Below are 72,089 nucleotides of genomic sequence, written 5' to 3'. Positions count from 1 at the left end.
CACGCAATAGCCCTTGAAAATTGCATCCGTATTGTCTCCATAATAAAAGGTCTTTGTCTTCCCTCTATCCACCATCATTTTAGCAAGCCTATTTATTCAGCTATCATATTCCTTGCCTTGCTAGACACTGGGGGCAAAATCATTAAAAAATCAAATAAAGTCCTGAAATAATCCAAAAAAATCAAAAAAATGTCCTGAAATATTGCAAAAAAATCAAATAAAGTCCTGAAATAATCCAAAAAAATCAAATAATGTCCTGAAAAAATCCCTAAAAATCAAATAATGTCCTGAAAAAATCCCTAAAAAGTCAAATAAAGTCCTGAAAAAAAAAAGAACAAAAAAAAAATTTCAAAAACATCAAAATCCAAAAACATTTCCTTTGTCAATAAATGGTACCCTCTATGCATAGATAGATCGCTGAGCATACATCCAATGACAAATCAATCAAACATTTGTGTAGACAACAAACAAATAACATGTTACAACATTGCGCTTTATTGAAATCACGCATTAACAGATGAACTTTTCAATCAAACCAGACATTCAAACTGATTAAAATTGTCCTATCAATCAATCAACATCAATATCATTTGTCCTTGTCACTACTATCATGGGTCTTATACAGGGTGTGGTATACTCGAAACTAGACTATGTCCTATCTTAGACGGGGGTACCACATTCCCTGAAACCAGATAGCATGATCATTCCTCTTTTCCACCTTTGACAATGACAATCAGACTGTTTGTTTGACTTGGTCAAATTTGTGCATCTTATCTTTTTATTGATTTATCTTTGGCTTCGATCATGTTACTATGTTGTTCAAGGATGTCACTGAGTGATTTAGAGTGACCAGGATGGTTCATGATCCCTTTTGTTTTTTTTTGTTGTGTTTGATGTTGGTGGAATGTTTGTCACAAACTGGGGCAACTATATCATTGGGTGTCTGTGATAAGTACATTCACTTTGTGAATGCCGCACATACCTCGACTCTTGATGTCTGCACCCTAGGATGCTTCACTCATTCCTTGTGTGCGATGTGTATATCTTTTGCAAAAGGGGTTGCATTCCAGCTCTGGCCTTCAATGCCATGATGCTCTGCATCCGCTTTGCTACATTAAATAAAGGTTCTCACCTACTTATGTGCATTTGTGAAAGCAAGTTTTCCTTCATCTCTAACTGTCCTCTGTCTAATTTCTTCTTACTAACATTTCTTTTGTCAGTCTTGACAGTCCATTCAAACCTATTGTCTTCTGTCATTTTTAACGATCAATTGGCCTCTTTTCTGGATGTTTCCAACAATTTACTCGAGGGGGCATGCATATGTCATTATCATTATTTGGGGCAATTTCATTATTGTTCTTTGAAACAACACTTAAAATCGCATTGTCTCAAAGAGGGGAAAAATGTAGACATCTAAAAATGGTCAACGCTTGCGGAGTCATACTTTAACATTTGTGCATTGCCTTATTTTTAGGGTTCTTGCATCGCATTAACATTTCTTCTATGTTGCGCACTTGGTCTTTATCATTTGCAAGCATCGAGTCCTTCTTCTGCATTCCTCATTTTTTATCACTTTTGAATTAGGTATTGTCGATAGCAATCTTCAGTCATGATGTTGGTCGATCTTTGTCGTTGTCAATCTTGTCATATTGCGATCGATTCGTCATCGATCCTTGTCCTTTTCAATCATGTCAATTCGGTCAATTTGTCATTTATTTTTGTCAACCAATCTCAACCAAATCATTTATCAGCATTGGTCCTTTGTCAGTCAGAATCATGATCAAATCGACCCTACATCAATTATCTTTTGTCAAGACCTAGTTGTCGTCCTTGCATTTCTAATTCATCTTCTAAGGTTTTATGATTTATTCATCTAATCTTGTTTGTCATTTTCCCTCTAGGTTAAATAATTTATTTATTTATCCTAAGTCTTATTGTCACAATTAAATATTTATTTATTTAATTGGCTAATTAATTCCCCCTCTTTTTGTGAATTAATTAATGAAGTAAAAATTATTAATTAATTCACCTAATTTTCTAATTTCATCAATTTATAATTTTCTAATTTCCTCATTTTCTAATTTGCTAAATTCAATTTCCACCTAATTAATTTCTCTCTAGTCTCTCCCTATTTTTGTGCTTCGGTGGAAGCATGAATTTCTCATGCGTCATACTATTGGCATAGTAAGATGTCATAAGATTCTAGTCCTCTAACCTTTGCATTGGCAATATGTCATAATTCATGACATAGAAGGTGTCATAACCTTCTTCTTTCCACTCAATTGTGCCATTTTTGAAATCAATTGCCTCTAATATCAATGTCATGCTAATCTTGTCTTTTCTCCAATTTATCTATAAATTGGATGAATTTCTTCAATCAAAGGGCCGAATCAATCACACTTCTAGTACCCTTATGCTGTCATCTCATCTTGTCAATCTTGCTTTCATATTATACTTATGCACTTGAAGGTGAGATCCACAAAACAAAGTACTTTAGAGGAGAAAGAAGGACAATGGAGATTTCTGGAGGAGATATTCACATTTGTGATGGTTTGCATTTGAATTGAGTGTCTTGTTTTTCATGCATCTCTATTGAATGTAATTAGGATTTGTCATTGCAATTGAGTGTTTGTGATTGAGCTAGGCCCATTTGCTATTTGCTTTGATGATTTCCAGATTCCTATCTACATTGAGCTAGGCACATAATGTTGAAATTGGTGTTGTCTCTTTTCTTGAAATTGTTTCATCATCTCTATTTGGGAGAGGAGAGCTGGTATGTCTGATCGTTCAAGAAGAGATCTTACATCAATTGGCTCAATCTTTGGATTTTGACCTGGAAATTTTTGAAATATTTTGGACATTTGTGATGTATTCTTCTCAATGTTTTTCACTCTTTGTTCCAAAATCTCATTTTCTTGAGCTAGTTTCTCCTCTAGTTTTTGTATTTGGACATTTACATCATCATGATAAGTTTGATCCAAGTTTTGAGACATGTAGAGATTGGATTGAAATGATTGATTTCTCAATTGTGATGACATGGCTTCGTAAGAAGGTTGAGACCTCATTTCAACAAACATGTCACTATGCAATGCAACTAATGGGATTGACAAATGCAACCTAAAGGATGACAATGCAACTTAATGTTTTTGTTGTTTTTCAAGATTTTGACAAACTCATGAATCCAATTCTAAAAATGAGACCCTGAGGAAATTGAAATGATGTCTAGACCTCAAAGGACAAAAGGACCAAGAAGGAAAAAATGACAATGTCTCACCTATATGCTTGGATACTAAGCTAGGTTTGACTAAATGACAGTGATGAAAAAAAGACAAAGGTTTGATAAGGTCTAGACTTCCTAACAATAACTTTAGGGTTTATCAAAGATTTGCAATTACTCAAGTATGACAAAACCTAGTTTTGACACTTTATGCAAAGGGAAAATTACTATGCAAATGGCCCTAATATGATATGATAATGACCTAAGCTTAATGAAGAGACCTAGGGTATGAAAATGTGACCTAATGTTATGAGGACAAGGATGCAAATGAAAATGTATGACAATGTCAACCTAAGACAAAACCTAAGGTTGAATTATGAAATGGTATTACTCTAATGCAAGAGGACACATGCAAATGGATGACCCTTATTGATATGCAAAGGAGTATGACCTAGGTGAAACCTAACCTTTGTAGTTGACAATGAATTTGAAAAATGCAAACCTAGGATAAACCTAATGTTGGACATGCAATATGACACCTAAGTGAAGACCTAATAATGACATGCAAGGGGACACCTAAATGAGAACCTAATAAGGACATGAAAATGGACACCTAAATGAAATGGACCAAGTGGAATGCAAGAATGATGCTCTAAGCCCTAAGTATGGACAATGGAGGACCTAAATCTAAGTGACATGAATGTTGAGACAAGATTTTGAAAAATGTTTGACAACCATGTTTGAAGGTGTTTTGAACTTTGTTGGATGAAATACTCTTGTGTTTAACCTTGTTTTGAATCAATTTATCTTGTTTTTGAAATGAGACACAACTCAACTTTTGACAAGCAAAGAAGACAAGATATTTTAACTTAGACTCAAGACAATCATGCTCATTCACACATTTCTTATGGTAGGTAAGGACAGTAGGTACTTGAGAGGTAGACTCGTTATGAGATTCAAGGAGAATACATAGATGCTTGATCCCATGGGCTCCCCTCCACAACACTCACTTCTCAGGGTAGTCAAGCATCAGTCCCCATGGAAATCTCCCCATGGAAAACTTAGTATCTCTTCCAAGTATTCGAACTCCTCCTTCTCAAGCAACTAGAAGGATTTTTGGCCTCTAAATACAAGGTATTAAATAAGGATTTATGTTAAGCGTTACTCCTTTCTATCACACAAGCGTGATTGAGACATAGGCCCACCAAGATACCAAACAAATGTAGTCGCACAAGCATGATTTAGACCATGAGGCCCTACTTAGATGCTGATATGAGAAAGAGTCCAAGGGTCATCACTTCCCAAGTAACTACAATTCCCATGTAACCCTTCCTTCAAAGCTTTCTCCCATTAGGTATTTATTTATAGTGAGTTAGAATGCCAAGGTACTCTAGCTGTGCTCACTTTGGGTCATTCCCTTGTCATGATTGTCACTTTCTTGCAAAAGAAAGCAAATGGTCAGGAAGGCAGGCCCTCTAAAGGTAACAAACAATCCAAAACATGAGAATGGTATCGAAGATCTGGATTTCTGATCACCCTAAGAAGGATGAGAGCATACTCTCCTACTCCAATGTCAAACTCGACAAACAAAGTGAACACATGTTCATTCCATCCTACTTAGCAAACATACTAGGTGCCTAATTAAAAATTGCAAACACAAAGTTTGGTTGGAATATAAGGCAACCTGCAAAATCACTAAGTTAGGAGTTTGATTTGCTTGGTCTTTGACTAGCGAACCTGCATAAGATTTGTTAGTAGTTTCATTTGTGTCTTCGCCATGCGTAATGCCAAGGTTTTGCATGGAGAATCGGTACCAAAGAAAACCAGAATACCAGAATAGAATGCAAAACAAAGTAATTTGTAAGTTAAAACACTGATTTTCACCTCTGTTTTTGGCCTTACACAGGCATAGAATGTCTTGACACAGGCGCAAAATGCATTGACACAGGCGCAGATCCCTTTGACACAGGCGAAAAATGCATTGACACAGGTGCAAATCCCTTGACACAGGCGCAGATCCCTCCTACACAGGCGCAGAAGTGCCCATAAAGCACTGAATTGCCCTATTTCTTGGGTTTTTCACCTCCAAATCAGCTCATAGGCACTCAAAATATAGTTAAGGGGTTAAGATTCACGTAGGGTTCACCAAGAAATGTAGATAGGAATCTGGAAATCAACAAAGCAAATAGCAAATTGGCCTAGCTCAATCATGAAAACTAAAATGCAATGACAAATCATAATTACATTCAATAGAGATGCATGAAAAACAAGACATTCAATTCAAATGCAAACCATCACAAATTTGAATATCTCCCCCAGAAATCTCCATTGTTCTTCTTTCTCCTCCAAAGTACTTTGTTTTGTGGATCTCACCTTCAAGTGCATAAGTATAATATGAAACCAAGATTGACAAGATGAGATGACAGCATAAGGGTACTAGAAGCGTGATTGATTCGGCCCTTTGATTGAAGAAATTCATCCAATTTATAGATAAATTGGAGAAAAGATAAGATTAGCATGACATTGATATTAGAGGCAATTGATTTCAAAAATGGCACAATTGAGTGGAAAGAAGAAGGTTATGACACCTTCTATGTCATGAATTATGACATATTGCCAATGCAAAGGTTAGAGGACTAGAATCTTATGACATCTTACTATGCCAATAGTATGACGCATGAGAAATTCATGCTTCCACCGAAGCACAAAAATAGGGAGAGACTAGAGAAAAATTAATTAGGTGGAAATTGAATTTAGCAAATTAGCAAATGAGGAAATTAGAAAATTAGAAATTGATGAAATTAGAAAATTAGGTGAATTAATTAATAATTTTTCATTCGTTAATTAATTCACAAAAAGAGGGGGAATTAATTAGCCAATTAAATAAATAAATATTTAATTGTGACAATAAGACTTAGGATAAATAAATAAATTATTTAACCTAGAGGGAAAATGACAAACAAGATTAGATGAATAAATCATAAAACCTTAGAAGATGAATTAGAAATGCAAGGATGACAATTAGGTCTTGACAAAAGATAACTGATGTAGGGTCGATTTGATCATGATTCTGACTAAGAAAGGATGACCAACTGCCTAGAGCTCACTGCTCAATGGGAAGTCTCACTGACTTACAATGATGGATTATACAAATCCAGTATCTTGTACTACTTCAAAATAGCATCTATAATGCCAAATCCAGTACTAGTTTTTGCTTTGCTTCTTACATAAACCCTTAACCTATAATTCAGATAATAGGTCTGCCTTATTTCACCTAAATATGATCTTCTTGCTTACTTTCAAATGTTCTACAATGATCTCTCTTATATAAGAGTCATTTTACAATGATGCCAAGTTGGCTTACAAAGATTTTACAATAATAAACAAAATACAATATAACAAATATCCTATTAGCCTCTGTGCCGATATGCTTCCTTTCTCTGTCGGTGCCGGTGGTCTGAGTGCCGATGTAGAGTCTGATCTTGCTAGTGCTGGTGTAATGCCTTGCCACTGTAATAGGATTGTAAGGTTGGCATCAATGACAAAACCTTCAATCACCTACAATGTCTCATTGGAGTGTGCATATGCCAACAAAGGGACACGTCAAGAGATTTTTGAAATCGTGTTTTGTCCTTAGTTTTGATCAAGATCAAGGATGGAAAAGGGGATATGGTTAGGGATAGGATATGGATAGGTGAAACAAGATCATAGATAGTGAGGGATTATGGAAGCAATGAATAGGTAGGATAAGGTGAAGCAAGATCATAGATAGCACTGGATGATGGAAGCAATGAATAGATATGATAGATGGTATGGATAAAGTGAAGCAAGATCATAGATAATTATTAATTTAGATAGGGTAATGGATATTGGAGGAAGGATAATGAGAGATATGGTAGGAAGAATAGAGTGGATTAACTTTACCCCCAAGCATAGATGTCTCCATTTTCAAAAAGGTGATATGTAAGATTGTCACAGTACTAAGCACCACCTGAATAAGTGTTCCTAAACTTTTTCAAACATAGAGACCCAACCCACACTTAGAACCTTTGAAAAATTCAACCGAACATATCTAGTAACTGGGAAGTAGACTCAAAAGGGAAGAAGAATCCCAAACTAGATCAAGGTACTTAGTCTTTGATTACCCATGTGTGTGCAAGTGGGTTTATTCCATCTCATATGATCATTGTACTCTTTAGAATCCAATGTGGCTAGCTACATGAGTTATCCTGACTTCAAAAACATCTTGGATAGAGCCTCGCTGCTAGCGAGCATCCATAGCCTCGACAAGGCTATCATTGTAATCTCACAAATATTTCTCCATTACCAGCCAAACGTCCATATCCTCAATGGAGTTATTTGCATGTTCCCATAGCCAAGAATTTTGATATTCCATTTCATTGCATTTTTTTTCTTTTCATGATATTTCTTTTCTTGATCATGCTTTTGATCTTTTGATATTGTCTTTTTTCTCTTTATTTTTCTTGCATTGGCTTGTAAGTGGTGAAACTTACATGGGTCTGATAATTATAGTGGCACTGAAGAAATATTTTAGATTTTTCACTAGCGATGTTTTCGACTAAGAAATCAAAGTGATTTAGAGAAATTGATTAAGTGTATGAGATATAGTAATCAAAAGATGTCAGTACCAAGATACGATAAGTGGTTCTTTTCTGGATTGTGTATCCCAACCAAAAGAAAATATTAAAGATGAACAACCTTAGATTCTAAAGTGTTTCATGAATAGATATCTAGGAAAAGGACTGGACATGAGATTCAAGCATGGGCAAGCATGTGAAAAAATGATACAAATGCCTATCTCATAGATGAAGGATTTATGCAAAGGAATGAATATAAGGGATGGAAGGATAGAAAAGAGGTGTTGGATAATAGATAGAATGTTTGAAGATTTGTGCGAGGATAGATGGAAATGCATTCAAGATGAGTGTTGGTATACAACTCAAGAAGTGATGGAGGAAAATTGAATTTTGGGACATAAGCAAAATAGATAAAGGAAATGAGGGAAGAATAGTTTTAGAAAGATGTTTAGATAGATGGTTGAAACAAGTTCAAAGATGGTGCCTTGTTGATCTTTCTTATGGATCATTTGAGGTGATGGATTGGTGGATGGAGGGAGGTAAGGACCCAAGATGGATGGAAGGGATGGATAGTTTGACTTTGGAATTAAAGGACCTAAAATAGATTTGGAGGATGAAAAGTTTGACTTTGGAATGAAAGGACCTAAAATGGATTCAGAGGATGAAGCATTTGACTTTGGAATGAAAGGACCTAAAATGGATTTGGATGATGAAAGGATTCATTGATCTTGATCTTGAGTTGGAGTAGGATCATTTGAGTTTGTGCTTTCCTCTTGATTTTTAATTAGATTATTGAAGGAGATGGAAGGGATATCATTCTCTTGCTTAGGAGGTGGATGTTGAATGGGACTCTGCTCTTGAGATAAAAGGGGATCATCATGGATGGAATACCAAAATCTTGGGGGATCATCATAAGATTATTAATAGGTGGGATCTTGAGAAAAAATAGGATTAGATTGGAGAGACATGATATCTTGATCTTGATTTAGGATAGGACTCATTTCCTTTAAATAAGCTTCTTTTTCAAGAGACAAGGGATGGTCACATGAGTGATCAAAGTTTCAATTTGGATAGGTTGATGTTGTTGACTTGATGGATACTTTGTTTCGGATACTCAAGCTTACTAAGTCAAGTAGAGGATTTTTTTGATAGGCCCCTATGACAAATCATGTCAAATGATATGGATAAAGTCTCCCGATATAGAAACTTGATTTGACTAACTTAAATACCTAGCTAGGTATTGTTGTCATTGAGATAGTTAGATGATAAACTCTTGGTAACTTAGTTTGATACTCCCCTAATCTTGTTACATGAAAGTCTTGCCTAAAGATAGTTGAAAATTTAATAACTACCTCAAAAGGTGCTTTGTTGGATTCAAAAATTTCTCTCACCTATGACTTTTCCTTGTTTTTGAACTGATTTTTGAGTATGATTTTGGATGTTTTTGCAAGATATTTTAGCATTTATGACAAGAATACATAACACACATGAAAACAATGGCCATCCTAATGCTAAACATTGAGTGTATGTTCTTTTGAGGATGTGTTCAAATCCCCAATGTTTTCACTAGTTTGGATACAAATAAGACACACCAAGTAGAGTCTTTATTCAAGGGTCATTGACAATATCATATCACACTAATCTTGATACTCTATCAGCTCAAACAACCTTGTCACCCCCTAGAGGGTGGTCATTTTTTTGCCTCTTTCCAAAAATTAACCCAAAGTGAATTGCTTCATAATTGGGTAGTTATCTTGGGAGATATATGGTGAGTAATCTTGGGGGTGGATTTTTCCCCACCCTTACACTATGATATTGCCAATGTTTGGCAACTGACTCGGTTCAAAGTCTATATCACTATGACTTTTAGTAAAGGCTTTTGTTCAAAGATACCCTTTGAAGTCGCGCAAGCATGATTGAGGCCTATAGCCCAACAAAGTACAAAACAAGATGTAGTCATGCAAACATGATTGAGACCTCAAGGCCCTACAAAGTGCTCAATATGAAATCACTCAAATATGCTCTATCCCCCAAGATTTTCATCTTAAAAGGTGATTTGATTATACTAAGTTAGAATACTTGGCTCTAGCTCTACTCACTTGGGTCATTCTCTTCTGAAGTAGTCACTGGTGAGGAGGGACCTCAAAGAGATCAATCTGTACTAGTCAGCAAGAGTAAACACAATGGAAACACAAATATTTGATAGAGGCAATGTAGAACAAATAGTTTTATTGCATGAAATTTGATTGTATCCAACCAGTAACAACCGGGTTACAAAATACCGGCACACAGGCCTAGTAGAATAGGTCACAATCGGGACCTTGAATCAAAAGATCTACCTTCTATGTACATTCTAGTTACTTGATTCTCTGATTGATTTCTTTCTAAAGCATAATTACAAATATATATATCAATCCAAAGGATCCAGTCGACCCAAAAGGTATCAAAACCCGAAGAACAAGACCTAACATGAAAATAACAAGGTCAAACTCTGCCAAGAGATTCCTCTGGAAAATCCAAAGGATGAATTGTAGAAGGTCGGCCACATGCCAAGGGACATCAAAATCAATGCCCAAGGCTCCACAAGCTTTGGAATGGGTTTTGGTAGATCACTAGAATAGGTCTTAGGCAACTGGTAACAAAGGATTAACCGGTAACAAGAAACTTTCATGGAAGCCGATAGTGATATCTTGCCAAGAAGTGATCCAAATGTGATGCGGACTGAAATAAAGAAAGATGATCAAGTCTTCAAGTAGAATCCAACTCCACAGGATCTGGTGAGCCAAAATCAGGACACATAGAAAGGAAAACTGAAACTGCAAACAATAAACTAAACATAAAGGATAATGTTTTTGGTTGATGCAAGATTGTTGTGAACCGAGGATACTCCCACATCAGACATCCGAGGTTAATGAAAAGTGAGCCTCTCACTTTTCTAGGTTCAAAGGAAAACCAAGGCAATCTACCTCTTCCTGAGAAATCCAAGATGAATCTTCAACTAGTCTACCCTTCCACTTCACAAGATATTCCTTATACTGACTGTTCTAGGTACTACGCCCAATCCTACTATCAAAAATCTCTTCAATCTAATTTGGTTCCTTCTAGGGCAACTGTTCCTCCAAGTCTACAACACCATCTTCACTAGATTTTGGTTCATGGTACTGATGAAGATCTACAATGTTGAATATAGGTGAAATACTTAGACTATCCGGTAGATCCACTTCATAGGCATTTCCAGAATTGAACTTCCTCAAAATCTTATAGGGTCCAAACTTCTTCATCTACAACTTATTATAATTTCCAATCAGGAATCTATCTTTTCTCATATATACTATCACTTCATTTCCAACTTCAAATTCCTTATGTCTCCTCTTCTCATCTGCCCTCTCCTTGTATTTTTTGTTCATGTCTTCCAAATGTTGTTTAACCTGAATATGTAATGTTGCCATGTAATCTACAAAATCTTCTGCTTCTGAACTCTTCCAATTTTCTCTGCTAATGTCTCTCAAATTTGATATTCCTCTAGGGTACACTCTGGTAAAAATCTCAAAAGGTGTTTTTTTCGGTTCTTCTATTCACTAAATTGTTTTAGGAAAACTTTTCTTGTGCAAGGATCAAATCCCACCTTTCAGTTTTATCTCCCACTAAACATCTCAACAAATTTCCAAAACTACGGTTAACAACTTATGTATGTCCATCAATCTATGGATGAAAAGTAGAACTGAACTTCAAATCTATCTCCATATTCTTCCAAAGTGTTCTCCAAAAATAGCCAACAAACTTAGTGTCTCTTTTTGAAACCATGCTCTTAGGTAATCCATGCAATCTCGCCACTTCCTTGAAAAATAGGTCAGCTACATGTAATGCATCTAATGTCTTCTTAAAAGCTATGAAATGAGTCATCTTCAAAAAATCTATCCACTACCACAAAGATAGAATCATTCCCTCTCGGTGTCTTAGGCAATCCAAGTACAAAATCCATTCTTATACCTTCCCAAGGTCTTACCAGTACTATCAAAGGTTTATACAATCCCACATTTTGACTACTACCCTTTGCAACTTGACAAACTCTACAACTCTGCATATATCTCTTAACATCCTTATGAATCTGGGGCCAAAAGTACTACTCACTCACCAATGCAATTGTTTTGTCAATGCCAAAATATCTAGCTAGCCCTCCACTATGTTTCTCATTTATCAGGTTCTCTCTCATGGAACTCTTAGGTATGCACAACTGAACTCCCCTGAATAACATCCCATCTTGAATGAAATAATCCAACCATTTTCTCCTATCAATCATAATCGGTTCTCTACATGCTTTCCAAGGTTCTACAAAATCTAGGTCTTCATCATACAAGGTCTTCAAATCTTCAAAACCTAATACTGTCACTCTCATCTTTGTCAGCACATTCCTTCTCCTACTTAATGCATCGACAACTTTGTTATATTTTTCACTTCTATGCTTTAATACAAAGGTGTAACTCTGCAATAATTCTACCCATCTCATATGTCTTTGATTCAACTTACTCTTACTATTCAAATACTACAAAGCTTGATGATCTGTATACAACACAAACTCCTCAGGAAACAATTAGTGTCTCCATTTCTTCAAGGCTTGAACTATGGCATAAAATTCCTCATCATGATGAATACTAAGAGGGGGGGTGAATTAGTATACCAATAAACACTGAACTCAAACACTTAAACAATTTAGTAGATAACCGATATGATAGATTTACAAATAAACTGGTTACAAATAAATTGGTTAGGATAAATGCAAACCAAATAGCAAACAAAGCATTCTCCCACAAGAGCACAATCACCATAACACAAGAGGTTTTCATGTGGAAACCCAAATGGGAAAAACCATGGTGAGCAAGAAAATCACAAGTAACTATCTACAAAATAGAAACCAGACCAGTTAAGGTCAAACCAATTAAGGTCATACAATGTTCTTCACCAAAATAGATCCTGTTAGGAATATAGATCTTTGTTAGGAGATAAGTCCAGTTAAAGACTACCTTGTGAGAGGATTTCAAATTCATAGTTGTGAACCACCTTGTTAGAGGATTTACAAAGGCTTTGTTGGGCCTACTCAGTTAAGGGTTTCAGACTTGTCAAAGATATGAGTAATCAACAAGTAGATGATCTAGATATTAGCATAGTATGCCTAGTTAGATCCTTGATAGCTCATTATTAATGTACATTTAGCATTACTTCAGTCTTCAATATCTCCACACTTTGTTTCTTCACACAGACCTCATCTTCTCTTCTATAATCGCACATAAAAAACCCTCATCTACTAAAACCCTAGACATGATGTCCTTATAAAGGAGTCTATTTTCATGTTGGTCCAATAGGATTACATTACAATTTCCTAGGTTCAGTGCATCTATACACATTTGGTAACACGGCACAAAATCACCACCAAAGTGTTGGTGGATGATAACTCATCACAGAGTAATATTGGTTCATATATTTTACTGATTACCGGTTGTCAAAATGAAGACTGGAAAAATGTTAACTACCGCTTTGTTCTTTCGTACCACTTGAGATCCTCAAACCGCTTGAAGTCTTCATACCACTTTGGGTCTTCAGTTAGTTTGTGACCAATAAACACCTTCTGCAAAATACTGATAGTCTAAAGACTATAATACATGATACTGGTTGGAACAATTACCGGTTGAGCATAACTCATACATAAAGAAAGTGATCTCAAAACAAGTGTGTGTCCATCAATGACAATCATCAAAATGCCAACAATCTCCCCCTTTGGCATTGATGACAACACTTAGGAAAATTTTGACATCTAAGTGTTTTTTACAACAAAAATATGCCATAATTAGATTTACTCCCCTTAAGCATATGCACTATCCCTTTTATAGAAATGACAATGTATACTACTTCCTTAAAAAGGTAACATAAAAGTATACATAACATTCATGAAAATTTTAAATATTACTCCCCCTTTGCCAACAATGACAAAGTAATGCAAAATAACCCCTGTTTCTCATTAGCATTAAAATGGGTAAATGTTTATGACAATAAAGAGTGAAACTTATCAAAAATAGATTTAAAATCCTACATAAAGGTCTTCATGGCTAATGACCATGACTCAAGTAAGGGGGTAGCAGCCTCACTTTCCATCTACATCTGTGATACCTGTTCTTCCATGGCATCAATTGTACTCATCTCTTGAGTTATCATTAAAGCTTCTAGATTGAGAAAGCACTTATGAAGAATTTGCAGTCTAGGTAATAAAACGAGTTGAAGCTCTTACAAATCTCTTGTCCGGTTGCTAATCTCCAATTCTATCCTGGCAGACTGAAGTTGATACCAGTGAACAGTTTTCGCATAAGTAGTGAAAGAATCATACAATGTCTTAAAGTTTCTTATGTATGCCTACAAATCAGATTGTAGTTTATCCTTTTGTGCAAGCACATCATCACAAAATAGATGGGGTTGGCTTATTTTGCTCAACAGTAATTTTCCCTCATCCATAGCATCTCTTATATCCTTCTGCTATTTCTAAAGTTGAGAGCGGAGCTCATTCAGTTTCTTTACTAAGGTAGTGTTTAGTGCCTTTCGATGCTTCCTCTGTGCATTATCTTCAACAACTTCTTCCAAGCATTTAACCTGGTCCTCTACAACTATACATAGAAGTTTTAGTTTGGCCAGAGAGGAATCGGTACCGGGGAGGTTGGTACCTAGAATCAAACTGGTAAGGGTGTAAATTACAGTGTGAATGACATCCTACTCCTTTTTCCTCCTCAATGTTTCCAGTCTTTCTTGTGCTAGTTTTATGCCTTGCAGCAGCTCCAATTCATCTGTAGATTGGAGGTCAATAGGACTGGTGATATCAGCTGGTTTGTCTTGACCATCGGTTGCCTTTGGAGTCTCCACTTGTTTGTTCTTTTTTGCTTCCTTGTTCTCTTCCACTCTTTTCTTTTCCTCTTATTTCTCCCTTTGCTCCGCTTCATTCTTTTTCTTCTCTTCCTCCTTCTTTCTTTCTTCTTCTTTCCACTTCTCCTCTTCTTGTTTCTTCTTCTTCTCATCTTTCCACTTCTCCTCTTCTTTCTTTTCCTCCTCTTCTATCCTCTTATCCTCTTCTTTCCTCTTCTCCTCTTATTTTCTCTTCTCCTCTTCTTTCCTCTTCTCTTCTTCTTGTTTCCTCTTCTCTTCAATTTGTTTCCTCTTCTCTTCATCTTGTTTCCTCTTCTCTTCATCTTTCTTTTTCTCTTCCTCTTTCTCTACTTTCTCTTTGTCAACCTTTTCCTTGTCCAACTTCTGCTTCTCTTCTTTTTCTTTATCTTGTTTCTCCTTCTCTATGTCTGAAGTGACATCTTCACCATATAACACATCCACATCAATAGTGTCAACCTCTTCTGTAGTTGATTCTCCTTCACCATCAAATTCCTCATCTGGCTTTTCGGTTTCCATTTCCTATTTAGCTTCTCTATTTGCTTGAGCAACTATATGCATTTTCACAATGGCTTTAGAATGGAAGTGTGTGTCTTTCACCACTTCAGAGGCTTTGCCTTCCAATAGAAAGAGTCTTCTTCTTCTCATGAAGAAGAGACCTTTGTACCAGTCCATGATTTCAAACAATTCAGAGTTTGAAGCATCAAGGAAGTATTCTGCAAAAAACTTTTCTATGATCTCCTGTTCTCTCTCAATGGCAATCCGCCATTTATTATCTAAAGAATTGTACAAAGAATCAGGTGTCTCAAATCTAATTTTTTATGGTGACTGGTCATAAACACATAAATAATTAATGATTTCGCACTCTACTTCTTCTTTCTCACTATCGACAAAATCATCAAAATACTCCTTCAAATCACTAAGCAATTTTCTTTTAATATTCTTAATAGTTCTCTAACAATGTGTCATTGGCTTATACGAAGAGACGTCAATATTTACCAGTGCTAATGATGCAGGTGCATTATTGGTAGTTTTTGCTTTCTTCCGTGTTTGCCTAGTCTTCTTAGGCTGCACTTCTAGTTCTATATCCTCAGACTCCGATGAGTTGCTTTTGGTCTTTAGGTTCCTTTCAAATACTTTAGCGGGTGCAACTTCCGGTTTCTTCTTGGCAGGTGACCGCTTGGTCACTTTTGGGCTGGCTGAGGTAATCGATGTTGATACCGATGGCACTACCTTTCCCTTTTTCACTGAAGGTTCTTCAACTGGTGTTACCCTTTCCAAGTAGGTGTTGGTTCTCTTTTTCTTTGCATTTAAAGGAGAGGCAATCAGGGTAGAGGCATACCCATCCAACATGTCATACATCATCTCATATCTCATAGGTTCTACTTCTTCTTGTCTTGGCTCTACTACTTCCATTATGTACTCATCTACTTTAATGGTAAAGCAGATGTCCTCTTCATATTTCTTAACAATGTCTCCAGATATCCTCATCCTCTGGCTCATCTTCTGCTTGAATTCATCAAAGTATTTATTCAAGACTTCAGGATATCCGGTTCCCACCACTTAGAGACTTTCCCTAATTTGTTTGGTGATTGGTTGGTCAGAAGACCATTGAATATCACTGACTCTCAGGAAATAGCCTTGAAAGTATAAAAATAGACCTACCAAAAGTTGTCCAAATTTGAACCTTAAGGCACTATCCTATTTGACGGACTTCAAGTTTAATAGAAGTTGCTTCTGCAAATAGGTGCATAGATCAAATGAGGTGTCCTCCTTGATCATTTTGTAGGTGACAACTTTGTTATATTTTCCACTTCTATGCTTTAACACAAAGGTTTAACTCTACAATAATTCTACCCATCTCATATGTCTTTGATTCAACTTACTCTTACTATTCAAATACTACAAAGCTTGATGATCTGTATACAACACAAACTCCTTAGGGAATAATTAGTGTCTCCATTTCTTCAAGGCTTGAACTATGGCATAAAATTCCTCATCATTATGAATACTAAGAGGGGGGGGTGAATTAGTATACCAATAAACACTGAACTCAAACACTTAAACAGTTTAGCAGATAACTAGTATGACAGATTTACAAATAAACTGGCAAGGATAAATGCAAACCAAATAGAAAACAAATAATTCACCCACAAGAGAACAATCACCATAACACAACAAGTTTTGATGTGGAAACCTAAATGGGAAAAACCACAGTGAGAAGAAATTCACAAGTAACTATCTGCAAAATAGAAACTAGAGTGGTTAAGGTCATACAATGTTCTTCACCAGAATAGATCTTGTTAGGAATCTAGATCTCTGTTAGGAGATAAGTCCTGTTAAAGACTACCTTGTGAGAGGGTTTCAGATTCACAATTGTGAACCATCTTGTTAGAGGATTTACAAAGGCTTTGATGGGCCTACCCGGTTAAGGGTTTCAGACTTGTCAAAGATATGAGTAATCAACAAGTAGATGATCTATATACTAGCACAGTATGCTTGGTTACATCCATGATAGCTCACTGTTAATGCACATTTAGCATTACTTCAGTCTTCAATATCTCCACACTCTGTTTCTTCACATAGACCTCATCTTCTCTTCTATAATTGCACATACAAAACCCTCATCTACTAAAACCCTAGACATGATGTCCTTATAAAGGAGTCTATTTTCATGTCGGTCCAATAGGATTACATTAAAATTTCCTAGGTTCAGTGCATCTAGACACATTTGGTAACATGACACAAAATCATTGCCAAAGTATCGATGGATGATAACTAATCACAGAAATACCGGTTGGTAACTCATCATTGAGTAATACTAGTTCATACATTTTACTGATTACCGGTTGTCAAAATGAAGACTGGAAAAATGTTAACTACTGCTTTGTTCCTTCGTACCGCTTGAGATCCTCAAACCACTTGAGGTCTTCATACCGCTTTGGGTATTCAGTCAGTTTATGACCAGTAAATACCTTATGTAAAACACCGATATTCTAAAGACTATAATACATAATACCGGTTGGAACAATTACCAGTTGAGCATAAGTCATACATAAAGAAAGTGATCTCAAAACAAGTGTGTGTCCATCAATGACAATCACAACATCATCAAAATGCCAACACATCAAACATTGAATATCTCTTCTGGGCATCATTCAATTTCTCATTGAAATAGGCTACTGCTCTCCCTTCTTGACTCAAGACTGCTCCTATTGTTGTTCCACTTGCATCACAATTCACTTGAAATACTTTATTAAAATCCGGTAAAGCCAACACAGGCTGCTCAGTCACTTTCTGCTTCAACAGTTCAAAATTTTTGTTTTCTCTAGTGGTCCACTTTAATTTCTTCCGATCTCTCATGGTCTCAGTCATAGGGTTACAAAATTAACTGAAATTTCTGATAAACTTTGAGTAGAAACTAGCCAATCCATGAAATGATCTTACCCCCCCAATGTTTTCTAGTGAAAACAGGGGTTAGCTTATCATTTCTATCCCATTATCAATTCATTTAGTATTCAATCTCTACGCCAAGAAATTGGATCTAGTGAATTCCCCCCTCTTTTAAATGTAATGTGAATAAGGTGTTTGAAGGGAAATCTACAATGAAACTTTCATCTCTCCTTGGAGGGAAGAAAATCTTTCATCTTGATCTCTCTATCATTCACCCTTTTTCACCATTATAAAATGTATAATCACCCTAGAATATTTTGAAAAGGTGTAACAATATTTTTGGGAACAAAATCCTAAACATCCATTTTCTCATTGAAGAAAATATTTTATTTCAAACTGGAAGTTTGGATTTCTAGTAGTTGAAATTTTGGGAGCTATAACTTAAAATCCAACCATCATATCTTCAATCATCATATATTATTAGAAAGCTCATGAAGTGACCTACAATGGCAAGTTTTACTAATGAAAACTCTTTAAACTTTCAAACATATCTAATGATTATATAGCTATTAAAATTGCATTTGAAGTCATATTGGATAAATTTCTCAAAGTAAAAGGCTTAATATCTCTTGAGTGCCATAGGATATTAGGACAATTGTTTTCCTTATTTGTTTCATTTCAGCTGTAATGTATGGAAAATTGGGAAGTTCTACCAAGTAAATCCACTAAATAACTTGATTAACCAAATTACATTGAAAGGGGTTTGAATGAAATAGATCTATGCTCAATCCAAAAAGGAAAGAGGCTATAATTCTTATTGGATTCAACTAGTTGTTAATGATTAGCCTCTTTCTTATTTGAATTGTGTAATTTATGAAATTATGGTAAAACCATGAATTATTGAAGCAAACTGACAGAAATAGTAAGTCACAAATGGCCCACTAAGCCACAAACTTGAACTAGGAAAAAAGAGATGTCTAGAACCTGTTCTCAGAAGTTTGGCTTGATTTTTCAAGACCATGTAGCATAGATTTTCCTTGGTCCTCCAAAATTTCTCATTAGAATGTAATAAAGAAGCTAGATAGAGCATAGAAGATCGATCTTAAGATTTGAGGTCCCGGTTGTGACTTGTTCTATATTTTGAGCATGTTTTAGTAGGCCTGTGAGCTGGTTTCTATAACCCAGTTGTTACCGGTTGGTTGTAATTAGTTTCCATGATATAATTCAATCTGTTGTGCATTTCCTCCAGCATGTCCCTATGTTTCCATTGTGTTTACTCTTGCTGACCAGTCTGGACTGATCTCTTTGAGGTCCCTCCTAGCTAGTGACTGCATCATTTTCCACCATCGAAAGTTGAACTTGTTTGTCACCGTTGATTCTGCTAAATTTATCAAGTATAGATCTGCACCTATTTCTTACACATAAAAAAGAGAGGGAAATATGTTGGGAATAGGGTTTTTCCTTACGTTAAACCTTGGCTATGGAATTAACTATGAAATTGAATTGATAAATGTAATAAAAGACTGCAATAAAGTACTTTCCTTTTGAGGGAAAACCTGAATTTGAAATATAATACTTGAAACCACAATGTTTACCTTGATGAAGTTTTGTTTGTCTTCACACAAATGTTTTAGAGTTACATGTAGGATATCTTCTTAAACATTGATTATGAATACTATCTTCAATGATTGAAATTGACTTCTCTTCTTCTCCAATGCTTGATGAATGACTGATTGCTTACTCACTTGTATTTGCTAGAGTGTAATTGAGATATTCATTTTGGTTAGATTCTAATGAAAGGGTTAGACCTCCTTTTATACTTGTCTATTGAAAATAAAATAAAAATTCCAAAATAGGCCGACAAGGGATTCAAATTCTTGCACATTTATGATTACCATTATTAGGCTTTAATGTGCAAACCAATTAAGCGGTCTGCGACATGATATCCCTTGGTCTTAATTTGGGACCAAGGTGTACGATTCCTTGGTCCTAGAAATCAGGACTCTAGATTAGGGGGAGAATTGAGAAGATGGTGAAAATGCAAGATAGATGGGAGGATTGAAAAGAATCAGAATTGCATTCAAGTCTTTGAAACCAAAATACCAAAGTGAGGCCTAGGTGAGGACAAAATTGTAGGCGAGTACAATTTAGGATGATACATTTAGCCCCCACTTTAGCGAGAGTATGAGACTAAACATACTCATGGTAAAGTACAAAGTTGCATTAAAAATCTTTCAAGAAGATATTGAGGAGAAAAGACGCACTAAGAACCTAGGGACTTCAGGATCTTACTACTCTAATATTGAGATAAAAGGGGAAATGTAAGAAAGAATAAGGAGAGAGAATATATGACTATACTATCCTAGTAATATTTTCTTACTATGAGTCATGCAAATGAAAAAGAAAAATACAAAATTACAAATAAAAATGCTCGATTTGCAAAGTAACTTGAGTATGAAAACATGTCATGTTGTATGCAAAAAGTGTAACATTGAGTGGATTGTATGCCCCCACATTAAAGCGATTCCATATGCCTTATAGGAAGAAATTGCTTTAAAGTATCATACATCCAAAAGACAAGCATGTTACCACAATGAGATACCCCCAAGAAAGGATAAATCAAAGGAAAATGGCCACAAAGCACATGTAAGGTATCCAATAACTTTGGGGTTAGTATGCTCTTATGGAAAATGATAGATATCAAGAATATTTGTATTGAATTGACCTCATCCTCCAAAGGAAGTGGAACTATGAACACAATGGAATATTAGAACATTTCTTTTTTAGTCAACATTGAAGAGACCAAAAGAGATCTAAATGCTTTATGTCATCCCCAAGTACACAACACAAGGGACAACATATAGAAGAATTAAGATACAAATAGAAGATCATCACAATAGATTAAACCTCTTTATTACATTGCACCAATGGACTAACAAGGGTCATCCAAAGAGAACCTAGTATAACATAAAAACATATCAAGCAATTGTTGGGATCCAAGAACACTGAGAGGGGGGAGTGAATCCGTGTTCCATCAAAATGATGAATTTTAATCTTATTAGCACAACAACTCAACAAATGGTAAACATAAAAGAAGATAACAATAAGTAATAATGCAACCACAAAGATGAACACCACAACACCATAGATTTATACGTGGAAAATTTGAATGAGGAAAAACCATGGTGGGATTGGAGACCTGCAATATCTATCCACTGATCAGATGAATAAATATTACAATAAGGGGCCTACACATGCAGGAAGGCCAATAGCCTAGAGCGCACTTCTCATCACAAAATTAGTCTAACCAACTACAAAGAAACATCAGACTGCAATCTGGAATGAAGATTGAACTGCAAGAATAACATCTCCTATGCTTGAGTATAGTTCCGATTAAGCTCAATGCTAGAGATCTTAAACCTCTTACACAAACCTAATTCAATCACCTATGATTGACCAAAACCTCTACATATGATTACAACTCTATTCACACACAAATAATCCCATAACCACGATCGATGATCTACAAAGAGATCTTACATCATATTTATACCTCCCTGGGACCTAAACAATTAGGTCGGCCACCTAAAAGATAATACAATAAATACATTACATAAACCCTCAAACCAATGATAATACAAGTCGGCCTAAGACCGAAATGACATTAACCAAATAATAAATCCAACTGGTAAAGCATCGAGAGCATCGACCAACACGTTACATAAGTTGTTCCATAACCTAATAGGATAGCATTAAGTCTAGACCTAAAATAGGTCACCATAAACCAAATGAAATACCACCGATCAACTAGAACATGAACATGATAACCATCAGCATCCTAAAAACCTTCTAGAAGCTGCACCAACACCACTTATCAAATCCATCAAAACACCTTCAATAAAGCTTTGTTGGTAGAACCCTTACCGGTAACCAAAAGGCTTACTAGAACATATGATAGCTTCCAGATCACCAAACCCCGAACCAACTGAATGTGACATGCATCTGAATGACATGAATAACCAAACAAAATCAATTTCACCAATTAGAATATACTAGAGACAAATCTCCTGATCATTATCAAAGTCCAACCACTCTACTGGAACCTAGTAGACAAACAAAGAAGCTAGTGTTGACATCAATGACAAACATCAATGCAACACACAATCTACTCCTTCTTAGGTGCTAACACTATTGGCACTACACAAGGACTTAACTTTCTCTGATCAAACATTTTCTCAACAAATCTTGCACTTGTCTATCCATCTCCCCATTCTCTATTGGTGTCATCTGGTGTGCGAATTTATTAGGTAAACTAGCTCTAGGAATCAGGTCCATGCAATGACTAATACTTCTCATAGGGACTAATCCATCAGGCACATTATCTAAAATGATGTCTCCATACTTTGTTAGAAACTCCTTTATTTCTTCTGGTTGTTCTCCTTCATGCTCCGGATTGTCAGTCTTCCTAGGAACTAAGGAAAAACACACTTTCTCATGTCTCATCCCATCCAACAATTTGCTTCCATCCACCAAACAAATTCTAGCACTTGTACAATGTTGGCATTTACACGAAGATTGAATTAATAATATGTTATGTTGTCATTGATGTCAATTGGACCGGTAATGATATTGTTGATATTATTGTAATATTATTAATGTAACCGGTAGGAAGAATTTGTGAGGAGAATCGGTAACTATTGGAAAGTTATAAACCTTATCTATTGTTGTAACTAGTAAACCCTATTGAACAAGGAGTACCACTGAGAGGGGGGGTGAATCAGTGGTTCCTAAACTATTGAATTTCAAAGAAACTTCAGACTACCAGTTAACCACTTAAGCATTAAATAAACAAAGCAATAAAGAAATAAGGAAATACAAGGAGGTCAATTAACCAAATGCAACTCACAACACTAGATGTATGAGGAAAACCCAATGTGGGAAAAACCTCGGTGAGAAAAGTTGTTGGAGTCTACTGCTCCAATCCAACCTCACAAGTAAAACACTGAATTACAAAGATTTGGGGCACCAACCTAAGGAGCACCAACCCCTGTACAAAGCTCTAACATGGTGATGTATATTGAAATAAAATTTGGATATAGTTAAGGCTTCTTGTTGCAAATGTCCACCTGGATGTCTTTGAGAATCTGCTTCATCTAAAGCACCTGAGAGTAGCATGTAGCAACAACAATGTATTCAGCTTTAGCAGTAGATAGAGAGATTGAGTCTTGCTTCTTGCTATGCCATGAGACCAACTGGTCACCTAGAAAGAATGCACCACCACTTGTGCTCTTTCGATCATCAATTGAACCTACCCAATCAGCATCAGTGTATGCTTCCAAGATAAAATCTCCTTATTTAGGATACCACAATCCATAGTTGAGAGTCCTTTGTAGGTACCTAAAGATTCTACTAACAACATTCATATGTGATTGTTTAAGTGTAGCTTGGAATCTGGCCACCATGCATACTACCTAAACTATATCTGGTCTTGAAGCAGTTAGATACAGTAGACTGCCTATCATGGATCTATACAGAGTCTGGTCCACCACCAGTGATTCATCATTCTTGCTCAATTTACTATCGGTCACCATGGGGGTACTTACAGGTTTACAATCTTCCAGTTGGAATTTATTTAACATCTCCTTTGCATACTTGATTTGTGAGATAAAGATTCCTTTATCTTGCTGTAATATCTACAAACCAAGGAAATAAGTCAATTGACCAAGCATTGACATCTCAAATTCTGACTGCATCTAATTAGCAAATTCTTTACAGAGGGTGTCCTTGTTGCCTCCAAAGATAATGTCATCTACATACACAACCACAATGATCATGCAGTTCCTATCTTTCTTTATGTACAAATTGCTATCAACACTTCCATTTTTGAATCCCTACTCCTTCAGGTATTGATCTAATTCGAAATACCATGCTCTAGGATCTTGCTTTAGACCATACAAGGCCTTCTTCAACCAGCACACAAATGTCTCATCATCATGCAGCAAAAACCCTTCTGGTTGCTCCATGTACACTTCTTCCAAATTTCCATTTTAAGAAGGCTGATTTTACATCCATTTGGTATACTTTATAACCCTTGTAGGCAGAGTAGGCTAGAAACATTCTAGTTTTTTCTAATCTAGCTACTGGTGCAAAATTTTCTTCAAAGTCAATCCCCTCTACCTGAGAGTATCATTTGCACACTAGTCTAGCTTTATGCCTAAAAATCTTACCTTCTTCATTCATCTTATTCTGGTAGACCCATTTTGTTTCAATGATGTTCTTGTCTTCCGGTTTAGGGATTAATTCCCAAGTCTTGTTCTTCTTCCATGGCATCCATCCATTCTTGTCTTTTGTTGGCCTCATTGAATGTTTTGGGTTCAACTTCAATCATGAGGCAGTGGTTGACTTGTTCATCATTCCAAGCAAGTCTTCTTCTAGTCTACACACCATCACTCTTATTTCCCATAATTTTCTCTTCTAGGTGATTCAACTGTACATAGTGGTTGGGGGCCTTCTTGGATACTTCCTTTGGTTCAATGTCTGACTGAGCTTCATCATCTTCATCACCAAAGTTATCATACTGGTTGATCTGTGGTTGACATCCTTTGTGCATATCCTCATCAACTTTTACATGCACACTCTCAATGACTCTTCTTAGTCTTTTGTTGTATCATTTGTAGGCCTTTTTGTTTGATGAGTAACCAAGGAAGATTCGTTGATCACTCCTGGAGTCAAAACTTTCTAGACCATCCATATCTTTCTTGATAAAGCACTTGCTTCCAAATACTTTGAATTATTTGATAGATGGCTTCTAGTATACCACAACTCATAAGGTGTCATCTTGTTGTTTGTTCTTAATTGAACCCAGTTCAAAGTGTATGTGGCAGTATGAAAAAATTCCTTCCAATATGTGTCCGGCAGACTGGGCTCATTTAACATGGTTCTGGTCATCTCCTTGATTGTCCTATTCTTCCTTTCTACCACACCATTTTGCTATGGTGTCCTAGGAGCTGAGTATTTCCTTCTAATTCCATGCTTTTCACAATAATATTCAAATTCATTTGAAGTAAACTCTCCACCCCAGTCTAATCTTAGGCATTTTAACCTGCACCCACTTTATTTCTCCACCATCCTCCTAAAGATCTTGAATATTTTAAATGCTTGTGATTTATCTTGTAGGAAGGTGACCCATGTCATTCTTGAGTAGTCATCAATGAAGAGCATAAAGTATCTTTCACCTACAAATGCTCTTGTTCTAGTTGGACCACACAGATCGGTATGCACAATTTCAAGTGGTCTTGAGGTGTTGTGCTCTTTTGTCCTAAAGCTCACTTTAGTTTTCTTACCTTTTACACATTCATCACAAAATGTGTTTACCAATTTGATGATGGGTGGAATATTCCTCACACACCCCTTTCTGCTTACTACCACTAGCTTATCAAATTTTATGTGGCCTAATCTCCGGTGCCATAGCCAACTTTCATCTACTTATCCTAACATACATTAGGACTCATATTATTCCTTCAAATTATAAACATTTCCATCTGTTATCTTTCCTTCTGCCACAACTTGACCAATACCATCTTTCTTTATCTGGCAACCGGTTGGTGAAAGTTGAATTTGTAACCTTTGTCACACAATTGACGCACACTCAGTAGATTGTGCTTAAGACCTTCCACATAATATACATCATGTGCCTTCAATTTTCTATCAATACTTAGAGTGTCTTTTCCCTTTATTTTAATAGAAGAGTTGTCTCCAAACCTTACTGAAACACCATTCCAGTCTTCGAGTTTGATGAATTTCCTTTTGTCACCAGTCATGTGGTTTGAGCAACCACTATCTCCAACCCATAGATTTTTTCTTTCAGCATGTAAGGCAGTCTGTACTATGAGACTTGATTCTACCTTTTCCCTTTTCTTTCTCAATCCATACTATTTTGGTTTCCTTCTTGTCAGCTACTATATTGTGCTCAGATTTGGTTTCCTTCTTCTTCTACTTGATCTTTTAGTTTTTACACACCTTTTCTATGTGTCCAAAAACTTGACAGTTATAGCATTTTGCATTCTCATATAAGGGAACATTCTTAAAATTATTTTTGGATAGTAGTTTATTCTTCCTATATTCAAAACTCTTATGACCATATCCATTACACTGATAGCAAACAACATTCATATCATAGAGTGAATTAAATGGATTTCTACTTTCATAACTCATAGGGGGCTTATTGATTAATCTACAGTCAACCATGCTATGCCGAAATTTGTTACACTAGTAACAGTAACCATGAAAGTTTGAAACATACCAGATAGGTGGCCTTAGTTCTGAATGGGACTGTCTCATCGAGGGTCTTCTCTTCATGTTGTTGAATCTTGTGAAACCTTCATGATCAACCCTTGAATTTCTCCTTGGATCTGCATATTGATACAAGAAGTGTGGCCTCTGGTTCATTGTTGTATACTAATTTGAGTGGTAATTTCCAACATCATCTGCAGATGTCTTTTTACCGGTATCCTTACATACAGTGAAAGTCTTCTTCTCTTCACCTTCAAAAGAAGAGGTGAACTTTATTTCTTTGTTAGATTTATCTTTGTGGGTTGAACTTTGACCTACTTCAAAGCCTAAACCACCAGTGTCTTTGGATTTCTTCTGTTTGCTCAGCATCTTGTCTAAGGCCTCGATGCTACCTTCATATTTGCTCCTTATTTTTATTTCTTCCTTACTTTCTTCAAGCTCCTTTCTGAGCTTCACTATCTCTGCTTCCAACTCTTGATGCTCCTTTTCCATATTTGTCAAATCAGAGTATGTAGCTTCTCATATCCTCTTAGTTTCTTCCAGCCGCAATTTCAACTTAGATATAACTTGACTAGACTCATCCAGGGATTTCTTCAAGAGATCTTGTTCATCTACTACAACAAGCTTGACCTTTTTGAGTTCTCTTCTTGTTTTTCTCAGTTCCTCAAGAGTACTGATAAGTTCCCCTTCCAAGTCCACTTCAGTCTCAATATCCTCTTCTTCCTCATCTTCATCAACTAGTTCACCAAGTGCCATGAAGAGATTGACTTTTCTATCAGTCTCATGATAATCATCTTCTGATGCATTTTCTTCATCTATTGTATCATCCTCAATAGTATATACACTATTCTGATTCTGGTAGCCTCTCCTTCCTTGCCAGTAGTCATTTCTTTCTCTATCTTTTCCAACAGATTTTTTGAATTTTCTTAACTCATCTCCACTAGTTTCTTTGTGAGGACAATTAGTAGCAAAGTGTCTTACCTTCCCACAGTTGAAACATTTAAGTGGTAGCTTTCCTTTATACCGACTGGATCCTCTTTTGAGCTTCCTGACAAATTGTTCTACTTCTATATCAAAATCTTCATTGGATTCTTTATGAGTAGTTGCTTCTTTCCCCTTTTTGGTGATGTTGAATGTTGATTCTCTCCTTAAGGAAGTGTCACCAGTTGTTCTCATCTCATAGGTTGTCAATGAGCCAAATAAATCCATTATAAAGGTCTTCAGGTCCTTGGCTTCTTCTATGACATACACCTTAGTATCATATCTAGGTGTGAGAGATCTAAGTACCTTCTTGACAAGAGTCTCATATGAAATCTCTTTACCAAGTCCTCTGATGGTGTTCACTGTTTCATCAAATTTGTGAAGATAGTCTGCAACCTTTTCATCATCTTTCATCTTGATGCTTTCAAGTTGGCCGCTTAGTGCTTCCAGCTTGGCCTCTTTGACTTTTGCATCTCCTTCAAACAACCTTTGCTGAAACACAATGCATGACTTTGACAAACTCATTATCAGACAACCTACTCAAGATAGCATGTTTGGCCTTTGCATTGTTCTCATATTCCTTTTTGGCATCCAGACCAGTGGGAGGAACACTAGGATCAACATAACCATTCTTGACAGACATCCACACATCAAATCCTAGAGAGGAAATGCAGGTCTCCATTCTTCTGCTCCAGAAGGCATAATTAGAACCATCAAACATGGGGGATTTTGAGGAAGCAGACTCATTTCTTGCCATTGTGTTCAAAGTCTAGAATTTACCCAAGGTTTAAAGACAACTAGGAACCTAGGCTCTGATACCAATTGTTGAACGCGGAGTACCATTGAGAGGGGGGGTGAATCAGTGGTTCCTAAACTTTTGACTTTCAAAGAAACTTCAAACTACCAATTAACCACTTAAGCATTAAACAAACAAACCAGTAAAGCCAGAAGAAAAGCCAAGGAGGTCAATCAACCAAATCCAACTCACAACACCAGATGTACAAGGAAAACCCAATGTGGGAAAAACCTCGGTGACAAAAGTTCTTGGAGTCTACTACTCCAATCTAGCCTCATAGGTAAAACACTAAATTACAAATATTTACGGCACCAATCCAAGGAGCACCAACCCCTTCTATTTTAGGGCACTAACCCAAGGATAACAAACCCTTGTACCAAGCTCTAACTTGGTGATTATATTGAAATACAATTTGGATACAGTTAAGGCTTATTGTTGTAAATGAATTCCGCAACTCTTGATTAAGTATTCTACTGCCAGTTGATAGTCTTTTCTCCTCCACTAAATCTCACACTACAGGTTGTGACATTACTCTCTCTAATTCTTGGCCTCTATTATCTTTCTCTCTCTCTCAGTCTCATAACACACTCTGTCACACTTGGATGCTGCCTGCTCTGCCACACCTTGTCGGTTTAGCTTAACTATAAAACTATAGTTATACTGGTACTCAATCACTACCGGTTGAACCCTCTCACCAGTATGCCTACTCACTTACTCTACAACTTTCTTAGAATTCATTCTAAGGCTAACAATTATTATTTGCACTTAATCTCCCTTTTCTCTTCTTCTTTTCTGTAGCATCATCTTGCTCTGTCTTGAGCTCCTATATTTATCATCTTGATTTCTCACCAAGAATGAATTCAAACACTGAGCAGTTAGGGTTTCCTTTACCCAACACAATATTCATGAGATCCAATCTAGCTTGTCTTGGATCAATCACCTGTACTCCAAGGATGCATCTATACACGGTTTCCATTATCCAACACATATTTGATAAGGATAGCAATCACATACAAGATTTCCTACCTTGAAATCTGTCGACATAAAACACTTCAGCTGTTTCCTTTTCGAGGTATTCTTGCAAATGGATTTCCTTTGCATTGATTGAGGCATCAACTAATCCCTTATCTTTCTCTATCATTATTTCTTCCTCGAACTGCATTAGTCAATTATAATCCCATGATTTGTGGTTGTTTCATTTATGTTGACTAATAGTTTCAACAATGGTGTCGATGGTGGCTTTATCGACCTCTGCATATTTGCCACCTTGGCTCCACATGGCATCACCATGGTCAATCACTTAGCTCACCGACACATAGTCGGTCCATGCTTGAACATTCAACAAGCTCATACCAATATATGCCTTTACCAGTGAGGCCTTCTTCTTCTGCTAACTGATAGTGCGCACTATACTGGTAACATTGTTGGTATTTTGGTTATGTTGATATGGTTTTGTCATTGATGTCAGCACCTATTAACACTTATCAACTCTGGCACTTTGGAGAATTGGCAATGTTCATTTGCAAGCAAGTGACTTATGCACAGTCACCGGTATCTAGTACACCGACATGATATATTGCTCACCGACACTTGGAATGACATGGAAAACACTTGGTTAAGTCAAAGACATTGTTTGGACACTTTGTCTTGGAGATTTGTTCATTGATATATTCATATTTGCATATTTTTTGTTACTGGCAAATAGGTCCAGAATAAGCATCGACAAGGTTATCTATTCCAGATCAACACGACATGCTTTGGAGATGATTTATCAATGTTGTAAATGCATTAAGTTGACATGTCGAATCGGATATTGTATCGGTTATTGATTTACTTGTAATTGATTTTATTGTAATATCTTTTAGAGCCGACCTACTAAAATTGGTCTTAGGTTATGGTATATATGTAAGATCTTATTTGTAAGATCGATATGCGATTGGGAAAAGGAATTGTAAGAAGGTATATGTGAGAATAAGAAGAGCTATACACGCAGACATCATTTGAAGGTGAAGTAAGGTTTTGTGAAGGCATACCAAAACTGAACCGGTACTGAATCTAGCATATGAAGATGCTATTTTGAGTAGTACATCAATATTGGATTTAACCATCCAATTGTAGTCAGTGTGACTCCTATTTGTGTTTGAGCAGTCGGCTCTAGGCGCTTGGCCTTTCTACATGTGCAGACCCCATTTGTATACACATACTATCTGCAGTAGTATCATCTGATTATGGGTAAGGTTTCCCACCATGGTTTTTCCCCTTATGGGGTTTCCACGTACAAATATTGGTGTTATGTGTTGTGGATGTTATTGTCTTTATGTTTCATTTATTAATCTTTACCAGTACTACAATTAACTGATAAACTATCTACTGGCATAAATTTGGTTTACCGGTATTAAGCATTAAGGTTCATTAAGTTGTTTTTAGTTTGAATTTATTTCACAACTAATTCACCCCCCCTCTTAGTTGTCTTTGAGACCTAACAATTGGTATCAAAGCTTAGTCATCTTTTTGCAAAAGTTTAACAGCTTGAGGAGATCCAATGTCTACTAACTATTTCAGGAAGGATAGTCCTAAACTTGATGGAACCAACTATGGTATATGGAATATTAGAATGGAGACACATCTAAATTGCATTGGAAAGGACATCTGGGATGTTACAAAGAATGGCTATATTTCTCCTACTCAAAGTCAGCCTAATCCACCTACCTTAGGAAAAGATGAGGAAAATGATTGCAAAGCAAGGGAAGCACTTTTGAGTGCATTATCAGATCAGAAAATCATGGGATTGTCAAATAGGTCTACTGCTAAAGCTATTTGGGATCATTTGGAAACATTGAATGAAGGAGATTCCATAGTCAAAATTGTAGAACTTGAAAGCTTCCAGGTCAAGTATGAAAATCTGAAAATGGAAGAAGATGAAAGGATTTCTGCTTTTATGGAAAGAGTTAATGAAATTATTTTGGGTAATAAATGTTGTGGAGGAACCTTAAGTGAAGATGAAATTGTTTCAAAAGTTTTAAGAGGATTGCCACCGACATATAAAATGAAAGTTACTAATATAAATGAGTTAAGAACTATGCCTAATACATTAGTAACTAGGGACACATTGATTGGAAAACTTTCAGCTTTTGAAATTGAGGAATTTGGTCCTGTTGCTACTATAAAGACAGATTTATCTTTCAAGGCAACAACATCATCTATGGCATCATTTGAAAAATTTGATTGGAAAGCCTTTTATGCAAGAGAACTTGAAGAAAGCGAGAGAGAAAATGAAGAACTTGAAGCACTATTTGCAAGGAAAATGCCTAAAGGTCTAGTTGGAAGCAAGTATGAAGGTAAATCATCCTTTAAATGTTTTAACTATAATAAGATTGGTCATATGGCTTCAAGATGCCCTTATAGACATGCTAGACTAAGAGAAGAAGCTAGAAGAACATACAAGCCTAACCCTGAATATCAAAGATACAGATTTAAGAAGAATAAAGATAAATCTTGTTATCTTGCTGATGAAGGAGTCACTGATGATTCTGATGAGGATCTGACAGACAATGGATGTGTCTTTGTTTCTATAATAGAAGATCAACCGACACCTATTGTTCAACCAGTAGAGAAGGCCCTGGCAGCTAAAGTTGAAGTTAAGGATGAGTGGATCATTGATTCAGGATGTTCACATCATATGACTGGTGATAAAGGTAAATTCTTAACCTTTCAAGAATATAATGGAGGTCTGGTAAGATTTGGATATGAAAAAGCTTGTTTGATCAAATGAAAAGGTACTATATCTCTTGATGGTAAGCATAATACTGACAATGTTTACTATGTAGAAGGTTTAAAGCAAAATCTTTTGAGTGTTGGTCAATTAGTTAAGAAAGGATTTCAGTTACAATTCAAAAATGAAAAATGAAAAACTATGAACAGAACTAATTTGGAAATTGCAACCGATAATCAAACTAGAGGTAATATCTTTCATTTGAATAACAGTGAAAAGACATGCTTGATTGCACATATTGATGAAAGTAGGTTGTGGCATAAGAGACTCTATCATGTAAATTTTGATTGCAAGGTAAAAATCAATACTACTAAGGCAGTTAGAGACTTAACTAAGATTGTTAAACCTCATAATCTAGTATGTAAGGAATGTGAATTTGGAAAACAAGTTAGAGCATCTTTTAAAAGTATTCCAAAAAAATCCAATAATGCTCTTGACTTAATTCACACTGATTTATGTGGTCCAGTTGTTGGCAAATGTACACTCCAATGAGAAATTGTAGGTGATTGAAGGTTTTGTCATTGATGGCAACCTTGCAATCATATGATACCGGCAAGACAATTATACCAGCACCAACAATGACAAACTCTACACTAGCACACACAACACCAATAGTGAAAGAAAGGATACTGGCACCCAGGCTGACTTGAATTTTATTTGTAATAGATTTTGTAATTTACTGTAAAATCATTGTAAGCCGACATGGTGAGTTGTAAGATGACTCATATATGTATGAGATCATTATAGAACATTTGATAATGAAGGATAGGTGAAATGATGCGGACCTAATATGTGAATTTTAAGTTAAGGGTTTATGTATGTAGCAGACCTAAAACCGGTACTAGATCTAGCATAGCAGATGCTATTTTGAAGTAGTACAAGACATTGGATTATTATAATCCATTTTTGTAAGTTAGTGTGACTTCCTTTTGTAATTGAGCAGTGAGCTCTAGGCACTTGGCCTTTCTGCATGTCTAGGCCCCTATTGTAGCAGTAATATTCCCTTATTGGCTAGTAAGTGAATATTATGGGTCACAAATCCCACTGAGGTTTTTCCCACACCAGGTTTCCTCGTTAAACTACTATGTTATGGTGTGTTTTTCATGTTGATGTTATTCTTGTTTGCTGCATTATTTTTGGTTTACTGGTACACAGTATTGATATGCTTTACACTTTTTGATTCAAGTAAATTAAGTAACCGGTTAGATACTGATTCACCCCCCCACCCTCTCAGTATCTTTGGGAATCCTAACAATTGGTATCAGAGCTTGGTCCTCTATTTTCAGAAGCCTAACAGCTTGAGGAAGATCTTAAGACCGGTAGAGATGGAAAACTTGAAGAAACAATTAGAAACAACTCTTTTAGACTATGATGCAGAAAAGTTGAAGAATATCAAACTTGAAGATGATCTAAAACCTGCTCAGGATATCATTCAAGCACTTCAATAAAATCTTACCATTACAAGAAATAAGAGAAGAGAACTTTGTGAAAATATGTAGAATGAGAATGATGAAAAAGAAACTCTTAATGATCTGATAAACAAGCTAAGACAAGAGATTAGTACAACACAGAATGAGATGCAAGATATGACTATGAGATTTTGTAAAGAAATTGAAGATAGGAAGAAGAATGAAGAAGACTTGGCCAGAAGACTAAATGATGTTGGAAATGAGAACGCAAGACTTAGTCATGAAAATTATATGTTGAAGACAAACTTGATGCATAGACAAAATGACAGAACTGAACTCATAAGAAAGAAAGGAATCTGGGAAACTGAACTAACTGCTGTAAATCATCACAAATAAAAATTCAAGAAAAGTTCAGAAGAACTTGGTGACATGCTGAAGAATCAGAAACCTAATGGTGATACAAATGAGCTTGGTTTTGAAGTTCGTGAAAGCTCTGGTACTGCAAACAATCATGATCATAGCAAACCAGTAAGACAATCTACTGCTTACAAATTTAATGGAAAATGCTTTAACTGTAACATGTATGGTCATAGAGAAAATCAATGTAGATCTAGAAATTATCAGAACACCAATACACCCACTGCTCAATATCCTAAATGCAACAAAGTTGGTCATAATTCAGAAAATTGCAGAATGAATGTAAGATGTTATGTTTGTGGAAGATTTGGACATTTATCCAATCAATGCATAACACATACTAGCATAGGATATGGGAAAACTATTCAGAAAAACAATGTGACTTGTTATGCTTGTAACAAGATTGGACACATTGCTAAATTTTGTAGAAGCAAGACCTCATTGACAAATAACAAAGGTCCTAGTTTGAAAGGTAAAGAAAAGGTTGAAGAGGTAAAGCAAGAATTCTCAAAACAATGGATTAGAAAGTCAGATCAAAATGTTGATGTGAATACTCCTCCATCGGTAGGAGACTCTTCATCTAACTGAAGGAAAATCCTTTGAGGATTTAGAAACTAAATGAGAAACATGCTATTATTCCCTCAGTTGATGGTAAGAAGTTGAAATTACTTCTAAATGATAACTCAATGATGAATGGATAGTACCAAACTGGTACTGAGAGGGGGGGTGGTAATCAGTATAGACAAAAACACATTCCTAAAACTGGTTTGTTAGCAGACACTATGCTTTGGTAGACAAACAGTAACACTGGTCTTAAACATAGTACAACTAGGAAAACCCAGAATAACTAAGACAAGCATAAACCGGTTGACACTTATCTTTTCATACAATCTAATACATCATTTCCATTTCACCCTAGTGCATGAACAGGTAATCTATCATCAAAAATATAAACAGCTAGATCAACATGATTTACCTTCAGACACATATCACTTAAACCATCACATGAATAACACCACACATGACACATAGATTTTTCATGTGGAAACCCAACTGGGAAAACCATGGTGGGGATGAATACCCACAAGCTATTTTTGAACTCTTTAGAAGTCTGCTCTATTAGGAGCCTTATCCAGTTAAAGACTGATACAATAGGTTCTGTTAGGAACCAATCCTATTAGGGATCACCCGGTTAAGGGATAGCTAGAATACCTTGTTAAGGGTTAAACCCTATTAAAGGTTACCTTGTTAGAGGATTTCAAGAACTAAATGGTTTTGAGTCACCTTGTCAAAGGATTTATAGTAAGCCAGTTAAAGCTACCCTATTAAGGGATTTCCCAACTGTTGAAGTGGTTCAAGATCAATAGGTATTACAATGATTTGGTAACAACACTCAATGCCAATGCAGGTCCGCTTTAGCTCCTATTCACCTTCTGCACTTATACTTTGTAGGTATCACTTCTCTCCTCTGGTCTGGCAAGAATCACATATCTCTTCACTTGGATACACACACACAACTTTTTCCAACAACTTCAGAAAGAAACACAACATCGACCTTATATGAAATAGATAGGTTGGTAGCATAAACCCTAAACCCTAAACCTATTAGGTTAAGCAATTCAAATGGTTCAATCCTGACTATTGAGCACATTGCATTAAATGCAATAGTCTTGAACCGGTCTCAAGACGTTCTCCATCATTTGTTTTCCACTGCTTTCATGGCGGCTAATAACCCATCACATTTTTTCACCATTTATAGACTTCGCACATTCCTGAGGTAGATAGGAACAATCTCCTTCATGCAAGTTCCTTCACGCGCACAAAGTTGACGTGGCAACATGATCTGTTCTTTGTTACAATACTAAATCATCACACAAAGTCACCGATTGAGTCACACAGGCTTGAAGCACTTCAACCGAAAACCCTGAAGTTAAGACTACCAACTGATAGTCATACAAAGCTTCCATGTACCAATTTCCATATCAACATGCCAGTTCACCTTGAACAAACACACTACTTCACTTTGGCACATATATCAGTTCACAATGTTATACAGGTTCTCACATATACCGGTTCTTGGTAACATATCAGTTCTCTTTTCTTCAGCATATTGATATCAATGACAATATACGATGTCATCATGTCCTCATACTGGTTCACATAATGCCAACACTATACTGACAGATAAGTTAAGTCATTACTTAACCGGCAAGCATTAAATGTGGTAGTTGGAGATAATGACATTATAAAGAAATTTTTTTGGCTCCATTTTCATTCACCAAGCATTCAAACTTTCGAGAGCGTGAAAATTTCCGAGCAAAGGCACCCTTAGCGAAGAAATTCATCAAGCAATCATTCCTTAAGGCAGATAAAGGTATTTATAACCATGGCTTCTTCATCTACTCCTGAACTCATTGTAAATGCTACTGTTGTTGAGGTAGTTAAGTGCCCTAGACCCATCTTCAAACTGGTTCCCAAATTGCTAAGAAAGATGATAACATTGGTGCATTCTCTAAAATCCCTAAGGGAGTAGTTTATGTTGAAGACCCTAGAATGTATATACATTGTCATATAGAGGAATTGGGTGATGATGAAATCAAAAACATGTATAAATCTATAATTTGTGATGAATCCAGAAATGTCAAAACTAAACACAAGATAATAGAAACCCTAGGTTTTACAGACATTCTTAGTATCCCAGATTTTCCCAAGGATATCATAAGAATTGTGCTAAGCAGGGTTCATGGTGAATTCTTTTGGTTGGACTCTATTCACAAGATTACTAAGGAAGTTGTCAAAGCTGTAATAGGGTTACCTTCAATTGGTAACAGACCTCACAAAACCAAGAGAGTCTCAAATGACACAGTGATAGACCTAACTGGTGCAACATTTGACAAGAGATCACTAAGGGTAAATGATGTAACGGATATCAATGTCAAATTTATCAGTATGATCTTAGGCTACAAAAATATACATGCAAATAGGTTAAACTTGGTTTCTAGCCTATGTATTAAGAGTGCCTATGATATGGTAAAAGATAATGCAAGAATAGATGTGTGTGAATGGCTTAAAGATGAACTGATTGATAATTTGGGAAAGATAAAGAAAGACAAAAAGGGAACATTCAGATTTGGAAACCTACTTGTTTGTCTGATGTTGTACATAACCAAACAAATACCTGGTATTGGTATTAGAAGTTTTGGTTTTGATATACCGATAGGCAAACAATTGTTATATTTACTGAACAGCATGGGAGAGAACAGGGAAAAGAACATACATGAGTATTTTCAGGAATTGAAGGCTTGAATGAAAACTAGAGTTAGATTGTCACAAACAACTCTGGAAAAATATAAGGATGAAATTTGTTTTGTAATAAAGGATGAAATTTAGATGGAGGCAATTATTCCTAGAACCATCTGGGTAACTAAAATGGGGTATCAAACCGATGACAACATAATAGAAACTTATGCAAAAGCCCTCCTAGAAGCTCCAAAGGAACCTGAAGAAAAAGTTTTTGGCAGTGCTGAAACAATAGAAAGCCAAATTAAATCAAGAAAAAAGGTTAAGAAGGTTGAGGCAACTGTTAGAAAAGGAACCCAGTAGGCAAAAGCTATCAAGGAAGATGTATTAAGACAAACCGGTATTAGGGAGAGTGAACTGGAAGAACTTCAACTAGAAGTTCATCTATCACCGGTTGCAACTTCCTCTAAGAGTGACATATTGGATAAATTCAAAAGAGTTGAAAGAAAGAGAAAAACTTCACCGGTACCCTCACCTTCTCTTAGAAAAATAAGACAGAAGCAACAAGTAGTGAGGCCCCCAACAAAGAAATTGACTCCAAAGAAAAAGAAGATGACCCCTAAGAAGAAGACTCAACAAACTATTGCTCCCATTGATAAAATTCTCAGTGAAATTATAGAGGATGGAAAGTTGAAGAACATCAACAAATTATATGACACACTATCCACTGATGACAAAGAGAAAGTAGAGAACAATGTAGTCTTACACTTAGATATTTACAAGAAATTTTTGATGCAAATTGTTGATGAAATACCGACAGATCTGTATAATAGACTAGAAGCTAGAAGGCTAGCTATTGTTGAGCTTGATAAGAAAATAAAGATAGAAAAACTACTTGTTGTACATCCCATCAACTCACCTGAAGAGATAGATCAATTGATCTCTGAGGCTAACCGATCAGTATTTTCAACTGCTCACCAGCATGTAACACTGATGGTAGGTAGAGTGAATGAGGTAACAGAAGAAACAACTGATGCATGGGATATATTATTTGTAGAGAAGGAGAAACATGAAGAGTATCGAAGCCCTAAACCCATCAAGGTATATCAAAAGGATAAGGGAAAAGGTAAGGTTGGTGGACCACCCAGTATAAAAATAATAGACAACTTATCCCCACTACCTCTAGATACTCCACCGGTAGTTACTACTGACAATCAACCAGCTACTGAGAGTATCGACACACCACATGAGGATACAAATCCTAATTCTGAGGTGTTATATACAATGAACATTGACACTCAAAAAGTCAATATTGTGGTGGATAAAGAATCAACTAGGAAATTAGATGTGGCAACAGAGCCACTGGCATAAAATATTACAGTGACCCCAGACACTAGAAAGGTAAAGACCACAAATGTACATAATGATTCATCTACTGAGCCACCAGCAATAGGAAGCACATAAGAAAACTCGTCAGTGGACAACACTAGGAAACAGGCAGAGCAACAGGCTCCCTCATAGGAATAGGTTCATGCAGAGATAGTGCCATCGGCAACAACTGAGAAACCCAAACCTTTGCTTAGAGAAATGAAAACACAAACTGACCTACCAAAGGTCACTACAAGAAAAGAAGTTACTCACACCAGCGGAATACGGATTGTTGGTTCTTCCATGGCAGAATTCAGACCACCAAATGTGACAAAAGTTCTATTGGATTCAATCAAGAAAATAACAGAGTGCAGTGCACAAGCATACAAAGCTATTGATGATACAATCCCAATTTTGAAAATGATAGCACCCAAGTGTAATGTGGATAATAAAGATTCTTTAAATCAGCTTGACACATTGTCTAAGTATATTATTGACAATATTGTGATAGTTGACCAAATAAATGAGGAAGCATTCAAAGAGAAAATTGGGAAAGAAAAACATAAATTCTTTGAAGAGGAAATAAAGAAGTGCATGAGACAATTTGACACTCTTTTACCAGCACTATGTAAAACACTAAAAGAATTTAAAAAGTTGTACAAAGATACATATAAAACAAAATTTTGGATAGTAGATATAGACAAGAATATCAGCATGGTACAAGAAGAAATAAATAAATTAGTTGACAATTTCATTAATTCATCTGAACCATTATCAATTTTTGAGCAGAAAATAACAGGTTTTGAGGAGGAACTTCAGAAATTTGAAAGAGAGAAGGAAAGAATAAAAGGAAAGGCAAAAGATCTGAAATGGACACTTAGTCCAAAATTGGACTACCTCGCCTCCTTGAGAAAAGAGATATCTGAGGCATTGGCTCAAGGATAGAAGACACCGGAACAAGAAATGCAACACCTCACCGGTACAATTCAGAGGATAGAGGTTGCAATAAAGGACAGTGAATGGTTCACTGAGAGCCTGAATCTAGTATTGGTAGACCTTTTTCAGATTGTAACCAACTAGTAATAGGGATGAAGCTAGAAACCACACTCAGTTGACACTTTGACAACCTTTGTCATTGATGCCAAAGGGGGAGTAGTGGTAATGAGAAAAATGATTAGTAGAGGACACCATCAGCTGAGGGGGAGCACATATGTTTGGCACACAGTTTTTGGTAAGACAATTTTGGCAGATTCTTTTTGGATGACACTTTTTGGATTTTTCTCATGAGTGTTGCCATCAATGCCAAAGGAAGAGATTGTTGGCAAATGCACACTCTAATGAGAAATTGTAGGAGATTGAAGGTTTTGTCATTGATGGCAACCTTGCAATCATATGATAGCGGCAAGACAATTATACTGGCACTGGCAATGACAAAATCTACATTGGCACATAGAACACCGGTAGTGAAAGAAAGGATACCAGCACCTAGGCCGGCAAGAATTTTATTTGTAATATATTTTGTAGTTAATTGTAAAATCATTGTAAGCCGACATGGCGAGTTGTAAGATGACTCATATATGTATGAGATTATTATAGAACATTTGATAATGAAGGATAGGCAAAATAATGCAAACCTAATATGCAAATTTTAGGTTAAGGGTTTATGTATGCAGCAAAGCTAAAACCAGTACTGTATCTGGCATAGAAGAGAGTATTTTGAAGAAGTACAAGACATTGGATTATTATAATCCATTTTTGTAAGTTAGTGTGACTTCCTTTTGTAATTGAGCAGTGAGCTCTTGGCACTTGGCCTTCCTACATGTCTAGACCCCTATTGTAGCAGTAATATTCCCTTATTGGCCAGTAAGTGAATATTGTGGGTCACAAATCCCACCAAGGATTTTCCCACACTAGGTTTCCTCGTTAAACTATTGTGTTATGGTGTGCTTTTCATTTGGTTGTTATTCTTGTTTGCTGTATTATTTTTGGTTTACCGGTACACAGTATTGATATGCTTTACATAATTTAATTCAAGTAAATTAAGTAACCGGTTAGATACTGATTCACCCCCCCTCTCAGTATCTTTGGGAATCCTAACACCAGCTAGAACTAAAAGCTTACAAGGTGATACATTTTTCATGCTAATCAATGATGACTATTCTAGAATGTGTTGGGTTACTTTTCTCAGAGAAAAATCAAAAGCACTTGGGAAGTTCAAACTATTCAAGGTAATGGTAGAAAATGAAACCAACAAGAAAATAAAATGTCTGAGATCAGATCAAGGAGGTGAATTCACATCTAAGGAATTTAATGCATTATGTGAAGTGAATGGAATCAGAAGATAGTTATCAACACCCCGGACACCACAGCAGAATGGAGTTGTAGAAATGAAAAAAAAACTATCTTGGATATAGCTAGAAGTATGTTATTAGAAGCAAATCTACCACATATATATTGGAGAGAGGCAGTAAGCACAATAGTCTATACATTCAACAAGGTTCACATCAAAGGTGAAACCGGTAAGACCCCTCATGAACTATGGTTTGATATTAGGAGAGATGAGTATATTGGCAAATTTGATCCTAGAAGTGATGAATGAATATTTCTTGGTTATTCATCTAAGAGCAAAGCATATGGATGTTTTAACAAGAGATTGTAGAAAATTGTTGAGAGTACAAATGCGAAGATTGATGAACAGTTTAGAGGAAGCTCAAGGTATATAGACTCTGAACCGGCAACAAAAATGCTGACAAATGAACCTACATTGAATCCACCGGTATAGAATGCAGATCTAGTTACACCGGTATCATCTAAAAATTCCACTGTAACTAAGGACCATCAGCAAACGAAGACACCCTGGTATGTAAGATTGAACCACTTTGAAAAATCAAATAATTGGGAACAAGTATCAAGGAGTTATGACAAGAGGAAGACTGACAAATGAAGAGGTATGTCTTATTTCTCAAATTGAACCATCATCAATTAATGAGGCATGTGAAGATAAGCACTAGATTAAAGCTGTGGAAAAGGAACTAGAACAAATTGAGAAGAACAACACATGGACATTAGTTCCCCGGCCTAAAGACAAAAATGTGATTGGAACAAAATAGGTATTCAGAAACAAACTTAATGAAGATGGTAAGGTAATAAGAACTAAAGCAAGATTAGTGTGTAAGGGATATTATCAGAAAGAAGGAATTGATTATAATGAAACCTTTGCACTGGTAGCTAGAATTGAGGCAGTCTGATTATTCTTGGCTTTTGTAGCACACAAGATCTACAAAGTATATCAAATGGATATTAAATGTGCATTTTTTAATGGAGATCTTGAAGAAGAAGTTTACATTGAGCAACCTGATGAATTTTTTTTGACAGATAAGAAAGATATGGTTTGCAGGTTAAGGAAAGCTTTGTATGGGTTGAAGCAAGCTCCAAGAGCTTGGTATGCTAGATTGGATAAATATCTTTTGAAGATTGGTTTTTCTAAAGGTAATGTTGACAACAACTTATACTATAAAGTGACTAATGATGACATCTTGGTTATAGAAGTTTTTTTTTAGGATATAATCTTTGGAGGAGAAGATGGATTATGTAAACACTTTTCTATTGAAATGCAACAAGAATTTGAAATGTCTATGATTGGAGAGATAAAATTCTTTTTAGGATTGCAGATTTCACAGATTGATAAAGGTATATTCTTGAGTCAATCCAAGTACTTGAAGGAGTTACTAAAGAAATTTGGGATGGAGAACCCTAAACCGGTAAGCACACCTATGACTACAAGTGAAAAATTATCACTAAGGGATGAATCTACACCTGTTAATCCGACTAGGTACAAATCTATGATAAGAGGTTTACTGTATTGGACACAAACAAGACCTGACATTATGAATGCAGTATGTACTGTTTCAAGATTTCAAAGTAATCCTAGAGAAAATCATGAATCAGTAGTAAAAAGGATTTTCCGGTACTTACAAGGCACTACAAATCTTGGCTTATGGTATCCTAGAGATGAAAACTTCGAATTATGTGCATACACAAATGCAAATTCGATAGGAGATGTGGATGATAGAAAAAGAACCACCGGCGCAACATTTTTTCTTGGAAGTAGATTAATTTCTTGGTTGATTAAGAAACAAAGTTGCACATCTTTATCAACAGCAGAATCAGAATATGTTGCAGTAGCAACTAACTATACACAGGTATTATGGATTAAGCAAATGTTGAAGGACATAAAGATAAAATGCAAGGAACCTATAACTATCTATTGTGATAACACTGCAGCAATTGATATATCTAAGAATCTGGTACTACATTGCAAAACTAAACATGTTTCTATCAAATTAAATTTTTTGAAAGAGAATGTTGAAGCAAAAGAAGGAAAACTAGTTTATGTGAATACTAAAGAGCAGATTGTAGATATTTTCTCTAAGCCTTTGCCTAAGGAGACTTTTGAATATCTCAGAGATATGCTTGGGGTCATACCCTCACCGGTAGAGACTTAGACAGTTGATGTTTGTCATCAACTGAAAAAATTAATAGAGAAATCTTTTATTCCGGCTTTGATGAGGAGAGCTACTTCTCAGGGGGAGTAGTTTTTATACTGAATTGGTTGGTACTTTGTATTTGAACCTGCCTTTTGTATTGGCTTTGGCAATTGATGTCAAAGGGGGAGAGATTGATATGGAAAACCACAAGAAAAACACATGTTACTCTCAGGAGGAGAGATTGTTACCTTGGGAGAGATTGATTCCTCTATGTATCTGAATTTCAATTTCTGGTTATGATCTCTTTTGGGAGATTGCTGGTCTTTGGTATTTTGCATTTCTGTTTTGGCACTTTGATGGTTTTTCCATCTTGTGTTGCCATCAATGCCAAAGGGGGAGATTGTTGGTATTTTGGTTATGTTGATATGGTTTTGTCTTTGATGTCAACACCTATTAACACTTGTCAACTCTGCCACTTTGGAGAATTGGCACTGTTCACCAACAAGCAAGTGACTTATGCACAGTCACCGGTATTTGGTACACTGGCAGGATATATTGTTCAGCAACACTTGGAATGACATGGAAAACACTTGGTGAAGTCAAAGACATCATTTGGACACTTTGTCTTGGAGATTTGTTCATTGATATATTCATATTTGCATATTTGTTGTTACCGCCAAATAGGTCCAGAATAAGCACCGACAGGCTTATCTATTCTAGATCAGCACGACACGCTTTGGAGATGATTTATCAATGTTGTAAATGCATTAAGCTGACATGTTGAATCGTATATTGCATCAGTTATTGATCTACATGTAATTTATTTTATTGTAATATCTTTTAGAGCCGACCTACTAAAATTGGTCTTAGGTTATGGTATATATGTAAGATCTTATTTGTAAGATCGATATGCAATTGTGAAAATGAATTGTAAGAAGGTATATGCGAGAATAAGCAGAGCTATACATGCAAACATCATTTGAAGGTGAAGCAAGGTTTTGTGAAGGCATATCAGAACTGAACTAGTACTGAATCTAGCATACGAAGATGCTATTTTGAGTAGTACATCATTATTGGATTTAACCATCCAATTGTAGTTAGTGTGACTCCTATTTGTGTTTGAGCAGTGAGCTCTAGGCACTTGGCCTTTTTGCATGTGTAGACCCCATTTGTATACACATACTATTTGCAGTAGTATCATCTATTTGTGGGTAAGGTTTCCCACCATGGTTTTTCCGCTTATAGGGTTTCCATGTACAAATATTGGTGTTATGTGTTGTGGATGTTATTGTCTTTCTGTTTCATACATTAATCTTGGTTTACCGGTACTACAATTAACTGATAAACTGTCTATCAGCATAAAGTTTGGTTTACCAGTATTAAGCATTAAGGTTGGTTAAGTTGTTTTTGCTTTGAATTTATTTGACAACTGATTCACCCCCCCCTCTCAGTTGTCTCTAGGACCTAACAAACACATCTTCACCTCTAGTGGTTTGTGATAACTTTAACATTCTTCCTCTTCATCATAAGAAGGAAGCCAACTTCTAGACCAATTTATTGCTCTACCAATTGTTTCTCAATATGTTAACACACATACAACCTTCATCCCGGTTTATGACTTACCGGTAAGCTTTCATTCTGTCCACTCACTCTCATGTTGGTCACTCCTTCTTTTTAACCGATTGACATCAATGATAACTTAATGCCAAAATGCCAACAAACCTTACCTATTGTTTTTGATAAACCCTAAACGATCAAGTTTATTGGTTATATTGGTTTATGATCTCATGATATGTGGTAATGATGATGACACGCATGATTATTGTACGAAGACAATTCAAAGAGATTTTGGCGAGTTGTTGTCACGGTTTTTGTCTAGGGAATGAGAAAATGGATTACATCTAATGCAAAGTGTGTGATGAGTTTCAAAGTTTGATGAAGCGGTGATCAAGGAGTGATCAAGGTTTTCTTGATTGATGTGCAAAGATTGCTATGAAATCCAATGGTCATACTTGAACCAAATTTGTTTGTAATCTCGATGAGAATTAGGTTTAATATGTTGTGTTAGCGACCTAATTGATTTGCATTTAAGGTCGATGAAATTGTTTAGTTGAGAGAGTTGGCAAAGGAGATAGACACAGTTCAGTTGAGTGTGTGGTTGCCTAACCGGATGATGTATCTACAGTTTGAGTAAAGGCAAATAGGAGCATGAAGTGGATCTGATCAAGCAAGTGTAGTTCTATTCAAATAGATCATCAAACTCTTGTTGTTTTCTAACAATTACAACATAATTGAAATCTCCTAACTGGGTAACCTCTAACAAGCTTTGTGCTATTCAAATCCTCTAACAAGGTGGTCCATTAGATTGGATTTTCAAATCCTCTACTGAGGTTACTCCTTAAAGGGTCTTTCTTCTAACAAGGCATTTGTAGTCAATCCCTTGACCAGGTGATTCCTAATAGGATCAATTCTTAACAGGACTTTATGTAAAGTTCTAACAGGCTAGGCTCCTAATAGGGTGAACTTCAGAAGAGTTCAGATATTATCTTGTGAGACTCATCTCAGCATGGTTTTTACCTATTTTGGGTTTCCACATCAAACATATTTGGGTCAAGTGGTGAATGTTTTTGTGGTTATGTTTTCATGGTTGTTTTACCTAACTACTTAACTATTTTGATAAGTCATGATAACCAGAAGCATTGAGAAATGAAGAAGTTGTTTATTGTTAATTTTTTGTAACAAACAACCGGTTTATCTTATGAGTTTTTATCTTGATAGAGATTATTTCATTTTTAGTTCTAATTTTACATTGAGAGATTGATTGGTGAATATTGTATCAATTTTTCTATCTATTGATTCACCCCCCCATCTCAGTAGTTGACCAGATACTTATTCTTTCATCATACCATCATACAAACTTTAGTTTTCAGAGGCTCCTCTAAGGGCAGCAATGTATACTTCATCCCATTTGCAACAATAGTGTATATGTTCTTCCTCCCATCATGTATTGCATGTTTATCAATCTGCCAAGGTCTACCAAGCAAGATATGACAAATATCCATAGGCATAATATCACACAAAATTTCATTATGATAAGATCCAATTTTCAATTTTACCAAACATTGTTTACTTACTAATATCTTATGATCATCCTATATCCATTCTATCTGATAAGTCTTAGGGTGCTTTAATCTCTCCAACTTCATCTTATTCACTATCTCCTCCGAAATAAGATTATTTAAACTACCACTATCAATAATAACTTTACAACACTTACCTGTAGTGTCCTAAAATTGCGACACTTGCAATTTCGACTACATTTGGGTCTTCACGATGGTGGCGCAACGTTGAACCTGAATGGAGACCCTGAAACCTGTTTACGACACCAAAAACTGCATTTTTTAGCACCTTGGCCTGATCCTCCTTGCACCCTGCTGTCCCAGGAGGTGGGACCATGGCCCTGGCCCTATTTTTGGGCCCGGTCTCTTTTGGGCATCAGGTCTTTAAGTTTGCAAATTGGAGAATATTGTTTCCTGGTCAGCCCAAGGTCAGAAAAATCAGTCTATCAGCCCTAATTGACAAGTATATAAACTACTTTTCCTCTCCTAGAAAGGGAGGAAGGAAATAAGTAAGAGCAAGATGCGGGAGCGATATTCAAACATTCAAACATTCAAGCATTCAAGCATTCCTTCAAGCAATTGAGCATTCTAAGTCTCCATTCAAGGCTAAGTGTTGCATTCAAGACAAGGATTCAACCATTGAAGAGGAGATCACTTACAACATACAAAATACAACATTCATTACACCTTCGCATGTAAGAATACAAACATTTTTACAACAAGGTATCAGTACTTGTTTACATTACAAACATTTACATTTACAGCATTCTCATTTCTTGGTTAATTCCAAAACTGGGATTTGACCTAAAGGCAAACCCCTAATCCCTAACCTCCCAATCGTCCTCTCTTTTTTGTGTGTAGGTTGCAGGTACGCAGCTATAATTGAAGATCTGGAATCCTTGTGCAGAGACGAACAGATCCCCCTTCGTTTCGCGGATTTTTCGGAGGACCGTGTGCACGCCGGGCGCCATCGTCCCATCAACTTTCGCTCGAATTTGCAGAACAACATCATCTTGACATTTTACTACTAATTCCAGGTCCGCAGCTTCATCCTGTATCCCTATCTCTGTTTATAAGTGAATCTTTCTTACTTTGCATGCATTCCTAGTTCAATCTTTCTATCTACATTCTTTACAAAAGAGGGTATCCTTGATGTCTCAACCCTTGAAACTCATTTAGAATCCAATCCTGCATTGTGTGGGATTGGATCTTGTGGGTGTCAACCCCTCTTTTGAATGTAAAGTCCCTCCTAAGTGAAAACCGTCAATCCTAGTGACCCCCTTTCTCCTTGGAGTGGGGGAGAACACCTAGGGTTCGATTTTTTTCTTTACATTTTGGTGAACCCGACGTGAACATCCTAATTCTGATTATTCATGGTTAGATCTGAAAAATTTGCTTCCTTGATTACATTTCCATGTTTGATCTTTTGCAAATTTTAGAGGTTAATTGCACAAAACCCTAAATTTTCTTTTTAATAATTGAGCTTGCGAAATGTTTAATTGTTAATGCTTGTTTCAGATCTACCCTTCTTCTGCAAATTCTCAAATCATATCTATGCTTTAATTTTGAAAATTAAGTGGTTAAGTGTCAAAACCCTAATTTTTAAAACCCTCTTGATTCAGCCTTTGACTGATGATTTCACTGATCAAAACACCTCCAAATCAGCTGTAACTTTGGATTCCGCAACAAAATCATAATATCTCTCATCCCTAAAAATTTGGAAAAAAGTTGCGAGGACCGTGTGCACCTGGAGCGCCATTGTCCCTGACATTTTTTTCGAAATTTCAGGAGCTAGATCTTACTGTATTTTTCTGCTAAAATCTAGAATTTTGGCTGATTTCATTAATTCTTACACTTTCAAAATTACAGTCAAAGTTGGTCTAGGGATTGCTTGGATTAAGGCTTCTAATCATTCAAAATTTGTTGAAATTGAAATTCATGTCAAAATTGTGCTTCTTACTATCCTAAATCTGAAAAGTGTGTTGGCATTCATTCGAAATTTCAGTGCTTTATTCAAATTTTTGCAGTTTGTGACTTTTGAAATTAAATGTTTAATTGCAACAACTTGATTTCCACTTTCAAAATTGAATTTTGCATGAAATTGAGTCAATTTTTAAATTTCAAAACCTGCATTGCTTTTAGTATTCCCTCTAAAATCATAAAATTCAAAATTTCAGTTTCCCTCTCTTTTTCAAAATTCAAATTTTGCATTTTTCAACAATCTTGGTAGGGTTCAATTTTGAGATTGCAACTTTAATTTGGCCTATCTACAGATCGTAAAATCACTCAATTTTTTCAGGTTAGCTTTAAAATCATCATAACTTTCATCCCTGAAAATTTTGAAAAAAGTTGCAAGGACCGTGTGCACTCCGTTCACCACGGTCCCGGACATTTTTTCCGAAATTTCGAGAGATTGTCCTGATTGTATTTAACAACTTAAATCTAGGAGATTGGCTGATTTTATTGAAATTTGCTACCTCTAAATTCAAAATTTTCTCTCTCTCCCTAGTACATGAGTTTTACAACAATAAGCCCTACTTACACTATTCCCGTTAGGCGAAGCCTTAGAATTAAGTCTTTCCAAGGTTTAATTACTAAGGAGATGGAACCTAATTTGAATGGTCTTTTTAATGAGGACATGGGTAATTCCTCTAATCCTCCTAATGATGAAGAATCTCTCCATGAGGTTTCTATAGAACAACTTTCGAAATTGGATAACCAATTTGATGATTTTCGACAATGGATGTCTCAAGAATACCCCGATAGTCAAGCTCTTCCCTTAATTGAGGGTCTAAAACGTATGGTTCAAAATGATAAGAATGGAATTGATATTTTGTGTAGTATTGCACACATTGTGGATTCGAATGTGATGCCTATGAAGAGTTGTGCTGAAACTTTGGGTTATACACAACCTCCTACTCAAGTCAATCATTCTATCCCTTTGACGACTTCTATTGCTAGTATACCTACTTTCACATCAAACATAATGACTACTTCAATACAAGACATTCCACCTATGATCACTAGTCATGGGGGCAATCCTTCTTCTTCAATTAACCTTCTTCCTTCATTTAATCTGACTTCTTCATTCATCCCTTCAATGAGTGTTCCTATTATATCTCCACAAATGAACCTGGCGCAAGGGGGAAATTCATTTAATCATTCCATTCCTCCTTGTAGTGTTCCTCCTTTCCAATCATCTCCTATGACTAACTATCATAGTGTCCTGCCACCTTACTCTCAATCAATACCTTCTTTCAATAACATAATACCTCCATCTCAATCTAACACGTCTAATATGAACTCTTCGACTGAAGCAACCATTAACAATCTTGCACAAACTGTCTCTTCTTTACAGCAACAAATTGCCTCTATGAATCAATCTAAGTTTAGTGTGCCCACATTTGATGTTGCGAGCCCACTTTCTCTTGACATTGTTCGAGCTATTCCCCCTAAACATGTTGAAATTCCACATTTGGAACTTTATAATGGTAGAGGTGATCCTCTAACACATGTTAAGATCTTTCAAACAATATGTACCGATTTTGCTCATGACCAAAGATTGCTTGCAAAACTGTTTACTAGAACATTAAGAGACAAGGCTCTACAATGGTATTGCTCATTGCCTTCCTATTCTATCACTTCTTTCCAACAACTTGCAAATGCGTTTATTCAACAATTTCAAAACAATATAAGTCCTAAAGTTACTTTGATTGATTTAATGCATTGTAAACAAGGTGTTAAAGAAAAAGTGACTGATTTCATTGGTAGATATAAGCATTTGTATGCCCAAATTTCTTTTCCAATGCCTGACAATGATATTCAAAGAATCTTTATTTCTAATTTACAAAAAGATATTAGAGAAAAACTTCTGTTTTCTGAGTTTACTTCTTTCCAACAGTTGTGTGCAACTCTTCACAATTATCAACTGACTGTGAGTCAAATGGAACAAGCAAATCCTATGGCTCCGAGTGATAAGGGTGATAGTAGTCAACAACCATTTGGGAAGTTTAAACCAATTAGAGAGTCCATTAAATTCAATGAAAACATCATCAACAACAATGTGAATGCAGCATCAGGTGTGCCTCCTATTTCTAAGTTTTTCAAGAAAGAAAGAAAGTTTACTCCTTTGAATGAATCATTGCATAGTATTATGAATAAGTTATTGGAACAAAATGTGCTTACTCTTCCTCCTATAAGGAAAATAGATCCTACAAAGATTAATTCACCCTATTTTGATAACAAATCTTTTTGTCAATTTCATCGTCAACCTGGGCATGATACTGAAAAATGTTTTGCTTTAAAGGGTAAAATTCAAGATTTGATTGATAATAATACTATCTCTGTTTCTGGTGTGAATGATAAAGGCAACACATCTATAGCTCCTCCTAACCAAAATCTTAAGATTTTTACTAATCTGTTACCTTCTCATACCTCTAATGTGATTGATACTAATGATTCCTCTGTCTCACTTGATGATCTTGTGTCTATGACTCCGAATGTGATTAACTTTGTAGAGCAGCAGGAAATCCCTAAAGAACCTTCCATCACCTTTGATTCCAGTGAAACTATCAGGGCACCTGATGGTCCTTTATATATAGTTGCAAAAGTCAAGAATACACCTTGCTGTGGAGTGCTTATTGATCCTTCTTGCATGGTTAATATCATTACTGAAGAATTTCTTTTTACTTTGCAATTGAATCAAGTGATCTATGATGAAACAAATGTGGTTGTGAAATTATTTGATGCATTTTCTTCTCCTGCAATTGGTTCTATTACATTACCTATTGAGGTCCATAACAAATCCCTTGATGTGAGCTTTGCTATTATTCCATCGTCCGAACAATTTCGTGTGAAGCTGGGCTATCCTTGGCTATCTTCCATGAAAGCTATTGCTTCTCCTATTCACAAGTGTTTGAAATTTCCCTATAATGGTGAAGTTGTTACTGTCAATCATAGTCTCTTTAAACCAGCTGAAAGAACTTCTAGCGTTCCTATTGATTTTTTTTGGCCTAAACAATTCCAATCTCTTCCTCCACGAAGTGATCATCTTTTCAAATCTTATCAAAAGTGGAAAAAAGATATGATCCTATCTCTAAGTGAACCTAGAACACCCAAACTTGATATTCCTATCATTCTTGAGAAGGAAGTTCTTCCTTTGAAAGATAAAATTAATGTCTTTCCTCAAGAAGATTCCCAGCCCATCCCTATGGATGTGACTATGTCTATGCCTAATAAACTTTCTAAAAGTAGACCTATACCTCCTCGTCATGATGGACATGGTCTCCTTCCTAAACCAAATATTCTTCCTTTATATGGAGCAGTTCCTCCTCCTTCCTCTTATAGAGAGAAGAGACCTTCTTCTTCTCCTATTATCCAACCTAAGAGACCACAACCTAAACACCCAAGTGATAAGGATGAGAACATTCCTCCTCCTCAATCTTCTCAACTTCCTACTAAGACTAGACGAAATCATTCTGCACGTGAACGCCAATGAAAGCGTCATCTTAGAGCTCAAGCAGCTGCTTCTCAAACTTTGCAATCCCCAAAAACACCTTCAACCAGCATTATTCCATTTTCTCCTCAGCTAAAAATTGAGCCAAAATCTCCTAAACATAAGATGCATGATGGTCTTGAGCCTATGCGAGTTAAAGATCCTATTTTTATAAATCTTGATGATGATATAGATGAAAATGTTATTCATGATGAAAATGTTACTTCTTTTCATTCTGATAGTGAATATGAATATGTTGATGTTGATAACGATTTATCTAACGAATTTTCTAAAGCACTTATCCTAGCTCCTAGACAAGAACAATGTGGCTTGGAACATGAACACAACCCTTGTTTGGATCTTGTGATAGCTCCATCTGCTGTGTTAGATGTTCCTCCTCTAGCGTGTTCCCTACCTTCCCGAAACATTGATCAGCAAGATCGGGGGGTAGATGACGTGCTAGACTAGTTCATTAGCATAGCAAACTCTTTCCTCCTCTCTTTTGTTACTTCTTCTATGAGTTATTCTCATTCTTCTATTTGTTGTCCTTAGTGTTGTCTACTTGAGGACAATACAAAGCATTGAGATCTCTCTTGGTCTCTCTCATGTTGACTCAAAAGACACATGTGTTCCCTTCTTCTAGGTGACCTTCCTTGATTGGGGAATGAAGAACAATTATGCATACATACATATGATATACATGAATTATCATACAGCATACTGACCCCAAGGAAAGCGAAGTCACCTCGTGCTTTGTGTTTTGTGTCTATTATCCTTGGGCTTATCTCACACTTGAGGGCTAAATCCTTGTGATAACGTGCTCCTTTCCTTTTCATTTCCTATATGTATCACTACCTTAAAGTAATCACCCCTGATGAGGCGTTTGCGATCGCTTTAATGTAGGGGGGCATACATCCCTGTTCATATCTCTTCAAGATACTTGAAAATTTCTTGACAAATTTAGCTTTGCCTTGAAAATTTTTGATGTCTTTCTTGCATGACTCATAGTGAGGGAACCTTACTACTGACAGTCATGGTTCTCCCTCATGATCTTCCCTTTTACTTTGTCAATCGAAGTCATAAGATCCTTAGTCCACTGGGGGCTTGGTATATCTTGCCTTCTTGACGTGGTGAAAGTTTTTCAATGTTGTTTCCTTGTACTTTACCGGAAGTATGGCCGTACGCTTATACTCCCGCTAAAGTGGGGGCTAAATGTAGCGTCCTAAAATTGTGACACTTGCAATTTCGACTGCATTTGGGTCTTCACGATGGCGGCATAACGTTGAACCTGAATGGAGACCCCGAAACCTGTTTATGACACCAAAAATTGCATTTTTTAGCACCCTGGCCTGATCCTCCTTGCACCCTGCTGTCCCGGTAGGTGGGACCATGGTGCCCAGTGCCCTAGTCCTTTAGGACTAGGGCGCCTAGTGCCCTGGTCCCCCAGGACCATGGCGCCCAGCGCCCTGGTTCTTGGCCCTATTTTTGGGCCCGGTCTCTTTTGGGCATCGGGTCTTTAAGTTTGCAAATTGGAAAATATTGCTTCCTAGTCGGCCCAAGGTTAGAAAAATCAGTCTATCAGCCCTAATTGACAAGTATATAAACTACTTTTCCTCTCCTAGAAAGGGAGGAAGGAAATAAGTAAGAGCAAGATGCGGGAGCGATATTCAAACATTCAAACATTCAAGCATTCAAGCATTCCTTCAAGCAATTGAGCATTCTAAGTCTCCATTCAAGGCTAAGTGTTGCATTCAAGACAAGGATTCAACCATTGAAGAGGAGATCACTTACAACATAAAAAGGACAACATTCATTACACCTTCACATGTAAGAATACAAACATTCTTACAACAAGGTATCAGTACTTGTTTACATTACAAACATTTACATTTACAGCATTCTCATTTCTTGGTTAATTCCAAAACTGGGGTTTGACCTAAAGGCAAACCCCTAATCCCTATCCCCCCAATCGTCCTCTCTTTTCTATGTGTAGGTTGCAGGTACGCGGCTGTAATTGAAGATCTGGAATCCTTGTGCAGAGACGAATAGATCCCCCTTCATTTCGCAGATTTTTTGAAAGACCGTGTGCACGTCGGGCGCCATCGTCCCGTCAACTTTTGCTCAAATTTGCAAAACAGCATCATCTCAACATTTTACTGCTAATTCCAGGTCCACAGCTTCATCCCATATCCCTATCTCTGTTTATAAGTGAATCTTTCTTACTTTGCATGCATTCCTAGTTCAATCTTTCTATCTACATTCTTTACAAAAGAGGGTATCCTTGATGTCTCAACCCTTGAAACTCATTTAGAATCCAATCCTGCATTGTGTGGGATTGGATCTTGTGGGTTTCAACCCCTCTTTTGAATGTAAAGTCCCTCCTAAGTGAAAACCGTCAATCCTAGTGACCCCCTTTCTCCTTGGAGTGGGGGAGAACACCTAGGGTTTGATTTTCCGCTTTACATTACCATATACCTTAAATCTAGTTTTGAACAGGTTCCTCCTCTGCAAGGGCTCTTCATCCTCTTTGGTATGACACAAATCTCTCCTCATCACCAATAATTCTTCATCTTCTGATTTATTAGCTGATCCAGTATGGTCTTCTTCTACAAATTCTTTTGTCCCACTACTCTCTGCCTTCCTACATTCAAAAGAATGATGTCCTTCTCCTCTGTACATCAAGCAGGTTCCTCTAGACACTCTTTTTATCTTCTCTTTTGTCTTCATTTCCATAACCCTCATTCTAGTATCCATCAGGTTCTCTTCTCCTATAAAAGTATCTATCATACTTTCGATATGAACTTCCATCTCTACTAACTTCCTTGTCTTTATTCTAATCTGCATAGTGTCCTCTTCCTCTAGAATAGACTCTTCCTCCTTGAAATCTTCCACCTCTACCTCTTTTCTTTTGATCATGTCTTTTATTCAATTTCTCCTCTTCTTTTAGGGCATATTGATAATCTTCTTCAACACTGTTGGGAAAATGGTGTCTCAACCTTGTATTTACATGAGGTTACTATTTATAGTAAGTTTTCATTTGGGCACAAAATGGTGTGAAATTCACCCCGAAGCTTCTAGTTACTAGATAAGTATTCCACTAAAGTTACATCGCAAGATCACAACTAGTTTGAAGATATTAAATTTTCCATTTTGGAGGGGTTCAATGAAAGGTTTAAATTTGATTTTGAGGACTTTAGAGGACCTAACATGCCTTGAGAATTGGGCATAAACAACGTAGCCTTTACAAGGCAATAAATAACTTCACAAGCTTTCTGATTCTTCAAATGGTTCGTCAATAGCACACATGGTTCTCAAGTTATGGCCTCTGAAATTTTGTACTCTTGAAATAGGAAATATAAAATACATCAGACACATATATGAGTTGTAAAAAGGGAGGGACACATCATAGGGCATCTAGAAGGGAGATAAGGTTGGCTACACCTTATAAGGTGGTTTTAGCCCATGGTTCTGTAATATTGTTTGACAGTTTCTTGTATTGTATCTCCTATATATGAGGTGCATGAGATAGAGGTTGTGTGTAAGAGTCTTATGGCTATTTAGTTACCTCTGAATCTCTGACTAGTGGTAATCCTGCAAAGAGATTTCTTTGCAAGTATATTGTAATTTGTTTTGATTGCTAAATAATATATTGGGAAGCTTTTGGAGTGTGGGTTTTTTCTTCTGAAAGGGTTTTCTCCACATAAATCATTGTGTTATGGTTTGAATGTTATTATATCTATTTCTATTTTTTGTAACTGTTGTGATGATCTATAAAAGTTTTTCCATTACCCTCCTCTCAAGGTTAGTGTTCTGCTACTTAAATTCCTTACAAACACTCTACAAATTAATTAGACTGAGTTCATCTTGTATAGATATCCACAACCCATTTAGATACCTAGCAACTTTCTCAATCTCATCATAAGTATGTCTAGATCTGATATTCAACTTGTAGAATTCTTCGATATACTCTTTCACACTAGATTGTTTCTACTTCAAATTCTATAACCTCTAGAACAGTTTCACTTGATAATCAGTAGGCATAAACTTTGATTTCAACTTGCTAACCATCTACTCCCAAGATTTAATCTTCTCTTTACCTCTTTTTTGTCTATCTACCTCCAAATGTTTCCACCAAAGAGATGCATGACCTTTCAACTTACTGCAAGCGTATCTTACCTTCTTATCTTTCGTGGTTCCTTCAAAACCAAAATAATTGTCCATCTCTATGATCCAATCTAATAATTCATCAGAATCCAACTTGCCATCATAATCTGGTGGGGTAAAATGTTTTCTGATATTCGCTCTAGACAATGCTCTTATAAACCTTTCTTCATTTGGATCATTCATCAATGGATTTTCTACTTGTTCTCCTACTACTTCTTCCTTCTCATCATCACTCACATCTTCAACATGTTATACTCTTCTCTAACCCATTTCAATAGCTTCCAATTGGGCTACAATTCCTCTCAACATTTCCACCATAGGAGGGTCTGCATTTCCATGCGCTCCACCACCTCTAACATTTCCTCTTTGTGCCATCTTCACGCTAGTCCTCTATAGCTATAGGGCAGATCCTTAATCCACCACCCCACAACAAAGTATTTTAGGACTCTTCAACCTCTTCCATTTCTTTCATCCAACATTCATCTTTACAAGCTTCAATGACCAATGTTGGTTCAGTTTGAGAAATTAAACATACCTCATCGGTTTCCAACCTTCTTCTTGTCATTACTCCTTTGTTCTTGTCTCCAATGATCTGATCTTCTGAACGATTTAACCTTACATACCAGGGAGTCTTCTAACTTTCTATTTCTTTGCTCTGATCTTCAGTCACTATTGAATTTTCTGATACTATTGGAGTAACTGGTTCAACATTTTGTTCTGATACAGGTGCTACCGGTTTAGTTATGATCATCTCCACTTCTGGTTCTCTCTCAAAAGTTCTGATTTGACCTTTGTATAGCTCATCCACCTTGACATTAGAGCTCTCCATAATTCTCTACAATCTCTTGTTATAACATCTATATGCTCTGCTTTCATTAAGATAACCAAGAAATATCCCTTCATCACATCTAGGATCAAACTTTCCAATGGAATCATCTCTCTTGATATAGCATTTACTACCAAAAATTCTAAAATATTTAACTGAAGGTGTATGACCAAACCATAACTCATAAGGTGTCTTACTACTGTCTCCTTTGATATGAACTCTATTGAATTTGTATACCCCCATGCTCACAACTTCTCTCCAATAGATATGAGGTAGATTAGCTTCCATCATCATAGTTCTAACCACGTTCAAGATAGTTTTGTTCTTTCTTTCCACAACACCATTCTGCTGAGGTGTCCGGGGGGCAGACAACTATCTCCTTATCCCATACTTCTCACAATAACTGTTAAATTCACTGGATGTGAATTCACCACCTTGATCTAACCTTAATTATTTAATCTTCAATCATGTCTTTGTCTCAACTTTAGCTTTAAAGATCTTAAAATTTTCAAAATCTTTAGATTTCCTTTAGAAAAGTAACCCACATCATTCTAGAATAGTCATCAATGATTAGCATAGAATATCTATCACCTTTAAAACACTTTATTCTAGCAGGACCACATAAATCAGTATGAATGAGATCAAGAACATCATTAAATTTATCTTGAATACTCTTAAAAGAAGTTCTGACCTGCTTTCCCAATTGACATTCCTTACATACCAGATTATAGGGCTTCACAATTTTAGGTATATCTCTAACAACCTTAGTTGAACTGATCTTTACAATGATATAAAAATTCACATGAAACAACCTCTTATGCCATGGCCAACTCTCATCAATTTGTGCAATCAAACATGTCTTCTCACTGGAGTTCAAATGAAAGATGTTACCTTTAGTCTATGTACCGGTTACAATCTCCAAACTAGATCTATTAATGATTTTTCATTTTCCATCCTTGAACTATAATTGAAATCCCCTGTCCACCAATTGTCCTACACTCAAAAGATTATGCCGTAAACTTTCAACATAATAAACATTATCAGTATTATGCTTACCATCCAATGATATAGTTTCTCTTCCTCTGATCATGCATGCTTTGTCATCACCAAATCTAACTAGTCCACCATCAAATTATTGCAAAGATAAAAACTTCCTTTTATCTCCAGACATATGATGTAAACAACCACAATGAAAAGAACTAGAAAAATTCAAGATATTCAAAGCTAAGGTGGAGACTAAGACAGGGTTGAAGCTGAAGTGTCTGAGATCTGATAGAGGAGGAGAATTCACATTTGGTGAGTTTGATTCATTTTGTGAAAGGAATGGAATTAGAAGACAGTTATCTTCTCCTAGAACCCCTTAGCAGAATGGCATTGTTGAAAGAAAGAACAAAACCGTTTTGGATGTTGCTAGAACTATGTTGATTGAAGGAAATATTGTGCAAACCTTTTGGAGGGAAGTTGTTAGCACTATTGTTTACACATTCAACTGGGTACATATAAAAGGTGATTCTAGTAAGAATCCTTACGAGCTATGGTTTGGTCATATTCCTACAGCTAGATACTTCAGAGTTTTTGGAAGAAAATGTTATATCAAAAGAGATTAAGATATAGGGAAGTTTGATGCAAGATGTGATGAAGGATTCTTCTTGTGTTATTCTACTAAGAGCACAACCTATCGGTGTTACAATAAAAGGTTGAAGAAGATAGTGGAAAGTGAAAATGTGAAGGTTGATGAATGTCATGCGAAGAAGATCAGAGTATGTGGATATGAGATTTATGATCAAGATATTGTTTCTAAGCTCGTACAGATTGAGATCATGAAGTAGAATGCTCTGGTAGAGACAGTTACTCTAGATATTGTTGCTTCTAATGAAGAAGTTCAAGAACTTGAGAGTAAGAAAAATCAGAAGACTCTGAGGTATGTGAACTTGAATCATTCTAAAAATAAGATTATCAATGTTAAAAACAAAGGTGTGATGACTAGGAGAAGGATTGTTGCTGAAGAGATATGCCTGATTTCCAAGATTGAACCTAAAGATGTTGCTAAATATTGTAAGGATGAAAATTGGATAAAATCTATGGAGGAAGAGTTGAATCATATTGAGAAGAATAACACATGGGAGCTTGTTCCTGAGACCTAAAGACCAAAATGTGATTGGTACTAAATGGGTGTTCCGGGATAAACTAAATGAAGTTAGTGAAGTGGTTAGAAACAAAGAAAGATTGGTATGTAAAGGATGTTCATAGATGGAAGGTATTGATTATGATGAGACTTTTTCTCTAGTAACTAGAATTGAAGTTGTTAGATTGTTTCTTGCATATACTGCTTATAAGAATTTCAAGATATATCAGATGGATGTCAAATCAACCTTTTTGAATGGAGATTTAGAAGAGGATGTCTACATTGAGCAACCAGGAGGATTTTTATTATCAAATGAAGGAGACATGGTATGTAGATTGAAGAAGGCATTGTATGGACTTAAGGAAGCCCATCAAGATTGGTATGCTAGATTGGACAAGTATTTGATGAAGTTGGGATTTTGTAAAGGTATTGCTAAAATTTAATTAAACTTTAAGGTTGATAATGATAACATTTTGATTGTTGAAGTGTTTATTGATGGCATTATTTTTGGAGGAGATGATGGTTTGAGTATGAAGTTTGCTGATGATATGAAAAAGAATTTGAGATGTCTATGATAGGTGAGATGTGTTGGCATTTTGATGATGTTTTGATTGTCATTGATGGACACACACTTTCTTGATGTATGAGTTTGATAACTCAATGATGAGTGAATAGTACCAAACTGGTACTGAGAGGGGGGATGAATCAGTACAGGCAAAAATATAGTCCAAAACCAGTTTGATAGCAAACACTTCAAATGACTGGCAGACAGTGATACCAGTTTGAAACAGAGTGCACCCGGTAAAGCTAAGAATGTCTGAGTCAAGCATTAACTGGTTACTCACTTAGCTTTTCACTCAGTTCAAGACTACACTACCATTTCACCCTTATGAACAAACAGGTAATCTATCATTGGACCACAATAACATCTAGTTCAACATGTTTTATTGACAGGCATAAAACACAGAACCATCATATGCTTGACAAACAATAGCAAAGCTTCACAAGATAAATGCATCACACATGACACACATATTTTTCACATGGAAACCTAACTAGGAAAAACCACAGTGGGGATGAATACCCACAAGCTATTTTTGAACTCTTTAGAAGTCCGTTGTGTTAGAAGCCTTGTCTAGTTAGAGACATTACAATAGGTTCTGGTACAAAATGATCCTGTTAGGGATCACCCGGTTAAGGGATGGCTACAATACCCAGTTAAGGGTTAAACCCTGTTAAAGGTTACCTTGTTAGAGGATTTCAAGAACTCAATAGCTAAAGGATTCCAAACTTAGTAGCTTTGAATTACCCTGTTAAAGGATTTTTAGCAAGCTGGTTAAGGCTACCCTGTTAAGGGATTTTCCAGCTGTTGAGGTGGTTAGAGATCAATAGGTATTACAATGATCTGGTAATAACACTCAATGCTAATGCAGATCCACTTAAGCTCCTCTTCACCTTCTGTACTCACACTCTACAGGTATCACTTCTCTCCTTTTGGTCTGGCAAGAATCACGTATCCCTTCTCTTGGATACACACACAACTTTTGCCAACAACTTTAGAAAGAGACACAACATCGACCTTATAGGAAAATAGATAGGTTGGTAGCATAAACCCTAAACCCTAAACCTATTAGGTTAAGGAATTCAAACGGTTCAATCCTGACCCTTGAGCACACTACATTAAATGTAGCATATCTTGATCCAAACTCAAGACATTCTCCATCATCCATTTCCACCGATTTTATGGGGGCTGATAACCCATCACATGTTATCACCATTTTACAGACTTCGCACATTCCCGAGGTAGATAGGAACAATCTCCCTCATGCAAGATCCTTCATGCACACAAGCTTACATGGCAACACGGTCTATTTTTCTTTACAATGCTAACTCATCACACAATGTCATCAGTTGAGCCACACAGGCTTGAAGCACATCAACCGGAAACCCTAAAGTTGAGACTACCAACCAGTAGTCATACAATACTTCCATATGCCGGTACCCATAACTATATGGTGGTTCATCATGAACAAGCACACCACTTCACTTTGGCACAAATTCTAGTTCACAGTGTTATACCGGTTCTCACATAGGTCAGTTCACACCTCTTCAACATATTGACATCAATGACAACATACAATGTCATTATGTCCTCATACCGGTTCGCATGATGCCAACAATCTCCCCTTTTGGCATTGATGGCAATATACAAAGATATCTCTCCACTTCACATCTTCTCCCCCAATTTCTACAGATATCTTCTCTACTTCACATCTTCTCCCCCTTTGACAACAATGCCAAAGTGGATGCACAAGCTTCCCTGTTCCATTATGCTGCTCCCCCTGAAGAGTAGCATCCTTCAACACATCAATCCAAAATAAATTTGACTATTCAATACCTGACTGATATGGAGCATAGGCTTTTAGTTCACCTCTTGAAGGGGCAGTACCCCTAATTCACCTCTTAAGTATGTAAATGTAGTCTTTGGGAGAGGCTTGGTGAATATGTCTGCTAACTGCTCCTTACTTAAAACATGCTCCAGTGCAATCTCTTTGTTCTGAACCTTTTCCCTCAAGAAATAATACTTAAGCTCAAAGTGCTTGGTTCTAGAATGTAAAACCGGATTCTTGGAGATATTAATTGCACTAGTATTGTCACAAAATATACTTACCAGTTCAGATATAGGAACTTTGAAGCCATTCAATACATGCTTCATCCAAATTGTCTAAGTGCAGTTCATGAAAGCTGCAACATACTTTGCTTCCATTGTAGACTGAGAGATACAACTCTGCTTTTTACTCATCCATGAGACTAGTCTACCACCAAGGAAGAATGCACCACTGGTTGTGCTCTTTCAGTCATCTACATTACTAGCCCAATCAGCATCTGTGAACACTTTCAAGTTAAAATCATTATTGTATGGATACCATAACCCATAGTCAATAGTTCCTTTTAGATACCTAAGAATCCACTTGACTGCAACGAGGTGGAATTCTCTTGGACTTTTCTGGAATCTTGTAGTAATGCCAATTGCATGTGCAGTATCTGGTTCACTATGCACTACATAATATAACTTACCAATCATTGATCGGTATTCCTTCTCATCAACCAATGCAGAGTCATCCTCTTTGGATAGTTTACAACTGGTCACCATCGGTGTACCAACCAGTTTGTTATCTTCCATGCCAAAGGTCTTCAACACCTCCTTGACATACTTGGACTGAGTGATAAAGATTCCAATTTTCATCTGCTAGATCTGCAGTCCAATGAATAACTTAATCTCCCCTATGAGTGACATCTCAAACTCTTTCTTCATCTCATCTGCAAATTCATGACTCATCTTGTCATCTCCACCAAAGATAATGTCATCAACAAATACCTCAGAGATCAGGATCTGATCTCCTTTAGACTTCAAGTAGATATTGCTATCTTCACTTGTTCTCTCAAATCCAATCTTCACAAGATGGGAATGCAGGCATTCATACCATGCTCTAGGTGCCTGCTTTAGCCCATATAAGGCTTTATGTAGCCTACATACCATGTCACTATCTTTAGATAGGGAAAACCCATCTATTGCTCTATATACACCTCTTCAAGTACACCATTTAGGAATGTAGATTTTACATCCATTTGACATACTTTGAAGCCTTTAAAAGCTGCATATGCAAGAAGCATACGAACTCCTTCCAATCTAGCTATAGGAGCAAAGGTTTCTCCATAGTCTTCTCCTTCTTCTTGGGAATATCCTTTGCACACCAGTCTGGCTTTGTTCCTAATCACTGTGCCATCCATATTCAGCTTATTTCTGAAGACCCATTTGGTACCAACGACATTTTTGTGCTCCGATCTGGGTACCAAGGACCATATACCATTTCTCTCTATTTGGTCAAGTTCCTCTTCCATTTCCTTGATCCAGTCTTCATCCTTATGTGCCTCTTTGAATGTTTTAGGCTCGAATTCAGAGATCATACATGAGTTTTCTCTGACTTTTCATTCTTGTAAGGATTCCTGCATCCTTATCTCCTATGATCTTCTTAGGATCATGATTCAGCTTGACATACCGAGGAATGGTCTTGATAGATTCCTCTTGCTTTTCTTCTTCATCCTCATCTCCATCAGTATCAGCATCTACATCTGCCGGTGTAGGAACACTGTTACTGGTACTCGGTTGATTGACAACCGGTTCCCTGAAGGTTGCAACCAGTTCATTTACCACTTTCTTATTGCCGGTTTCCTCAGTTTTCTCAGAGGTTTCATCAACTCTTACATTGATGCTTTCCATAATTCTCGGAGTCTTATTGTTGAAGCACTTGAGAGCTTTTCTCTTGGTGGAATATCCTAGGAATATTCCCTTATCATATTTCGTATCAAATTTGCTCTGGTGTTCACTCCTCTTGATGTAACATTTTCTACCAAAGACTCTAAAGTAACTAACCATAGGTGTCTTACTGGTCCAATACTCATAAGGAGTTTTATCGTTACCTTTCTTGATGAGTACCCGGTTCATTGTGTAGATTGCAGTTCTCACTGCTTCTCTCCAAAAGGTGTGAGCTACCTTTCCTTGAATCAACATGGTTCTAGCTGCTTCAACCATAGTCCAGTTATTCCTCTCTGCTAGGCCATTTTTCTATGGAGTCTAGGGGGTAGATAATTGCCTCTTGATGCCATGTTCTTCATAGTACTTGATAAATTCACTGGAAGTGAATTCCCCTCCTTGATCAGTTCTCAGGCACTTGATCTTTTACCACTTTCCTTCTCCACTAATGCTCTAAAAGCTTTAAACTTTATAAAGGCTTCAGACTTGTCTTTTAAGAATGTGACCCACATCATTCTTGAGTAGTCATCAATGAGAATCATGAAGTACCTATCACCCTACACACTCCTAGTTTTCATAGGACCACACAAATCATGATGCACAAGATCAAGCAAGTTGTCAGTAGTGAAAGATTTACCTTTAAAGGTTGAGGAAGACATTTTACCCAATTGACACTCTCTGCACAAGGTATTATCTGGTTTGCTTTGCACCGACAACCCTCTAACTGCCTTGATCTTACTGGCCTTTACAATGTTATCAAAGTTTACATGGTAGAGTCTCTTATGCCATATCCAGCTATCATCAAATTTAGCCATAAGACATGTACTTATATTTGTATTCACATGAAATAGGTTACCTTTGGTCTACATGCCGGTGGCCACCAATTCACCATTCTTTCCTTTGATTCTGCAAACTCCATTCTTGAATTCCAGAGTGAGGCCATTGTCATTCAGCTGGGCAACACTCAGAAGGTTGTGTCTAAGACCATCAACCCAATACACATTGTCAGCACTACTCTTTCCATTCAGAGAGATGGACCCTCTGCCTTTGACCATGCATGGTGCATTATTGACAAAGTGAACCAGACCACCATCATACTCCTCCAAGGATAGAAACTTGCTCCGGTCACCAATCATATGGTGAGAACAACCACTGTCAATGATCCACTCATTGGAGTTATCAAACTAGAAGACAAGAGCCTTCTTGTCTGACACATCTTCCTTGATAGCAACAAACACAATATCTTCATTTTCTTCATCCTCTAATTCTTCATCTATGACAACTTCATCAACTGCCACAAAACAGATTCTTTGGTTTCCTCTTTTGAATTTCTTGAACCTTTCCAGTTTTTCCTTGTTGTCGCCATTAGGACAATTTACAGTAATATGTCCTATTCGGTTGCAAGAAAAGCATTTCAAAGGTAGCTTACCTTTGTATTTGTCAATTCCTTTAGGAAGTTTCCTGGCAAGGAGAGCTTCAAATGCCATCAAAATCTCCTCATCATCCATTTCTCTGCTCTATTTTGGTTCACCACTAGTGCTAGCTTCTTTTCCTTTTCTGGATGGTATAGTAGAAGCTTTAAAAGTTGATTCAGTCTTTTGAACACTACCATCAAAACTATTTAGCTCGTAGGCTGTCAACTTTTCTATAATGGAGTCCAAGGATACCTTAGTCTTGTCTATTTATCTCAACTCCTGAATAGCAGTAACCCTTATTGCATAGACCGACAATAGGGATCTCAGGACTTTGCTTACCACGGTGGAGTCTTCTATTTTACCACCTGCACTCTTGATATCTCCAACAATGGTTTTGATTCTTATTCCATATTGTTGAATGGTATCACCTTCAACCATCCATATATCTTCAAAATTCCCTCTCAAGATTTCTTCCTTAGCCTATTTTACATGCTCATCACCGCCATAGATATTTTCAAGAGTATCCCATACCTCTTTGGGACTTACCTTGCCCTGAACATCAGTAAACTTAATGTCAGATAAACTACTAATTAGGGCTTCCATGACTTGCCCATTTTCCTAAATCTCTCTCTTTTGGTCATCAGTGAGAGTACTTGTAGGGGAAACATAGACATTCTCAACATAGCTCCAGTGTTGAGCACCCATGCTTCTGATGTATATCTTCATCCTGTCTTTCCATATACTAAAATTTTCCCTATTAAACTTTGGACCTTCCCTCTTCATCATTTGACTGGGATCTTTACCTCAAGTGGTTAAGCTTATAACACAGAGCACCTAGAGGATGCTCTGATTTCAATTGATAACTCAATGATGAGAAAATAGTACCAAACCGATACTGAGAGGGGGGGGGTGAATCAGTACAGGCAAAAATACAGTCCAAAACTGGTTTGATAGCAAACACTTCAAATGATTGGTAGACAATGATACCATTTTGAATCAGAGTGCAACCAGTGAAGCTAAGAATGTCTACGTCAAGCATTAACTGGTTACTCAGTTAGCTTTTCACTCAACTTGAGACTCCACTACCATTTCACCCTTATGCATAAACAGGTAATCTATCATCAGACCACAATAACAGCTAGTTCAACATGTTTTATTGACAGGCATAAAACACAGAACCATCATATGCTTGAAAGACAATAGCAAAGAATCACAAGATAAAAGCATCATACATGACACACATATTTTTCATGTGGAAACCCAACTAGGAAAAACCACGGTGGGGATGAATACCCACAAGCTATTTTTGAACTCTTTAGAAGTCCATTGTGTTAGAAGCCTTGTTCGATTAGAGACATTACAATAGGTTCTGGTAGGAACCGATCCTGTTAGGGATCACCCAGTTAAGGGTCAAACAATGTTAAAGGTTACCTTGTTAGAGGATTTTAAGAACTCAATAGCTAAAGGATTTCGAACTTAGTTGCTTTGAATTAGTCTGTTAAAGGATTTTCAGCAAGTCGGTTAAGGCTACCCTGTTAAGGGATTTTCTAGCTATTGAGGTGGTTAGAGATCAATAGGTATTACAATGATCTGGTAACAGTACTCAATGCCAATGCAAATCCACTTAAGCTCCTCATCACTTTCTGCACTTACACTCTATAGGTATCAGTTCTCTCCTTTTGGTCTGGCAAGAATCACGTATCCCTTCTCTTGGATACACACACAACTTTTTCCAACAACCTTAGAAAGAGACACAACATCAACCTTATAGGAAAATAGATAGGTCAGTAGCATAAACCCTAAACCCTAAACCTGTTAGGTTAAGGAATTCAAATGGTTCAATCCTGACCCTTGAGCACACTGCATTAAATGCAGCAGATCTTGATCCAAACTCAAGACATTCTCCATCATCCATTTCCACTGATTTTATGGCGGCTAATAACCCATCACATGTTATCACCATTTTACAGACTTCGTACTTTCCTAAGGTAGATAGGAACAATCTCCCTCATGTAAGACCCTTCACGCACACAGGCTTACAGGGCAACATGATCTGTTCTTCTTTACAATGCTAACTCATCACACAATATCATCAGTTGAACCACATAGGCTTGAAGCACATCAGCCAGAAACCCTAATGTTGAGACTACCAACTGGTAGTCATACAATACTTCCATATGCCAGTTCCGATAACTATATGTCGGTTCATCATGAAAAAGCACACCGCTTCACTTTGGCACAAATGTTGGTTCATAGTGTTATATTGGTTCTCACATATGCCGGTTCACACCTCTTCAACATATTGACATCAATGACAACATACAATGTCATTATGTCCTCATACCGGTTCATATAATTCCAACAGAGTTATGCTCAACCGGTAACTGTTCCAACCAGTATTGTGTATTATTGAATGTACAGTCTTTAGACTATCGGTGTTTTGCAAAAAATGGTTCATCGGTCATAGATTGTATGAAGACCACAATTGGTATGAAGACCCCAAGCGGTACGAGGATCCCAAGCAGTTTGAGGAGCTTAAAGCGGTACGAAGGAACCAAGCAATAGTTAACTTTTGATCGGAACACTATAATCTACCAGTCTTCATTTTTGACAACCACTAATTGGTATATTGTATTAACCAGTATTACTCTATGATGAGTTACCAACCGGTATTACTATAATGTGTGATGAGTTATCATCCACCAACACTTTGGTGGTGTTTTTGTTTCGTGTTACCAAATGTGTCTAGATACATTGAACCTGGGGACTTCTAGTCTAATCCTATTGGACCGACATGAAATTAGTTTCATTTATAAGAACATCATGTCTAGGGTTTGCATGTGAGATGTGTGATATAGAATTGATATGGTTATGTGCGATCATTGAAGAGAATATTAGGTCTATGTGAAGAGATAGAGTGTGGAGATATTGAAGACTGAAGTAATGCTGAAATGCATTAACAAGGAGTTGTCAAGGATATAATTAAGCAGACTGTGATATTAGCTAGATCATTCACTTGTTGATTACTCACATCTTTGACAAGTCTGAAACCCTTAACCAAGTAGGCCCAGCAAAGCCTTTGTAAATCCTCTAACAAGGTGGTTCACAACTATGGATCTGAAATCCTTTAACAAGGTAGTCTTTAACAGGACTTACTGAAATCCTTTAACAAGGTAGTCTTTAACAGGACTTATCTCCTAATAGAGATCTAGATTCCTAATAGGATCTGTTCTGGTGAAGAACATTGTATAACCTTAACCGGTCTGACCTTAACCGGTCTGGTTTCTATTCTACAGATAGTTACTTGTGAGTTTCTACTCACCATAGTTTTTCCCATTTGGGTTTCCACATCAAATATCTTGTGTTATGGTGATTGTTCTCTTGTGGGTGAATGCTTTGTTTTCTATTTGGTTTGCATTTATCTTAACCGGTTTATTAGTAAATCTGTTGTATCAATTATCTGCTAAACTATTTAAAATTTTGTTTACAATATTTTTTGGCATACTAATTTACCCCCCCTCTTAGTATTCATCAATTGGTATCAAAGCCAACCTTTCTATAAGTTTAACCAGTTGGAAGGAGATATGGGGGAATACAGTGTGAGGGAACTTACTCATCGTCTCACTCAGACTGAGAGAACATATGATGAACTCAAAGTCAAGTATAAAGCCTCTTTGGCCAAAAGAAGAGAACATGTTGAGAAACTGATGGGACTCACTGAATAATAGCTCTTCTGATGAAGCAGACATGGATGCCCTAGTTGAAGAAGTTGAAAAATTGAATGAATCTAAAGCCAACCTAAGAAGAGAGTTGGAAGGACTAACTATCAGATTTTAGGATTCCCAAAGATACTAAGAGGGGGGGGGTGAATCAGTATCTTTCCGGTTAATGGATTTTCTTAACTTATTAAATGAAAAGCATTCCAAAATTGTGTACTGGTAAACCAAAATTAATGCAGTAAATAAGAACACCAACCACAACATGAAAGACACACCATAACACAATATTTTAATGAGGAAACTTGGTGTGGGAAAAAACTCAGTGGGATTTGTGACCCACAATATTCACTTACTGGCCAATAAGAGAATATTACTATTACAATAGGGGCCTACACATGCAGGAAGGCCAACTTCCTAAAGCTCACTACCTACATACAAAAAGAGAAGTCTCACTGACTTACAAAAGTGGATTATGAAAATCCAATGTCATGTACTACTACAAAAGGGCATCTGCTATGCCAGATCTAGTACCGGTTTAAGCTCTACAACTTCCAACACCTTATACCAAACTCTACCTTAATATTCGCATCAATAATCTAACCATATCCACATCTAAAAATGATTTACATGAACTCATACTTATATGAGTCATATTACAACTTGCCTTGTCAGCTTACAAAAAGATATTACAATTAATTACATTTTTCAATAAATAAAATCCTGTCAGCAAGGGTGTCGGTAATCAATCTTTTCGGTGCCGATGAACGTATGCCAGTGTAGAGTTTGTTGGTTCTAGTGCCTACCGGTATCATATGATTGTAAGGTCTCCATTGATAAATCAATGATGAACGGATAGTACTACCCTGGTACTGAGAGGGGGGGGTGAATCAGTACAGACAAAAATACAGTCCTAAACTGGTTTGACAGTAGACACTTCAAATGACTGGCAAACAGTGACACCAGTTTGAAACAGAGTGCAACCGGTAAAGTTAAGAATGACTGAGACAAACATTAACCGGTTACTCGCTTATCTTTTCACTCAACTCAAGACTACACTATCATTTCACCCTTATGCATAAACAGGTAATCTATCATCAAATTATAATAACAGCTAGTTCAACATGTTTTATTGATAGGCATAAAACATAGAACCATCATATGCTTGACAGACAATAGGAAAGCATCACAAGATAAAAGCATCACGCATGACACACATATTTTTCATGTGGAAACCCAACTGGGAAAAACCACGGTGGGGATTAATACCCACAAGTTGTTTTTGAACTCTTTAGAAGTCTGCTCTGTTAGGAGCCTTGTCCAGTTAGAGACATTACAATAGGTTCTGCTAGGAACTGACCCTGTTAAAGATCGCCCAGTTAAGGGATGGCTACAATACCCAGTTAAGGGTTAAACCCTGTTAAAGATTACCTTGTTAGAGGATTTCAAGAACTCAATAACTTAAGGATTTCAAACTCAATAGCTTTGAATTACCCTGTTAAAGGATTTACAACAAGTCGGTTAAGGCTACCTTGTAAAGGGATTTTCCTACTGTTGAGTTGGTTAGAGATCAACAGGTTTTACAATGATCTAGTAATAGCACTCAATGCCAATGCAGATCTGCTTAAGCTCCTCTTCACCTTCTGCACTTACACTCTGCAGGTATCACTTCTCTCCTTTTGGTCTGGGAAGAATTATGTATCCCTTCTCTTGGATACACACACAACTTTTGCCAACAACCTTAGAAAGAGACACAACATTGACCTTATAGGAAAACAGATTGGTCAGTAGCATAAACCCTAAACCCTAAACCTATTAGGTTAAGGAATTCAAACAGTTCAATCCTGACTGTTGAGAACACTCCATTAATTGCAACAGTCTTGATCCAATCTCAAGACATTCTCCATTGTCCATTTTCACTGATTTCATGATGGCTGATAACCATCACACATTATCACCATTTTACAGACTTTGCACATTCCCGAGGTAGATAGGAACAATCTCCTTCATGCAAGATCCTTCATGGGCACAAGGATGATGTGGCAACATGATCTGTTCTTCATTACAATACTAACTCATCACACAATGTCACCGGTTGAACCACATAGGCTTGAAGTACTTCAACTAGAAACCCTGAAGTTGAGACTACCAACCGGTAGTCATACAACGCTTCCATGTGCCAGTTTACCATAACCATATGCTGGTTCACCTTCAACAAGCACACTGCTTCACTTTGGCACAAATGTCAGTTCACAGTGTTATACCAGTTCTCTCATATGCTGGTTCTCACCTCTTCAGCATATTGACGTCAATGACAACATACAATGTTATTATGACCTCATACCAGTTCACATAATGCCAATAGCCATCAATGACAATACCTTCAATCACCTACAATTTCTCATTGGAGTGTGCATTTGCCAACATCAGAATGAGTCAAGAGCTTGAGAACAGAAGGAAAGTTGAAGATCTTGTAAAACACAAAGATCATGAGATCTCCAAGCTAAAGAAAGAAATCAGTACCCTTACCACTCATCTTCAGGAGACTAAAGTGGAAAAAGAAGAAATGGAAGGTGAAGTAAACATGGCTATTTCTGAGAATGCAACCTTGATGGAATCTAATGTTGCTATTTCCAAGGAACTTACTAGGTCAAAGGAGATACTTGCCAAATTCAATCAGAGTACTACTAAGCTAAAGCAAAAGTTGGAATTGACAAAGCCAGTAAAGGGTACCACTAGACTTGGTTTCTCTGGATATGAGGAAGCTGAGACCTCTGGAACAAAAGCAGAAGCATCAAAGAAGCAACCGACATCCAAAGAAAAAGGTAAGCAAAAATATAAACCTATTTTCTTTAATTGTCTCAAAGAAGGACATATTGCTAATGTGTGTAGAAGCAAGGCCTACAACAATTTTCCTTACTTTCAAAACAATATGCCTAGATCCAATAGATTCAATGGAAACTGTTATGCATGCAACAAGTTTGGGCATAGAGCATTTAAATGTAGGTCAGTTTTACACAACATTGGGAGATATCCTCCAAGGACTCAAGGAGTTATTCCAGAATTTCCTGTGAACCAGAATCCCAACCAGTATAATACCTATGACCATCGGTCAGTTGGTTATCAAGTGGCAACCAGTTGGAAAGCAACTTGATTGATTTGTTGTGGTAGTGGTCACATTGCTGCAACATGCAGAAGGAAGAATGGTAGGATGAATAACAGACCATGGAGAACATCTGGAATGGTATGATATCATTGCAACAAACTGGGACACACTGCCAGAACTTGCAGACTGAGAAAGAACCTATCAGATGATATAGTGATCACTCCAGAAGGGAAGATTGATGTTGAAACCATTCAAGTGGAAATGAACAAAACATGGAAAAAGAAATCAGAAAGAGAGTGACAGGATGAACCTGCTTCTGCACCTAGTGTGGAAGTCTCTGAACCAGCAAACTGAGCTTCAGAAAAGCTTAGGGGAACATATTGGTGAAATATTTTGAACCCCCAGTTTATATCGGTAATGACCCTTACTGGTATATGTTACCTATTAGACAGTAGAAGATTTGAAGTGGTAAAAGGCAAAATTAGGGTTTGAACCCTAGCGGTGATGCATTTATTACAGTCAGTGAGAGTTGTTTAAAAGGGGTTTCTGTCGCCATTATCACTTATCTATTTTTGAAAGAAGAATTTTTCAAGAGAAGAGCAACCATAGCGATTTGTCTAGTAGTTGACGAAATCTTGTGTGAAATCTGCAACCATCTTCAAGCAATCAATGAAGAACTCTAAGCAATGAACTTGCAACCAAAGTGGTGTTTTGTGCGCGACATTGGAAAACCTAAATTGTAGTTTGTGAAGGTGTTTTCTGAAATTCTTACTTATCATTTGATCATGGCTTCTGCATCTCACTCTAGTTCTAGTGCACCTATAGATTTAGCCGAATTTCTTCAAAAGAAAATGAAATACAATGCCCTATCTCAAATACCCATCAGAGTTATTGTTGAGGAAGATATTTCAGGGTATA

This window comes from Cryptomeria japonica, chromosome 7 (genome assembly GCF_030272615.1).
Source record: "Cryptomeria japonica chromosome 7, Sugi_1.0, whole genome shotgun sequence".
NCBI classification, from domain to species: Eukaryota; Viridiplantae; Streptophyta; class Pinopsida; order Cupressales; family Cupressaceae; genus Cryptomeria; species Cryptomeria japonica.
This window is presented reverse-complemented; position numbering follows the sequence as displayed.